Source organism: Crinia signifera, chromosome 2, assembly GCF_055691185.1.
Source record: "Crinia signifera chromosome 2, ASM5569118v1, whole genome shotgun sequence".
In the NCBI taxonomy this organism is placed as follows: domain Eukaryota; kingdom Metazoa; phylum Chordata; class Amphibia; order Anura; family Myobatrachidae; genus Crinia; species Crinia signifera.
Window position 1 is genome coordinate 155,046,598 of NC_139218.1, and position 72,089 is coordinate 155,118,686.

A 72,089-nucleotide genomic window follows, 5' to 3' on the forward strand; every position below is an offset into this window, starting at 1 on the left:
TCCGGAAGCGCCGAAAAACCGCAATTTTCAGGAGAAACGAGACGTACATCCTCCCCCTCTGCCGCCCACCCACCCAACTGACAGCCAGCCAGCAGACAAGCACAGAGAGTTCCGTGGGTCTGTCTGTGATGTCATAAAGGGCCTGCTGATCAATGGCCAGCTCTCTGATTGGCTGCTGTGTTTGATTGACAGATTGAATCTGGCAGCTGATTGGCTGTCTACCCTAAAGTGCATTACACACCCCTGATGGTACCACTGGCTAAGACTCCACCTCAGCTCATTGATTAATTATAAATTTAGAACAAATGATGGATGAAAGCAGGTAGGCCGGCCATTTTTTTCACGCTCATTGGACTTGTTTAATGCAATGCACCTTTGTATATTCACATGCATTCGCTTCATGCTGTAACCACTGTGCATAAAAATTTGGAAACATGGCATACAGTGTATCATTTGCTGTCTAAGTCATGTTTCCCATATTTTCCATTGCAAGATACAAGCCGGTTTGAGTGTTTGGGGCACATTTTAGCTAAAATCATCCTACGGGGCCTAACTGCTTATGCTAAAGCCTGCCTATTTTGAATGGCGTAGTGGTCACTGCAACCTCCAAAAAAATCAGGACTTACTACCCCAATAACCTGCTAACTCACCCCTGAAATACTTACTTATTCACACTATTTTGTTCATTTGACTTGTTTCTAATTTGAAATGCCCATTTTTGTGGGGCCAGAAAGGTGCGTCTTTAAAAGGCGATTTCTACGATACCCCACTTTTGCGCGTCGGACCGCGACTTTTTCCGGAAACGCCGAAAAACCGCAATTTTCAGGAGAAACGAGACGTACATCCTCCCCCTCTGCCGCCCACCCACCCAACTGACAGCCAGCCAGCAGACAAGCACAGAGAGTTCCGTGGGTCTGTCTGTGATGTCATAAAGGGCCTGCTGATCAATGGCCAGCTCTCTGATTGGCTGCTGTGTTTGATTGACAGATTGAATCTGGCAGCTGATTGGCTGTGTACCCTAAAGTGCATTACACACCCCTGATGGTACCACTGGCTAAGACTCCACCTCAGCTCATTGATTAATTATAAATTTAGAACAAATGATGGATGAAAGCAGGCAGGCCGGCCATTTTTTTCACGCTCATTGGACTTGTTTAATGCAATGCACCTTTGTATATTCACATGCATTCGCTTCATGCTGTAACCACTGTGCATACAAATTTGGAAACATGGCATACAGTGTATCATTTGCTGTCTAAGTCATGTTTCCCATATTTTCCATTGCAAGATACAAGCCGGTTTGAGAGTTTGGGGCACATTTTAGCTAAAATCATCCTACGGGGCCTAACTGCTTATGCTAAAGCCTGCCTATTTTGAATGGCGTAGTGGTCACTGCAACCTCCAAAAAAATCAGGACTTACTACCCCAATAACCTGCTAACTCACCCCTGAAATACTTACTTATTCACACTATTTTGTTCATTTGACTTGTTTCTAATTTGAAATGCCCATTTTTGTGGGGCCAGAAAGGTGCGTCTTTAAAAGGCGATTTCTACGATACCCCACTTTTGCGCGTCAGACCGCGACTTTTTCCGGAAACACCGAAAAAACGCAATTTTCAGGAGAAACGAGACGTACATCCTCCCCCTCTGCCGCCCACCCACCCAACTGACAGCCAGCCAGCAGACAAGCACAGAGAGTTCCGTGGGTCTGTCTGTGATGTCATAAAGGGCCTGCTGATCAATGGCCAGCTCTCTGATTGGCTGCTGTGTTTGATTGACAGATTGAATCTGGCAGCTGATTGGCTGTCTACCCTAAAGTGCATTACACACCCCTGATGGTACCACTGGCTAAGACTCCACCTCAGCTCATTGATTAATTATAAATTTAGAACAAATGATGGATGAAAGCAGGCAGGCCGGCCATTTTTTTCACGCTCATTGGACTTGTTTAATGCAATGCACCTTTGTATATTCACATGCATTCGCTTCATGCTGTAACCACTGTGCATAAAAATTTGGAAACATGGCATACAGTGTATCATTTGCTGTCTAAGTCATGTTTCCCATATTTTCCATTGCAAGATACAAGCCGGTTTGAGTGTTTGGGGCACATTTTAGCTAAAATCATCCTACGGGCCTAACTACTTATGCTAAAGCCTGCCTATTTTGAATGGCGTAGTGGTCACTGCAACCTCCAAAAAAATCAGGACTTACTACCCCAATAACCTGCTAACTCACCCCTGAAATACTTACTTATTCACACTATTTTGTTCATTTGACTTGTTTCTAATTTGAAATGCCCATTTTTGTGGGGCCAGAAAGGTGCGTCTTTAAAAGGCGATTTCTACGATACCCCACTTTTGCGCGTCGGACCGCGACTTTTTCCGGAAACGCCGAAAAACCGCTATTTTCAGGAGAAACGAGACGTACATCCTCCCCCTCTGCCGCCCACCCACCCAACTGACAGCCAGCCAGCAGACAAGCACAGAGAGTTCCGTGGGTCTGTCTGTGATGTCATAAAGGGCCTGCTGATCAATGGCCAGCTCTCTGATTGGCTGCTGTGTTTGATTGACAGATTGAATCTGGCAGCTGATTGGCTGTCTACCCTAAAGTGCATTACACACCCCTGATGGTACCACTGGCTAAGACTCCACCTCAGCTCATTGATTAATTATAAATTTAGAACAAATGATGGATGAAAGCAGGCAGGCCGGCCATTTTTTTCACGCTCATTGGACTTGTTTAATGCAATGCACCTTTGTATATTCACATGCATTCGCTTCATGCTGTAACCACTGTGCATAAAAATATGGAAACATGGCATACAGTGTATCATTTGCTGTCTAAGTCATGTTTCCCATATTTTCCATTGCAAGATACAAGCCGGTTTGAGTGTTTGGGGCACATTTTAGCTAAAATCATCCTACGGGGCCTAACTGCTTATGCTAAAGCCTGCCTATTTTGAATGGCGTAGTGGTCACTGCAACCTCCAAAAAAATCAGGACTTACTACCCCAATAACCTGCTTACTCACCCCTGAAATACTTACTTATTCACACTATTTTGTTCATTTGACTTGTTTCTAATTTGAAATGCCCATTTTTGTGGGGCCAGAAAGGTGCGTCTTTAAAAGGCGATTTCTACGATACCCCACTTTTGCGCGTCGGACCGCGGCTTTTTCCAGAAACGGCGAAAAACCGCAATTTTCAGGAGAAACGAGACGTACATCCTCCCCCTCTGCCGCCCACCCACCCAACTGACAGCCAGCCAGCAGACAAGCACAGAGAGTTCCGTGGGTCTGTCTGTGATGTCATAAAGGGCCTGCTGATCAATGGCCAGCTCTCTGATTGGCTGCTGTGTTTGATTGACAGATTGAATCTGGCAGCTGATTGGCTGTCTACCCTAAAGTGCATTACACACCCCTGATGGTACCACTGGCTAAGACTCCACCTCAGCTCATTGATTAATTATAAATTTAGAACAAATGATGGATGAAAGCAGGCAGGCCGGCCATTTTTTTCACGCTCATTGGACTTGTTTAATACAATGCACCTGTGTATATTCACATGCATTCGCTTCATGCTGTAACCACTGTGCATAAAAATTTGGAAACATGGCATACAGTGTATCATTTGCTGTCTAAGTCATGTTTCCCATATTTTCCATTGCAAGATACAAGCCGGTTTGAGTGTTTGGGGCACATTTTAGCTAAAATCATCCTACGGGGCCTAACTGCTTATGCTAAAGCCTGCCTATTTTGAATGGCGTAGTGGTCACTGCAACCTCCAAAAAAATCAGGACTTACTACCCCAATAACCTGCTAACTCACCCCTGAAATACTTACTTATTCACACTATTTTGTTCATTTGACTTGTTTCTAATTTGAAATGCCCATTTTTGTGGGGCCAGAAAGTTGCGTCTTTAAAAGGCGATTTCTACGATACCCCACTTTTGCGCGTCGGACCGCGACTTTTTCCGGAAGCGCCGAAAAACCGCAATTTTCAGGAGAAACGAGACGTACATCCTCCCCCTCTGCCGCCCACCCACCCAACTGACAGCCAGCCAGCAGACAAGCACAGAGAGTTCCGTGGGTCTGTCTGTGATGTCATAAAGGGCCTGCTGATCAATGGCCAGCTCTCTGATTGGCTGCTGTGTTTGATTGACAGATTGAATCTGGCAGCTGATTGGCTGTCTACCCTAAAGTGCATTACACACCCCTGATGGTACCACTGGCTAAGACTCCACCTCAGCTCATTGATTAATTATAAATTTAGAACAAATGATGGATGAAAGCAGGTAGGCCGGCCATTTTTTTCACGCTCATTGGACTTGTTTAATGCAATGCACCTTTGTATATTCACATGCATTCGCTTCATGCTGTAACCACTGTGCATAAAAATTTGGAAACATGGCATACAGTGTATCATTTGCTGTCTAAGTCATGTTTCCCATATTTTCCATTGCAAGATACAAGCCGGTTTGAGTGTTTGGGGCACATTTTAGCTAAAATCATCCTACGGGGCCTAACTGCTTATGCTAAAGCCTGCCTATTTTGAATGGCGTAGTGGTCACTGCAACCTCCAAAAAAATCAGGACTTACTACCCCAATAACCTGCTAACTCACCCCTGAAATACTTACTTATTCACACTATTTTGTTCATTTGACTTGTTTCTAATTTGAAATGCCCATTTTTGTGGGGCCAGAAAGGTGCGTCTTTAAAAGGCGATTTCTACGATACCCCACTTTTGCGCGTCGGACCGCGACTTTTTCCGGAAACGCCGAAAAACCGCAATTTTCAGGAGAAACGAGACGTACATCCTCCCCCTCTGCCGCCCACCCACCCAACTGACAGCCAGCCAGCAGACAAGCACAGAGAGTTCCGTGGGTCTGTCTGTGATGTCATAAAGGGCCTGCTGATCAATGGCCAGCTCTCTTATTGGCTGCTGTGTTTGATTGACAGATTGAATCTGGCAGCTGATTGGCTGTCTACCCTAAAGTGCATTACACACCCCTGATGGTACCACTGGCTAAGACTCCACCTCAGCTCATTGATTAATTATAAATTTAGAACAAATGATGGATGAAAGCAGGCAGGCCGGCCATTTTTTTCACGCTCATTGGACTTGTTTAATGCAATGCACCTTTGTATATTCACATGCATTCGCTTCATGCTGTAACCACTGTGCATAAAAATTTGGAAACATGGCATACAGTGTATCATTTGCTGTCTACTGTAAGTCATGTTTCCCATATTTTCCATTGCAAGATACAAGCCGGTTTGAGTGTTTGGGGCACATTTTAGCTAAAATCATCCTACGGGCCTAACTGCTTATGCTAAAGCCTGCCTATTTTGAATGGCGTAGTGGTCACTGCAACCTCCAAAAAAATCAGGACTTACTACCCCAATAACCTGCTAACTCACCCCTGAAATACTTACTTATTCACACTATTTTGTTCATTTGACTTGTTTCTAATTTGAAATGCCCATTTTTGTGGGGCCAGAAAGGTGCGTCTTTAAAAGGCGATTTCTACGATACCCCACTTTTGCGCGTCAGACCGCGACTTTTTCCGGAAACGCCGAAAAACCGCAATTTTCAGGAGAAACGAGACGTACATCCTCCCCCTCTGCCGCCCACCCACCCAACTGACAGCCAGCTAGCAGACAAGCACAGAGAGTTCCGTGGGTCTGTCTGTGATGTCATAAAGGGCCTGCTGATCAATGGCCAGCTCTCTGATTGGCTGCTGTGTTTGATTGACAGATTGAATCTGGCAGCTGATTGGCTGTCTACCCTAAAGTGCATTACACACCCCTGATGGTACCACTGGCTAAGACTCCACCTCAGCTCATTGATTAATTATAAATTTAGAACAAATGATGGATGAAAGCAGGCAGGCCGGCCATTTTTTTCACGCTCATTGGACTTGTTTAATGCAATGCACCTTTGTATATTCACATGCATTCGCTTCATGCTGTAACCACTGTGCATAAAAATTTGGAAACATGGCATACAGTGTATCATTTGCTGTCTAAGTCATGTTTCCCATATTTTCCATTGCAAGATACAAGCCGGTTTGAGTGTTTGGGGCACATTTTAGCTAAAATCATCCTACGGGGCCTAACTGCTTATGCTAAAGCCTGCCTATTTTGAATGGCGTAGTGGTCACTGCAACCTCCAAAAAAATCAGGACTTACTACCCCAATAACCTGCTAACTCACCCCTGAAATACTTACTTTTTCACACTATTTTGTTCATTTGACTTGTTTCTATTTTGAAATGCCCATTTTTGTGGGGCCAGAAAGGTGCGTCTTTAAAAGGCGATTTCTACGATACCCCACTTTTGCGCGTCGGACCGCGACTTTTTCCGGAAACGCCGAAAAAACGCAATTTTCAGGAGAAACGAGACGTACATCCTCCCCCTCTGCCGCCCACCCACCCAACTGACAGCCAGCCAGCAGACAAGCACAGAGAGTTCCGTGGGTCTGTCTGTGATGTCATAAAGGGCCTGCTGATCAATGGCCAGCTCTCTGATTGGCTGCTGTGTTTGATTGACAGATTGAATCTGGCAGCTGATTGGCTGTCTACCCTAAAGTGCATTACACACCCCTGATGGTACCACTGGCTAAGACTCCACCTCAGCTCATTGATTAATTATAAATTTAGAACAAATGATGGATGAAAGCAGGCAGGCCGGCCATTTTTTTCACGCTCATTGGACTTGTTTAATGCCATGCACCTTTGTATATTCACATGCATTCGCTTCATGCTGTAACCACTGTGCATAAAAATTTGGAAACATGGCATACAGTGTATCATTTGCTGTCTAAGTCATGTTTCCCATATTTTCCATTGCAAGATACAAGCCGGTTTGAGTGTTTGGGGCACATTTTAGCTAAAATCATCCTACGGGGCCTAACTGCTTATGCTAAAGCCTGCCTATTTTGAATGGCGTAGTGGTCACTGCAACCTCCAAAAAAATCAGGACTTACTACCCCAATAACCTGCTAACTCACCCCTGAAATACTTACTTATTCACACTATTTTGTTCATTTGACTTGTTTCTAATTTGAAATGCCCATTTTTGTGGGGCCAGAAAGGTGCGTCTTTAAAAGGCAATTTCTACGATACCCCACTTTTGCGCGTCGGACCGCGACTTTTTCCGGAAACGCAGAAAAACCGCAATTTTCAGGAGAAACGAGACGTACATCCTCCCCCTTTGCCAGCCACCCACCCAACTGACAGCCAGCCAGCAGACAAGCACAGAGAGTTCCGTGGGTCTGTCTGTGATGTCATAAAGGGCCTGCTGATCAATGGCCAGCTCTCTGATTGGCTGCTGTGTTTGATTGACAGATTGAATCTGGCAGCTGATTGGCTGTCTACCCTAAAGTGCATTACACACCCCTGATGGTACCACTGGCTAAGACTCCACCTCAGCTCATTGATTAATTATAAATTTAGAACAAATGATGGATGAAAGCAGGCAGGCCGGCCATTTTTTTCACACTCATTGGACTTGTTTAATGCAATGCACCTGTGTATATTCACATGCATTCGCTTCATGCTGTAACCACTGTGCATAAAAATTTGGAAACATGGCATAAAGTGTATCATTTGCTGTCTAAGTCATGTTTCCCATATTTTCCATTGCAAGATACAAGCCGGTTTGAGTGTTTGGGGGACATTTTAGCTAAAATCATCCTACGGGGCCTAACTGCTTATGCTAAAGCCTGCCTATTTTGAATGGCGTAGTGGTCACTGCAACCTCCAAAAAAATCAGGACTTACTACCCCAATAACCTGCTAACTCACCCCTGAAATACTTACTTATTCACACTATTTTGTTCATTTGACTTGTTTCTAATTTGAAATGCCCATTTTTGTGGGGCCAGAAAGGTGCGTCTTTAAAAGGCGATTTCTACGATACCCCACTTTTGCGCGTCGGACCGCGCCTTTTTCCGGAAACGCCGAAAAACCGCAATTTTCAGGAGAAACGAGACGTACATCCTCCCCCTCTGCCGCCCACCCACCCAACTGACAGCCAGCCAGCAGACAAGCACAGAGAGTTCCGTGGGTCTGTCTGTGATGTCATAAAGGGCCTGCTGATCAATGGCCAGCTCTCTGATTGGCTGCTGTGTTTGATTGACAGATTGAATCTGGCAGCTGATTGGCTGTCTACCCTAAAGTGCATTACACACCCCTGATGGTACCACTGGCTAAGACTCCACCTCAGCTCATTGATTAATTATAAATTTAGAACAAATGATGGATGAAAGCAGGCAGGCCGGCCATTTTTTTCACGTTCATTGGACTTGTTTAATGCAATGCACCTTTGTATATTCACATGCATTCGCTTCATGCTGTAACCACTGTGCATAAAAATTTGGAAACATGGCATACAGTGTATCATTTGCTGTCTAAGTCATGTTTCCCATATTTTCCATTGCAAGATACAAGCCGGTTTGAGTGTTTGGGGCACATTTTAGCTAAAATCATCCTACGGGGCCTAACTGCTTATGCTAAAGCCTGCCTATTTTGAATGGCGTAGTGGTCACTGCAACCTCCAAAAAAATCAGGACTTACTACCCCAATAACCTGCTAACTCACCCCTGAAATACTTACTTATTCACACTATTTTGTTCATTTGACTTGTTTCTAATTTGAAATGCCCATTTTTGTGGGGCCAGAAAGGTGCGTCTTTAAAAGGCGATTTCTACGATACCCCACTTTTGCGCGTCGGACCGCGACTTTTTCCGGAAACGCCGAAAAACCGCAATTTTCAGGAGAAACGAGACGTACATCCTCCCCCTCTGCCGCCCACCCACCCAACTGACAGCCAGCCAGCAGACAAGCACAGAGAGTTCCGTGGGTCTGTCTGTGATGTCATAAAGGGCCTGCTGATCAATGGCCAGCTCTCTGATTGGCTGCTGTGTTTGATTGACAGATTGAATCTGGCAGCTGATTGGCTGTCTACCCTAAAGTGCATTACACACCCCTGATGGTACCACTGGCTAAGACTCCACCTCAGCTCATTGATTAATTATAAATTTAGAACAAATGATGGATGAAAGCAGGCAGGCCGGCCATTTTTTTCACGCTCATTGGACTTGTTTAATGCAATGCACCTTTGTATATTCACATGCATTCGCTTCATGCTGTAACCACTGTGCATAAAAATTTGGAAACATGGCATACAGTGTATCATTTGCTGTCTAAGTCATGTCTCCCATATTTTCCATTGCAAGATACAAGCCGGTTTGAGTGTTTGGGGCACATTTTAGCTAAAATCATCCTACGGGGCCTAACTGCTTATGCTAAAGCCTGCCTATTTTGAATGGCGTAGTGGTCACTGCAACCTCCAAAAAAATCAGGACTTACTACCCCAATAACCTGCTAACTCACCCCTGAAATACTTACTTATTCACACTATTTTGTTCATTTGACTTGTTTCTAATTTGAAATGCCCATTTTTGTGGGGCCAGAAAGGTGCGTCTTTAAAAGGCAATTTCTACGATACCCCACTTTTGCGCGTCGGACCGCGACTTTTTCCGGAAACGCCGAAAAACCGCAATTTTCAGGAGAAACGAGACGTACATCCTCCCCCTTTGCCGCCCACCCACCCAACTGACAGCCAGCCAGCAGACAAGCACAGAGAGTTCCGTGGGTCTGTCTGTGATGTCATAAAGGGCCTGCTGATCAATGGCCAGCTCTCTGATTGGCTGCTGTGTTCGATTGACAGATTGAATCTGGCAGCTGATTGGCTGTCTACCCTAAAGTGCATTACACACCCCTGATGGTACCACTGGCTAAGACTCCACCTCAGCTCATTGATTAATTATAAATTTAGAACAAATGATGGATGAAAGCAGGCAGGCCGGCCATTTTTTTCACGCTCATTGGACTTGTTTAATGCAATGCACCTGTGTATATTCACATGCATTCGCTTCATGCTGTAACCACTGTGCATACAAATTTGGAAACATGGCATACAGTGTATCATTTGCTGTCTAAGTCATGTTTCCCATATTTTCCATTGCAAGATACAAGCCGGTTTGAGTGTTTGGGGCACATTTTAGCTAAAATCATCCTACGGGGCCTAACTGCTTATGCTAAAGCCTGCCTATTTTGAATGGCGTAGTGGTCACTGCAACCTCCAAAAAAATCAGGACTTACTACCCCAATAACCTGCTAACTCACCCCTGAAATACTTACTTATTCACACTATTTTGTTCATTTGACTTGTTTCTAATTTGAAATGCCCATTTTTGTGGGGCCAGAAAGGTGCGTCTTTAAAAGGCGATTTCTACTATACCCCACTTTTGCGCGTCGGACCGCGACTTTTTCCGGAAACGCAGAAAAACCGCAATTTTCAGGAGAAACGAGACGTACATCCTCCCCCTCTGCCGCCCACCCACCCAACTGACAGCCAGCCAACAGACAAGCACAGAGAGTTCCGTGGGTCTGTCTGTGATGTCATAAAGGGCCTGCTGATCAATGGCCAGCTCTCTGATTGGCTGCTGTGTTTGATTGATAGATTGAATCTGGCAGCTGATTGGCTGTCTACCCTAAAGTGCATTACACACCCCTGATGGTACCACTGGCTAAGACTCCACCTCAGCTCATTGATTAATTATAAATTTAGAACAAATGATGGATGAAAGCAGGCAGGCCGGCCATTTTTTTCACGCTCATTGGACTTGTTTAATGCAATGCACCTTTTTATATTCACATGCATTCGCTTCATGCTGTAACCACTGTGCATAAAAATTTGGAAACATGGTATACAGTGTATCATTTGCTGTCTAAGTCATGTTTCCCATATTTTCCATTGCAAGATACAAGCCGGTTTGAGTGTTTGGGGCACATTTTAGCTAAAATCATCCTACGGGGCCTAACTGCTTATGCTAAAGCCTGCCTATTTTGAATGGCGTAGTGGTCACTGCAACCTCCAAAAAAATCAGGACTTACTACCCCAATAACCTGCTAACTCACCCCTGAAATACTTACTTATTCACACTATTTTGTTCATTTGACTTGTTTCTTATTTGAAATGCCCATTTTTGTGGGGCCAGAAAGGTGCGTCTTTAAAAGGCGATTTCTACGATACCCCACTTTTGCGCGTCGGACCGCGACTTTTTCCGGAAACGCCGAAAAACCGCAATTTTCTGGAGAACGAGACTTACATCCTCCCCCTCTGCCGCCCACCCACCCAACTGACAGCCAGCCAGCAGACAAGCACAGAGAGTTCCGTGGGTCTGTCTGTGATGTCATAAAGGGCCTGCTGATCAATGGCCAGCTCTCTGATTGGCTGCTGTGTTTGATTGACAGATTGAATCTGGCAGCTGATTGGCTGTCTACCCTAAAGTGCATTACACACCCCTGATGGTACCACTGGCTAAGACTCCACCTCAGCTCATTGATTAATTATAAATTTAGAACAAATGATGGATGAAAGCAGGCAGGCCGGCCATTTTTTTTCACGCTCATTGGACTTGTTTAATGCAATGCACCTGTGTATATTCACATGCATTCGCTTCATGCTGTAACCACTGTGCATAAAAATTTGGAAACATGGCATACAGTGTATCATTTGCTGTCTAAGTCATGTTTCCCATATTTTCCATTGCAAGATACAAGCCGGTTTGAGTGTTTGGGGCACATTTTAGCTAAAATCATCCTACGGGGCCTAACTGCTTATGCTAAAGCCTGCCTATTTTGAATGGCGTAGTGGTCACTGCAACCTCCAAAAAAATCAGGACTTACTACCCCAATAACCTGCTAACTCACCCCTGAAATACTTACTTATTCACACTATTTTGTTCATTTGACTTGTTTCTTATTTGAAATGCCCATTTTTGTGGGGCCAGAAAGGTGCGTCTTTAAAAGGCGATTTCTACGATACCCCACTTTTGCGCGTCGGACCGCGACTTTTTCCGGAAACGCCGAAAAACCGCAATTTTCTGGAGAACGAGACTTACATCCTCCCCCTCTGCCGCCCACCCACCCAACTGACAGCCAGCCAGCAGACAAGCACAGAGAGTTCCGTGGGTCTGTCTGTGATGTCATAAAGGGCCTGCTGATCAATGGCCAGCTCTCTGATTGGCTGCTGTGTTTGATTGACAGATTGAATCTGGCAGCTGATTGGCTGTCTACCCTAAAGTGCATTACACACCCCTGATGGTACCACTGGCTAAGACTCCACCTCAGCTCATTGATTAATTATAAATTTAGAACAAATGATGGATGAAAGCAGGCAGGCCGGCCATTTTTTTTCACGCTCATTGGACTTGTTTAATGCAATGCACCTGTGTATATTCACATGCATTCGCTTCATGCTGTAACCACTGTGCATAAAAATTTGGAAACATGGCATACAGTGTATCATTTGCTGTCTAAGTCATGTTTCCCATATTTTCCATTGCAAGATACAAGCCGGTTTGAGTGTTTGGGGCACATTTTAGCTAAAATCATCCTACGGGTCCTAACTGCTTATGCTAAAGCCTGCCTATTTTGAATGGCGTAGTGGTCACTGCAACCTCCAAAAAAATCAGGACTTACTACCCCAATAACCTGCTAACTCACCCCTGAAATACTTACTTATTCACACTATTTTGTTCATTTGACTTGTTTCTAATTTGAAATGCCCATTTTTGTGGGGCCAGAAAGGTGCGTCTTTAAAAGGCGATTTCTACGATACCCCACTTTTGCGCGTCGGACCGCGACTTTTTCCGGAAACGCTTAAAAACCGCAATTTTCAGGAGAAACGAAACGTACATCCTCCCCCTCTGCCGCCCACCCACCCAACTGACAGCCAGCCAGCAGACAAGCACAGAGAGTTCCGTGGGTCTGTCTGTGATGTCATAAAGGGCCTGCTGATCAATGGCCAGCTCTCTGATTGGCTGCTGTGTTTGATTGACAGATTGAATCTGGCAGCTGATTGGCTGTCTACCCTAAAGTGCATTACACACCCCTGATGGTACCACTGGCTAAGACTCCACCTCAGCTCATTGATTAATTATAAATTTAGAACAAATGATGGATGAAAGCAGGCAGGCCGGCCATTTTTTCACGCTCATTGGACTTGTTTAATGCAATGCACCTTTGTATATTCACATGCATTCGCTTCATGCTGTAACCACTGTGCATAAAAATTTGGAAACATGGCATACAGTGTATCATTTGCTGTCTAAGTCATGTTTCCCATATTTTCCATTGCAAGATACAAGCCGGTTTGAGAGTTTGGGGCACATTTTAGCTAAAATCATCCTACGGGGCCTAACTGCTTATGCTAAAGCCTGCCTATTTTGAATGGCGTAGTGGTCACTGCAACCTCCAAAAAAATCAGGACTTACTACCCCAATAACCTGCTAACTCACCCCTGAAATACTTACTTATTCACACTATTTTGTTCATTTGACTTGTTTCTAATTTGAAATGCCCATTTTTGTGGGGCCAGAAAGGTGCGTCTTTAAAAGGCGATTTCTACGATACCCCACTTTTGCGCGTCAGACCGCGACTTTTTCCGGAAACGCCGAAAAACCGCAATTTTCAGGAGAAACGAGACGTACATCCTCCCCCTCTGCCGCCCACCCACCCAACTGACAGCCAGCCAGCAGACAAGCACAGAGAGTTCCGTGGGTCTGTCTGTGATGTCATAAAGGGCCTGCTGATCAATGGCCAGCTCTCTGATTGGCTGCTGTGTTTGATTGACAGATTGAATCTGGCAGCTGATTGGCTGTCTACCCTAAAGTGCATTACACACCCCTGATGGTACCACTGGCTAAGACTCCACCTCAGCTCATTGATTAATTATAAATTTAGAACAAATGATGGATGAAAGCAGGCAGGCCGGCCATTTTTTTACGCTCATTGGACTTGTTTAATGCAATGCACCTTTGTATATTCACATGCATTCGCTTCATGCTGTAACCACTGTGCATAAAAATTTGGAAACATGGCATACAGTGTATCATTTGCTGTCTAAGTCATGTTTCCCATATTTTCCATTGCAAGATACAAGCCGGTTTGAGAGTTTGGGGCACATTTTAGCTAAAATCATCCTACGGGGCCTAACTGCTTATGCTAAAGCCTGCCTATTTTGAATGGCGTAGTGGTCACTGCAACCTCCAAAAAAATCAGGACTTACTACCCCAATAACCTGCTAACTCACCCCTGAAATACTTACTTATTCACACTATTTTGTTCATTTGACTTGTTTCTAATTTGAAATGCCCATTTTTGTGGGGCCAGAAAGGTGCGTCTTTAAAAGGCGATTTCTACGATACCCCACTTTTGCGCGTCAGACCGCGACTTTTTCCGGAAACGCCGAAAAACCGCAATTTTCAGGAGAAACGAGACGTACATCCTCCCCCTCTGCCGCCCACCCACCCAACTGACAGCCAGCCAGCAGACAAGCACAGAGAGTTCCGTGGGTCTGTCTGTGATGTCATAAAGGGCCTGCTGATCAATGGCCAGCTCTCTGATTGGCTGCTGTGTTTGATTGACAGATTGAATCTGGCAGCTGATTGGCTGTCTACCCTAAAGTGCATTACACACCCCTGATGGTACCACTGGCTAAGACTCCACCTCAGCTCATTGATTAATTATAAATTTAGAACAAATGATGGATGAAAGCAGGCAGGCCGGCCATTTTTTTCACGCTCATTGGACTTGTTTAATGCCATGCACCTTTGTATATTCACATGCATTCGCTTCATGCTGTAACCACTGTGCATAAAAATTTGGAAACATGGCATACAGTGTATCATTTGCTGTCTAAGTCATGTTTCCCATATTTTCCATTGCAAGATACAAGCCGGTTTGAGTGTTTGGGGCACATTTTAGCTAAAATCATCCTACGGGCCTAACTGCTTATGCTAAAGCCTGCCTATTTTGAATGGCGTAGTGGTCACTGCAACCTCCAAAAAAATCAGGACTTACTACCCCAATAACCTGCTAACTCACCCCTGAAATACTTACTTATTCACACTATTTTGTTCATTTGACTTGTTTCTAATTTGAAATGCCCATTTTTGTGGGGCCAGAAAGGTGCGTCTTTAAAAGGCGATTTCTACGATACCCCACTTTTGCGCGTCGGACCGCGACTTTTTCCGGAAACGCAGAAAAACCGCAATTTTCAGGAGAAACGAGACGTACATCCTCCCCCTCTGCCGCCCACCCACCCAACTGACAGCCAGCCAACAGACAAGCACAGAGAGTTCCGTGGGTCTGTCTGTGATGTCATAAAGGGCCTGCTGATCAATGGCCAGCTCTCTGATTGGCTGCTGTGTTTGATTGACAGATTGAATCTGGCAGCTGATTGGCTGTCTACCCTAAAGTGCATTACACACCCCTGATGGTACCACTGGCTAAGACTCCACCTCAGCTCATTGATTAATTATAAATTTAGAACAAATGATGGATGAAAGCAGGCAGGCCGGCCATTTTTTTCACGCTCATTGGACTTGTTTAATGCAATGCACCTTTGTATATTCACATGCATTCGCTTCATGCTGTAACCACTGTGCATAAAAATTTGGAAACATGGTATACATTGTATCATTTGCTGTCTAAGTCATGTTTCCCATATTTTCCATTGCAAGATACAAGCCGGTTTGAGTGTTTGGGGCACATTTTAGCTAAAATCATCCTACGGGGCCTAACTGCTTATGCTAAAGCCTGCCTATTTTGAATGGCGTAGTGGTCACTGCAACCTCCAAAAAAATCAGGACTTACTACCCCAATAACCTGCTAACTCACCCCTGAAATACTTACTTATTCACACTATTTTGTTCATTTGACTTGTTTCTAATTTGAAATGCCCATTTTTGTGGGGCCAGAAAGGTGCGTCTTTAAAAGGCGATTTCTACGATACCCCACTTTTGCGCGTCGGACCGCGACTTTTTCCGGAAACGCCGAAAAACCGCAATTTTCTGGAGAACGAGACTTACATCCTCCCCCTCTGCCGCCCACCCACCCAACTGACAGCCAGCCAGCAGACAAGCACAGAGAGTTCCGTGGGTCTGTCTGTGATGTCATAAAGGGCCTGCTGATCAATGGCCAGCTCTCTGATTGGCTGCTGTGTTTGATTGACAGATTGAATCTGGCAGCTGATTGGCTGTCTACCCTAAAGTGCATTACACACCCCTGATGGTACCACTGGCTAAGACTCCACCTCAGCTCATTGATTAATTATAAATTTAGAACAAATGATGGATGAAAGCAGGCAGGCCGGCCATTTTTTCACGCTCATTGGACTTGTTTAATGCAATGCACCTTTGTATATTCACATGCATTCGCTTCATGCTGTAACCACTGTGCATAAAAATTTGGAAACATGGCATACAGTGTATCATTTGCTGTCTAAGTCATGTTTCCCATATTTTCCATTGCAAGATACAAGCCGGTTTGAGAGTTTGGGGCACATTTTAGCTAAAATCATCCTACGGGGCCTAACTGCTTATGCTAAAGCCTGCCTATTTTGAATGGCGTAGTGGTCACTGCAACCTCCAAAAAAATCAGGACTTACTACCCCAATAACCTGCTAACTCACCCCTGAAATACTTACTTATTCACACTATTTTGTTCATTTGACTTGTTTCTAATTTGAAATGCCCATTTTTGTGGGGCCAGAAAGGTGCGTCTTTAAAAGGCGATTTCTACGATACCCCACTTTTGCGCGTCAGACCGCGACTTTTTCCGGAAACGCCGAAAAACCGCAATTTTCAGGAGAAACGAGACGTACATCCTCCCCCTCTGCCGCCCACCCACCCAACTGACAGCCAGCCAGCAGACAAGCACAGAGAGTTCCGTGGGTCTGTCTGTGATGTCATAAAGGGCCTGCTGATCAATGGCCAGCTCTCTGATTGGCTGCTGTGTTTGATTGACAGATTGAATCTGGCAGCTGATTGGCTGTCTACCCTAAAGTGCATTACACACCCCTGATGGTACCACTGGCTAAGACTCAACCTCAGCTCATTGATTAATTATAAATTTAGAACAAATGATGGATGAAAGCAGGCAGGCCGGCCATTTTTTTCACGCTCATTGGACTTGTTTAATGCCATGCACCTTTGTATATTCACATGCATTCGCTTCATGCTATAACCACTGTGCATAAAAATTTGGAAACATGGCATACAGTGTATCATTTGCTGTCTAAGTCATGTTTCCCATATTTTCCATTGCAAGATACAAGCCGGTTTGAGTGTTTGGGGCACATTTTAGCTAAAATCATCCTACGGGCCTAACTGCTTATGCTAAAGCCTGCCTATTTTGAATGGCGTAGTGGTCACTGCAACCTCCAAAAAAATCAGGACTTACTACCCCAATAACCTGCTAACTCACCCCTGAAATACTTACTTATTCACACTATTTTGTTCATTTGACTTGTTTCTAATTTGAAATGCCCATTTTTGTGGGGCCAGAAAGGTGCGTCTTTAAAAGGCGATTTCTACGATACCCCACTTTTGCGCGTCGGACCGCGACTTTTTCCGTAAACGCTGAAAAACCGCAATTTTCAGGAGAAACGAGACGTACATCCTCCCCCTCTGCCGCCCACCCACCCAACTGACAGCCAGCCAGCAGACAAGCACAGAGAGTTCCGTGGGTCTGTCTGTGATGTCATAAAGGGCCTGCTGATCAATGGCCAGCTCTCTGATTGGCTGCTGTGTTTGATTGACAGATTGAATCTGGCAGCTGATTGGCTGTCTACCCTAAAGTGCATTACACACCCCTGATGGTACCACTGGCTAAGACTCCACCTCAGCTCATTGATTAATTATAAATTTAGAAAAAATGATGGATGAAAGCAGGCAGGCCGGCCATTTTTTTCACGCTCATTGGACTTGTTTAATGCAATGCACCTTTGTATATTCACATGCATTCGCTTCATGCTGTAACCACTGTGCATAAAAATTTGGAAACATGGCATACAGTGTATCATTTGCTGTCTAAGTCATGTTTCCCATATTTTCCATTGCAAGATACAAGCCGGTTTGAGTGTTTGGGGCACATTTTAGCTAAAATCATCCTACGGGGCCTAACTGCTTATGCCAAAGCCTGCCTATTTTGAATGGCGTAGTGGTCACTGCAACCTCCAAAAAAATCAGGACTTACTACCCCAATAACCTGCTAACTCACCCCTGAAATACTTACTTATTCACACTATTTTGTTCATTTGACTTGTTTCTAATTTGAAATGCCCATTTTTGTGGGGCCAGAAAGGTGCGTCTTTAAAAGGCGATTTCTACGATACCCCACTTTTGCGCGTCGGACCGCGACTTTTTCCGGAAACGCCGAAAAACCGCAATTTTCAGGAGAAACGAGACGTACATCCTCCCCCTCTGCCGCCCACCCACCCAACTGACAGCCAGCCAGCAGACAAGCACAGAGAGTTCCGTGGGTCTGTCTGTGATGTCATAAAGGGCCTGCTGATCAATGGCCAGCTCTCTGATTGGCTGCTGTGTTTGATTGACAGATTGAATCTGGCAGCTGATTGGCTGTCTACCCTAAAGTGCATTACACACCCCTGATGGTACCACTTGCTAAGACTCCACCTCAGCTCATTGATTAATTATAAATTTAGAACAAATGATGGATGAAAGCAGGCAGGCCGGCCATTTTTTTCACGCTCATTGGACTTGTTTAATGCAATGCACCTTTGTATATTCACATGCATTCGCTTCATGCTGTAACCACTGTGCATAAAAATTTGGAAACATGGCATACAGTGTATCATTTGCTGTCTAAGTCATGTTTCCCATATTTTCCATTGCAAGATACAAGCCGGTTTGAGAGTTTGGGGCACATTTTAGCTAAAATCATCCTACGGGGCCTAACTGCTTATGCTAAAGCCTGCCTATTTTGAATGGCGTAGTGGTCACTGCAACCTCCAAAAAAATCAGGACTTACTACCCCAATAACCTGCTAACTCACCCCTGAAATACTTACTTATTCACACTATTTTGTTCATTTGACTTGTTTCTAATTTGAAATGCCCATTTTTGTGGGGCCAGAAAGGTGCGTCTTTAAAAGGCGATTTCTACGATACCCCACTTTTGCGCGTCAGACCGCGACTTTTTCCGGAAACACCGAAAAAACGCAATTTTCAGGAGAAACGAGACGTACATCCTCCCCCTCTGCCGCCCACCCACCCAACTGACAGCCAGCCAGCAGACAAGCACAGAGAGTTCCGTGGGTCTGTCTGTGATGTCATAAAGGGCCTGCTGATCAATGGCCAGCTCTCTGATTGGCTGCTGTGTTTGATTGACAGATTGAATCTGGCAGCTGATTGGCTGTCTACCCTAAAGTGCATTACACACCCCTGATGGTACCACTGGCTAAGACTCCACCTCAGCTCATTGATTAATTATAAATTTAGAACAAATGATGGATGAAAGCAGGCAGGCCGGCCATTTTTTTCACGCTCATTGGACTTGTTTAATGCAATGCACCTTTGTATATTCACATGCATTCGCTTCATGCTGTAACCACTGTGCATAAAAATTTGGAAACATGGCATACAGTGTATCATTTGCTGTCTAAGTCATGTTTCCCATATTTTCCATTGCAAGATACAAGCCGGTTTGAGTGTTTGGGGCACATTTTAGCTAAAATCATCCTACGGGCCTAACTACTTATGCTAAAGCCTGCCTATTTTGAATGGCGTAGTGGTCACTGCAACCTCCAAAAAAATCAGGACTTACTACCCCAATAACCTGCTAACTCACCCCTGAAATACTTACTTATTCACACTATTTTGTTCATTTGACTTGTTTCTAATTTGAAATGCCCATTTTTGTGGGGCCAGAAAGGTGCGTCTTTAAAAGGCGATTTCTACGATACCCCACTTTTGCGCGTCGGACCGCGACTTTTTCCGGAAACGCAGAAAAACCGCTATTTTCAGGAGAAACGAGACGTACATCCTCCCCCTCTGCCGCCCACCCACCCAACTGACAGCCAGCCAGCAGACAAGCACAGAGAGTTCCGTGGGTCTGTCTGTGATGTCATAAAGGGCCTGCTGATCAATGGACCAGCTCTCTGATTGGCTGCTGTGTTTGATTGACAGATTGAATCTGGCAGCTGATTGGCTGTCTACCCTAAAGTGCATTACACACCCCTGATGGTACCACTGGCTAAGACTCCACCTCAGCTCATTGATTAATTATAAATTTAGAACAAATGATGGATGAAAGCAGGCAGGCCGGCCATTTTTTTCACGCTCATTGGACTTGTTTAATGCAATGCACCTTTGTATATTCACATGCATTCGCTTCATGCTGTAACCACTGTGCATAAAAATATGGAAACATGGCATACAGTGTATCATTTGCTGTCTAAGTCATGTTTCCCATATTTTCCATTGCAAGATACAAGCCGGTTTGAGTGTTTGGGGCACATTTTAGCTAAAATCATCCTACGGGGCCTAACTGCTTATGCTAAAGCCTGCCTATTTTGAATGGCGTAGTGGTCACTGCAACCTCCAAAAAAATCAGGACTTACTACCCCAATAACCTGCTTACTCACCCCTGAAATACTTACTTATTCACACTATTTTGTTCATTTGACTTGTTTCTAATTTGAAATGCCCATTTTTGTGGGGCCAGAAAGGTGCGTCTTTAAAAGGCGATTTCTACGATACCCCACTTTTGCGCGTCGGACCGCGGCTTTTTCCGGAAACGGCGAAAAACCGCAATTTTCAGGAGAAACGAGACGTACATCCTCCCCCTCTGCCGCCCACCCACCCAACTGACAGCCAGCCAGCAGACAAGCACAGAGAGTTCCGTGGGTCTGTCTGTGATGTCATAAAGGGCCTGCTGATCAATGGCCAGCTCTCTGATTGGCTGCTGTGTTTGATTGACAGATTGAATCTGGCAGCTGATTGGCTGTCTACCCTAAAGTGCATTACACACCCCTGATGGTACCACTGGCTAAGACTCCACCTCAGCTCATTGATTAATTATAAATTTAGAACAAATGATGGATGAAAGCAGGCAGGCCGGCCATTTTTTTCACGCTCATTGGACTTGTTTAATACAATGCACCTGTGTATATTCACATGCATTCGCTTCATGCTGTAACCACTGTGCATAAAAATTTGGAAACATGGCATACAGTGTATCATTTGCTGTCTAAGTCATGTTTCCCATATTTTCCATTGCAAGATACAAGCCGGTTTGAGTGTTTGGGGCACATTTTAGCTAAAATCATCCTACGGGGCCTAACTGCTTATGCTAAAGCCTGCCTATTTTGAATGGCGTAGTGGTCACTGCAACCTCCAAAAAAATCAGGACTTACTACCCCAATAACCTGCTAACTCACCCCTGAAATACTTACTTATTCACACTATTTTGTTCATTTGACTTGTTTCTAATTTGAAATGCCCATTTTTGTGGGGCCAGAAAGTTGCGTCTTTAAAAGGCGATTTCTACGATACCCCACTTTTGCGCGTCGGACCGTGACTTTTTCCGGAAGCGCCGAAAAACCGCAATTTTCAGGAGAAACGAGACGTACATCCTCCCCCTCTGCCGCCCACCCACCCAACTGACAGCCAGCCAGCAGACAAGCACAGAGAGTTCCGTGGGTCTGTCTGTGATGTCATAAAGGGCCTGCTGATCAATGGCCAGCTCTCTGATTGGCTGCTGTGTTTGATTGACAGATTGAATCTGGCAGCTGATTGGCTGTCTACCCTAAAGTGCATTACACACCCCTGATGGTACCACTGGCTAAGACTCCACCTCAGCTCATTGATTAATTATAAATTTAGAACAAATGATGGATGAAAGCAGGTAGGCCGGCCATTTTTTTCACGCTCATTGGACTTGTTTAATGCAATGCACCTTTGTATATTCACATGCATTCGCTTCATGCTGTAACCACTGTGCATAAAAATTTGGAAACATGGCATACAGTGTATCATTTGCTGTCTAAGTCATGTTTCCCATATTTTCCATTGCAAGATACAAGCCGGTTTGAGTGTTTGGGGCACATTTTAGCTAAAATCATCCTACGGGGCCTAACTGCTTATGCCAAAGCCTGCCTATTTTGAATGGCGTAGTGGTCACTGCAACCTCCAAAAAAATCAGGACTTACTACCCCAATAACCTGCTAACTCACCCCTGAAATACTTACTTATTCACACTATTTTGTTCATTTGACTTGTTTCTAATTTGAAATGCCCATTTTTGTGGGGCCAGAAAGGTGCGTCTTTAAAAGGCGATTTCTACGATACCCCACTTTTGCGCGTCGGACCGCGACTTTTTCCGGAAACGCCGAAAAACCGCAATTTTCAGGAGAAACGAGACGTACATCCTCCCCCTCTGCCGCCCACCCACCCAACTGACAGCCAGCCAGCAGACAAGCACAGAGAGTTCCGTGGGTCTGTCTGTGATGTCATAAAGGGCCTGCTGATCAATGGCCAGCTCTCTGATTGGCTGCTGTGTTTGATTGACAGATTGAATCTGGCAGCTGATTGGCTGTGTACCCTAAAGTGCATTACACACCCCTGATGGTACCACTGGCTAAGACTCCACCTCAGCTCATTGATTAATTATAAATTTAGAACAAATGATGGATGAAAGCAGGCAGGCCGGCCATTTTTTTCACGCTCATTGGACTTGTTTAATGCAATGCACCTTTGTATATTCACATGCATTCGCTTCATGCTGTAACCACTGTGCATAAAAATTTGGAAACATGGCATACAGTGTATCATTTGCTGTCTAAGTCATGTTTCCCATATTTTCCATTGCAAGATACAAGCCGGTTTGAGTGTTTGGGGCACATTTTAGCTAAAATCATCCTACGGGGCCTAACTGCTTATGCTAAAGCCTGCCTATTTTGAATGGCGTAGTGGTCACTGCAACCTCCAAAAAAATCAGGACTTACTACCCCAATAACCTGCTAACTCACCCCTGAAATACTTACTTATTCACACTATTTTGTTCATTTGACTTGTTTCTAATTTGAAATGCCCATTTTTGTGGGGCCAGAAAGGTGCGTCTTTAAAAGGCGATTTCTACGATACCCCACTTTTGCGCGTCGGACCGCGACTTTTTCCGGAAACGCCGAAAAACCGCAATTTTCAGGAGAAACGAGACGTACATCCTCCCCCTCTGCCGCCCACCCACCCAACTGACAGCCAGCCAGCAGACAAGCACAGAGAGTTCCGTGGGTCTGTCTGTGATGTCATAAAGGGCCTGCTGATCAATGGCCAGCTCTCTGATTGGCTGCTGTGTTTGATTGACAGATTGAATCTGGCAGCTGATTGGCTGTCTACCCTAAAGTGCATTACACACCCCTGATGGTACCACTGGCTAAGACTCCACCTCAGCTCATTGATTAATTATAAATTTAGAACAAATGATGGATGAAAGCAGGCAGGCCGGCCATTTTTTTCACGCTCATTGGACTTGTTTAATGCAATGCACCTTTGTATATTCACATGCATTCGCTTCATGCTGTAACCACTGTGCATAAAAATTTGGAAACATGGCATACAGTGTATCATTTGCTGTCTAAGTCATGTTTCCCATATTTTCCATTGCAAGATACAAGCCGGTTTGAGTGTTTGGGGCACATTTTAGCTAAAATCATCCTACGGGGCCTAACTGCTTATGCTAAAGCCTGCCTATTTTGAATGGCGTAGTGGTCACTGCAACCTCCAAAAAAATCAGGACTTACTACCCCAATAACCTGCTAACTCACCCCTGAAATACTTACTTATTCACACTATTTTGTTCATTTGACTTGTTTCTAATTTGAAATGCCCATTTTTGTGGGGCCAGAAAGGTGCGTCTTTAAAAGGCGATTTCTACGATACCCCACTTTTGCGCGTCGGACCGCGACTTTTTCCGGAAACGCCGAAAAACCGCAATTTTCAGAAAAAACGAAACGTACATCCTCTGCCGCCCACCCACCCAACTGACAGCCAGCCAGCAGACAAGCACAGAGAGTTCCGTGGGTCTGTCTGTGATGTCATAAAGGGCCTGCTGATCAATGGCCAGCTCTCTGATTGGCTGCTGTGTTTGATTGACAGATTGAATCTGGCAGCTGATTGGCTGTCTACCCTAAAGTGCATTACACACCCCTGATGGTACCACTGGCTAAGACTCCACCTCAGCTCATTGATTAATTATAAATTTAGAACAAATGATGGATGAAAGCAGGCAGGCCGGCCATTTTTTTCACGCTCATTGGACTTGTTTAATGCAATGCACCTTTGTATATTCACATGCATTCGCTTCATGCTGTAACCACTGTGCATAAAAATTTGGAAACATGGCATACAGTGTATCATTTGCTGTCTAAGTCATGTTTCCCATATTTTCCATTGCAAGATACAAGCCGGTTTGAGTGTTTGGGGCACATTTTAGCTAAAATCATCCTACGGGGCCTAACTGCTTATGCTAAAGCCTGCCTATTTTGAATGGCGTAGTGGTCACTGCAACCTCCAAAAACATCAGGACTTACTACCCCAATAACCTGCTAACTCACCCCTGAAATACTTACTTATTCACACTATTTTGTTCATTTGACTTGTTTCTAATTTGAAATGCCCATTTTTGTGGGGCCAGAAAGGTGCGTCTTTAAAAGGCGATTTCTACGATACCCCACTTTTGCGCATCGGACCGCGACTTTTTCCGGAAACGCAGAAAAACCGCAATTTTCAGGAGAAACGAGACATACATCCTCCCCCTCTGCCGCCCACCCACCCAACTGACAGCCAGCCAGCAGACAAGCACAGAGAGTTCCGTGGGTCTGTCTGTGCTGTCATAAAGGGCCTGCTGATCAATGGCCAGCTCTCTGATTGGCTGCGGTGTTTGATTGACAGATTGAATCTGGCAGCTGATTGGCTGTCTACCCTAAAGTGCATTACACACCCCTGATGGTACCACTGGCTAAGAATCCACCTCAGCTCATTGATTAATTATAAATTTAGAACAAATGATGGATGAAAGCAGGCAGGCCGGCCATTTTTTTCACGCTCATTGGACTTGTTTAATGCAATGCACCTTTGTATATTCACATGCATTCGCTTCATGCTGTAACCACTGTGCATAAAAATTTGGAAACATGGCATACAGTGTATCATTTTCTGTCTAAGTCATGTTTCCCATATTTTCCATTGCAAGATACAAGCCGGTTTGAGTGTTTGGGGCACATTTTAGCTAAAATCATCCTACGGGGCCTAACTGCTTATGCTAAAGCCTGCCTATTTTGAATGGCGTAGTGGTCACTGCAACCTCCAAAAAAATCAGGACTTACTACCCCAATAACCTGCTAACTCACCCCTGAAATACTTACTTATTCACACTATTTTGTTCATTTGACTTGTTTCTAATTTGAAATGCCCATTTTTGTGGGGCCAGAAAGGTGCGTCTTTAAAAGGCGATTTCTACGATACCCCACTTTTGCGCGTCGGACCGCGACTTTTTCCGGAAACGCTGAAAAACCGCAATTTTCAGGAGAAACGAGACGTACATCCTCCCCCTCTGCCGCCCACCCACCCAACTGACAGCCAGCCAGCAGACAAGCACAGAGAGTTCCGTGGGTCTGTCTGTGATGTCATAAAGGGCCTGCTGATCAATGGCCAGCTCTCTGATTGGCTGCTGTGTTTGATTGACAGATTGAATCTGGCAGCTGATTGGCTGTCTACCCTAAAGTGCATTACACACCCCTGATGGTACCACTGGCTAAGACTCCACCTCAGCTCATTGATTAATTATAAATTTAGAACAAATGATGGATGAAAGCAGGCAGGCCGGCCATTTTTTTCACGCTCATTGGACTTGTTTAATGCAATGCACCTTTGTATATTCACATGCATTCGCTTCATGCTGTAACCACTGTGCATAAAAATTTGGAAACATGGCATAAAGTGTATCATTTGCTGTCTAAGTCATGTTTCCCATATTTTCCATTGCAAGATACAAGCCGGTTTGAGTGTTTGGGGGACATTTTAGCTAAAATCATCCTACGGGGCCTAACTGCTTATGCTAAAGCCTGCCTATTTTGAATGGCGTAGTGGTCACTGCAACCTCCAAAAAAATCAGGACTTACTACCCCAATAACCTGCTAACTCACCCCTGAAATACTTACTTATTCACACTATTTTGTTCATTTGACTTGTTTCTAATTTGAAATGCCCATTTTTGTGGGGCCAGAAAGGTGCGTCTTTAAAAGGCGATTTCTACGATACCCCACTTTTGCGCGTCGGACCGCGCCTTTTTCCGGAAACGCCGAAAAACCGCAATTTTCAGGAGAAACGAGACGTACATCCTCCCCCTCTGCCGCCCACCCACCCAACTGACAGCCAGCCAGCAGACAAGCACAGAGAGTTCCGTGGGTCTGTCTGTGATGTCATAAAGGGCCTGCTGATCAATGGCCAGCTCTCTGATTGGCTGCTGTGTTTGATTGACAGATTGAATCTGGCAGCTGATTGGCTGTCTACCCTAAAGTGCATTACACACCCCTGATGGTACCACTGGCTAAGACTCCACCTCAGCTCATTGATTAATTATAAATTTAGAACAAATGATGGATGAAAGCAGGCAGGCCGGCCATTTTTTTCACGCTCATTGGACTTGTTTAATGCAATGCACCTTTGTATATTCACATGCATTTGCTTCATGCTGTAACCACTGTGCATAAAAATTTGGAAACATGGCATACAGTGTATCATTTGCTGTCTAAGTCATGTTTCCCATATTTTCCATTGCAAGATACAAGCCGGTTTGAGTGTTTGGGGCACATTTTAGCTAAAATCATCCTACGGGGCCTAACTGCTTATGCTAAAGCCTGCCTATTTTGAATGGCGTAGTGGTCACTGCAACCTCCAAAAAAATCAGGACTTACTACCCCAATAACCTGCTAACTCACCCCTGAAATACTTACTTATTCACACTATTTTGTTCATTTGACTTGTTTCTAATTTGAAATGCCCATTTTTGTGGGGCCAGAAAGGTGCGTCTTTAAAAGGCGATTTCTACGATACCCCACTTTTGCGCGTCGGACCGAGACTTTTTCCGGAAACGCCGAAAAACCGCAATTTTCAGGAGAAACGAGACGTACATCCTCCCCCTCTGCCGCCCACCCACCCAACTGACAGCCAGCCAGCAGACAAGCACAGAGAGTTCCGTGGGTCTGTCTGTGATGTCATAAAGGGCCTGCTGATCAATGGCCAGCTCTCTGATTGGCTGCTGTGTTTGATTGACAGATTGAATCTGGCAGCTGATTGGCTGTCTACCCTAAAGTGCATTACACACCCCTGATGGTACCACTGGCTAAGACTCCACCTCAGCTCATTGATTAATTATAAATTTAGAACAAATGATGGATGAAAGCAGGCAGGCCGGCCATTTTTTTCACGCTCATTGGACTTGTTTAATGCAATGCACCTTTGTATATTCACATGCATTCGCTTCATGCTGTAACCACTGTGCATAAAAATTTGGAAACATGGCATACAGTGTATCATTTGCTGTCTAAGTCATGTTTCCCATATTTTCCATTGCAAGATACAAGCCGGTTTGAGTGTTTGGGGCACATTTTAGCTAAAATCATCCTACGGGGCCTAACTGCTTATGCTAAAGCCTGCCTATTTTGAATGGCGTAGTGGTCACTGCAACCTCCAAAAAAATCAGGACTTACTACCCCAATAACCTGCTAACTCACCCCTGAAATACTTACTTATTCACACTATTTTGTTCATTTGACTTGTTTCTAATTTGAAATGCCCATTTTTGTGGGGCCAGAAAGGTGCGTCTTTAAAAGGCGATTTCTACGATACCCCACTTTTGCGCGTCGGACCGCGACTTTTTCCGGAAACGCAGAAAAAACGCAATTTTCAGGAGAAACGAGACGTACATCCTCCCCCTCTGCCGCCCACCCACCCAACTGACAGCCAGCCAGCAGACAAGCACAGAGAGTTCCGTGGGTCTGTCTGTGATGTCATAAAGGGCCTGCTGATCAATGGCCAGCTCTCTGATTGGCTGCTGTGTTTGATTGACAGATTGAATCTGGCAGCTGATTGGCTGTCTACCCTAAAGTGCATTACACACCCCTGATGGTACCACTGGCTAAGACTCCACCTCAGCTCATTGATTAATTATAAATTTAGAACAAATGATGGATGAAAGCAGGCAGGCCGGCCATTTTTTTCACGCTCATTGGACTTGTTTAATGCAATGCACCTTTGTATATTCACATGCATTCGCTTCATGCTGTAACCACTGTGCATAAAAATTTGGAAACATGGCATACAGTGTATCATTTGCTGTCTAAGTCATGTTTCCCATATTTTCCATTGCAAGATACAAGCCGGTTTGAGTGTTTGGGGCACATTTTAGCTAAAATCATCCTACGGGGCCTAACTGCTTATGCTAAAGCCTGCCTATTTTGAATGGCGTAGTGGTCACTGCAACCTCCAAAAAAATCAGGACTTACTACCCCAATAACCTGCTAACTCACCCCTGAAATACTTACTTATTCACACTATTTTGTTCATTAGACTTGCTTCTAATTTGAAATGCCCATTTTTGTGGGGCCAGAAAGGTGCGTCTTTAAAAGGCGATTTCTACGATACCCCACTTTTGCGCGTCGGACCGCGACTTTTTCCGGAAACGCCGAAAAACCGCAATTTTCAGGAGAAACGAGACGTACATCCTCCCCCTCTGCCGCCCACCCACCCAACTGACAGCCAGCCAGCAGACAAGCACAGAGAGTTCCGTGGGTCTGTCTGTGATGTCATAAAGGGCCTGCTGATCAATGGCCAGCTCTCTGATTGGCTGCTGTGTTTGATTGACAGATTGAATCTGGCAGCTGATTGGCTGTCTACCCTAAAGTGCATTACACACCCCTGATGGTACCACTGGCTAAGACTCCACCTCAGCTCATTGATTAATTATAAATTTAGAACAAATGATGGATGAAAGCAGGCAGGCCGGCCATTTTTTTCACGCTCATTGGACTTGTTTAATGCAATGCACCTTTGTATATTCACATGCATTCGCTTCATGCTGTAACCACTGTGCATAAAAATTTGGAAACATGGCATACAGTGTATCATTTGCTGTCTAAGTCATGTTTCCCATATTTTCCATTGCAAGATACAAGCCAGTTTGAGTGTTTGGGGCACATTTTAGCTAAAATCATCCTACGGGGCCTAACTGCTTATGCTAAAGCCTGCCTATTTTGAATGGCGTAGTGGTCACTGCAACCTCCAAAAAAATCAGGACTTACTACCCCAATAACCTGCTAACTCACCCCTGAAATACTTACTTATTCACACTATTTTGTTCATTAGACTTGCTTCTAATTTGAAATGCCCATTTTTGTGGGGCCAGAAAGGTGCGTCTTTAAAAGGCGATTTCTACGATACCCCACTTTTGCGCGTCGGACCGCGACTTTTTCCGGAAACGCCGAAAAACCGCAATTTTCAGGAGAAACGAGACGTACATCCTCCCCCTCTGCCGCCCACCCACCCAACTGACAGCCAGCCAGCAGACAAGCACAGAGAGTTCCGTGGGTCTGTCTGTGATGTCATAAAGGGCCTGCTGATCAATGGCCAGCTCTCTGATTGGCTGCTGTGTTTGATTGACAGATTGAATCTGGCAGCTGATTGGCTGTCTACCCTAAAGTGCATTACACACCCCTGATGGTACCACTGGCTAAGACTCCACCTCAGCTCATTGATTAATTATAAATTTAGAACAAATGATGGATGAAAGCAGGCAGGCCGGCCATTTTTTTCACGCTCATTGGACTTGTTTAATGCAATGCACCTTTGTATATTCACATGCATTCGCTTCATGCTGTAACCACTGTGCATAAAAATTTGGAAACATGGCATACAGTGTATCATTTGCTGTCTAAGTCATGTTTCCCATATTTTCCATTGCAAGATACAAGCCGGTTTGAGTGTTTGGGGCACATTTTAGCTAAAATCATCCTACGGGGCCTAACTGCTTATGCTAAAGCCTGCCTATTTTGAATGGCGTAGTGGTCACTGCAACCTCCAAAAAAATCAGGACTTACTACCCCAATAACCTGCTAACTCACCCCTGAAATACTTACTTATTCACACTATTTTGTTCATTTGACTTGTTTCTAATTTGAAATGCCCATTTTTGTGGGGCCAGAAAGGTGCGTCTTTAAAAGGCGATTTCTACGATACCCCACTTTTGCGCGTCGGACCGCGACTTTTTCCGGAAACGCCGAAAAACCGCAATTTTCAGGAGAAACGAGACGTACATCCTCCCCCTCTGCCGCCCACCCACCCAACTGACAGCCAGCCAGCAGACAAGCACAGAGAGTTCCGTGGGTCTGTCTGTGATGTCATAAAGGGCCTGCTGATCAATGGCCAGCTCTCTGATTGGCTGCTGTGTTTGATTGACAGATTGAATCTGGCAGCTGATTGGCTGTCTACCCTAAAGTGCATTACACACCCCTGATGGTACCACTGGCTAAGACTCCACCTCAGCTCATTGATTAATTATAAATTTAGAACAAATGATGGATGAAAGCAGGCAGGCCGGCCATTTTTTTCACGCTCATTGGACTTGTTTAATGCAATGCACCTTTGTATATTCACATGCATTCGCTTCATGCTGTAACCACTGTGCATAAAAATTTGGAAACATGGCATACAGTGTATCATTTGCTGTCTAAGTCATGTTTCCCATATTTTCCATTGCAAGATACAAGCCGGTTTGAGTGTTTGGGGCACATTTTAGCTAAAATCATCCTACGGGGCCTAACTGCTTATGCTAAAGCCTGCCTATTTTGAATGGCGTAGTGGTCACTGCAACCTCCAAAAAAATCAGGACTTACTACCCCAATAACCTGCTAACTCACCCCTGAAATACTTACTTATTCACACTATTTTGTTCATTTGACTTGTTTCTAATTTGAAATGCCCATTTTTGTGGGGCCAGAAAGGTGCGTCTTTAAAAGGCGATTTCTACGATACCCCACTTTTGCGCGTCGGACCGCGACTTTTTCCGGAAACGCCGAAAAACCGCAATTTTCAGGAGAAACGAGACGTACATCCTCCCCCTCTGCCGCCCACCCACCCAACTGACAGCCAGCCAGCAGACAAGCACAGAGAGTTCCGTGGGTCTGTCTGTGATGTCATAAAGGGCCTGCTGATCAATGGCCAGCTCTCTGATTGGCTGCTGTGTTTGATTGACAGATTGAATCTGGCAGCTGATTGGCTGTCTACCCTAAAGTGCATTACACACCCCTGATGGTACCACTGGCTAAGACTCCACCTCAGCTCATTGATTAATTATAAATTTAGAACAAATGATGGATGAAAGCAGGCAGGCCGGCCATTTTTTTCACGCTCATTGGACTTGTTTAATGCAATGAACCTTTGTATATTCACATGCATTCGCTTCATGCTGTAACCACTGTGCATAAAAATTTGGAAACATGGCATACAGTGTATCATTTGCTGTCTAAGTCATGTTTCCCATATTTTCCATTGCAAGATACAAGCCGGTTTGAGTGTTTGCGGCACATTTTAGCTAAAATCATCCTACGGGGCCTAACTGCTTATGCTAAAGCCTGCCTATTTTGAATGGCGTAGTGGTCACTGCAACCTCCAAAAAAATCAGGACTTACTACCCCAATAACCTGCTAACTCACCCCTGAAATACTTACTTATTCACACTATTTTGTTCATTTGACTTGTTTCTAATTTGAAATGCCCATTTTTGTGGGGCCAGAAAGGTGCGTCTTTAAAAGGCGATTTCTACGATACCCCACTTTTGCGCGTCGGACCGCGACTTTTTCCGGAAACGCCGAAAAACCGCAATTTTCAGGAGAAACGAGACGTACATCCTCCCCCTCTGCCGCCCACCCACCCAACTGACAGCCAGCAGACAAGCACAGAGAGTTCCGTGGGTCTGTCTGTGATGTCATAAAGGGCCTGCTGATCAATGGCCAGCTCTCTGATTGGTTGCTGTGTTTGATTGACAGATTGAATCTGGCAGCTGATTGGCTGTCTACCCTAAAGTGCATTACACACCCCTGATGGTACCACTGGCTAAGACTCCACCTCAGCTCATTGATTAATTATAAATTTAGAACAAATGATGGATGAAAGCAGGCAGGCCGGCCATTTTTTTCACGCTCATTGGACTTGTTTAATGCAATGCACCTTTGTATATTCACATGCATTCGCTTCATGCTGTAACCACTGTGCATAAAAATTTGGAAACATGGCATACAGTGTATCATTTGCTGTCTAAGTCATGTTTCCCATATTTTCCATTGCAAGATACAAGCGGGTTTGAGTGTTTGGGGCACATTTTAGCTAAAATCATCCTACGGGGCCTAACTGCTTATGCTAAAGCCTGCCTATTTTGAATGGCGTAGTGGTCACTGCAACCTCCAAAAAAATCAGGACTTACTACCCCAATAACCTGCTAACTCACCCCTGAAATACTTACTTATTCACACTATTTTGTTCATTTGACTTGTTTCTAATTTGAAATGCCCATTTTTGTGGGGCCAGAAAGGTGCGTCTTTAAAAGGCGATTTCTACGATACCCCACTTTTGCGCGTCGGACCGCGACTTTTTCCGGAAACGCCGAAAAACCGCAATTTTCAGGAGAAACGAGACGTACATCCTCCCCCTCTGCCGCCCACCCACCCAACTGACAGCCAGCCAGCAGACAAGCACAGAGAGTTCCGTGGGTCTGTCTGTGATGTCATAAAGGGCCTGCTGATCAATGGCCAGCTCTCTGATTGGCTGCTGTGTTTGATTGACAGATTGAATCTGGCAGCTGATTGGCTGTCTACCCTAAAGTGCATTACACACCCCTGATGGTACCACTGGCTAAGACTCCACCTCAGCTCATTGATTAATTATAAATTTAGAACAAATGATGGATGAAAGCAGGCAGGCCGGCCATTTTTTTCACGCTCATTGGACTTGTTTAATGCAATGCACCTTTGTATATTCACATGCATTCGCTTCATGCTGTAACCACTGTGCATAAAAATTTGGAAACATGGCATACAGTGTATCATTTGCTGTCTAAGTCATGTTTCCCATATTTTCCATTGCAAGATACAAGCCGGTTTGAGTGTTTGGGGCACATTTTAGCTAAAATCATCCTACGGGGCCTAACTGCTTATGCTAAAGCCTGCCTATTTTGAATGGCGTAGTGGTCACTGCAACCTCCAAAAAAATCAGGACTTACTACCCCAATAACCTGCTAACTCACCCCTGAAATACTTACTTATTCACACTATTTTGTTCATTTGACTTGTTTCTAATTTGAAATGCCCATTTTTGTGGGGCCAGAAAGGTGGGTCTTTAAAAGGCGATTTCTACGATACCCCACTTTTGCGCGTCGGACCGCGACTTTTTCCGGAAACGCCGAAAAACCGCAATTTTCAGGAGAAACGAGACGTACATCCTCCCCCTCTGCCGCCCACCCACCCAACTGACAGCCAGCCAGCAGACAAGCACAGAGAGTTCCGTGGGTCTGTCTGTGATGTCATAAAGGGCCTGCTGATCAATGGCCAGCTCTCTGATTGGCTGCTGTGTTTGATTGACAGATTGAATCTGGCAGCTGATTGGCTGTCTACCCTAAAGTGCATTACACACCCCTGATGGTACCACTGGCTAAGACTCCACCTCAGCTCATTGATTAATTATAAATTTAGAACAAATGATGGATGAAAGCAGGCAGGCCGGCCATTTTTTTCACGCTCATTGGACTTGTTTAATGCAATGCACCTTTGTATATTCACATGCATTCGCTTCATGCTGTAACCACTGTGCATAAAAATTTGGAAACATGGCATACAGTGTATCATTTGCTGTCTAAGTCATGTTTCCCATATTTTCCATTGCAAGATACAAGCCGGTTTGAGTGTTTGGGGCACATTTTAGCTAAAATCATCCTACGGGGCCTAACTGCTTATGCTAAAGCCTGCCTATTTTGAATGGCGTAGTGGTCACTGCAACCTCCAAAAAAATCAGGACTTACTACCCCAATAACCTGCTAACTCACCCCTGAAATACTTACTTATTCACACTATTTTGTTCATTTGACTTGTTTCTAATTTGAAATGCCCATTTTTGTGGGGCCAGAAAGGTGCGTCTTTAAAAGGCGATTTCTACGATACCCCACTTTTGCGCGTCGGACCGCGACTTTTTCCGGAAACGCCGAAAAACCGCAATTTTCAGGAGAAACGAGACGTACATCCTCCCCCTCTGCCGCCCACCCACCCAACTGACAGCCAGCCAGCAGACAAGCACAGAGAGTTCCGTGGGTCTGTCTGTGATGTCATAAAGGGCCTGCTGATCAATGGCCAGCTCTCTGATTGGCTGCTGTGTTTGATTGACAGATTGAATCTGGCAGCTGATTGGCTGTCTACCCTAAAGTGCATTACACACCCCTGATGGTACCACTGGCTAAGACTCCACCTCAGCTCATTGATTAATTATAAATTTAGAACAAATGATGGATGAAAGCAGGCAGGCCGGCCATTTTTTTCACGCTCATTGGACTTGTTTAATGCAATGAACCTTTGTATATTCACATGCATTCGCTTCATGCTGTAACCACTGTGCATAAAAATTTGGAAACATGGCATACAGTGTATCATTTGCTGTCTAAGTCATGTTTCCCATATTTTCCATTGCAAGATACAAGCCGGTTTGAGTGTTTGCGGCACATTTTAGCTAAAATCATCCTACGGGGCCTAACTGCTTATGCTAAAGCCTGCCTATTTTGAATGGCGTAGTGGTCACTGCAACCTCCAAAAAAATCAGGACTTACTACCCCAATAACCTGCTAACTCACCCCTGAAATACTTACTTATTCACACTATTTTGTTCATTTGACTTGTTTCTAATTTGAAATGCCCATTTTTGTGGGGCCAGAAAGGTGCGTCTTTAAAAGGCGATTTCTACGATACCCCACTTTTGCGCGTCGGACCGCGACTTTTTCCGGAAACGCCGAAAAACCGCAATTTTCAGGAGAAACGAGACGTACATCCTCCCCCTCTGCCGCCCACCCACCCAACTGACAGCCAGCAGACAAGCACAGAGAGTTCCGTGGGTCTGTCTGTGATGTCATAAAGGGCCTGCTGATCAATGGCCAGCTCTCTGATTGGCTGCTGTGTTTGATTGACAGATTGAATCTGGCAGCTGATTGGCTGTCTACCCTAAAGTGCATTACACACCCCTGATGGTACCACTGGCTAAGACTCCACCTCAGCTCATTGATTAATTATAAATTTAGAACAAATGATGGATGAAAGCAGGCAGGCCGGCCATTTTTTTCACGCTCATTGGACTTGTTTAATGCAATGCACCTTTGTATATTCACATGCATTCGCTTCATGCTGTAACCACTGTGCATAAAAATTTGGAAACATGGCATACAGTGTATCATTTGCTGTCTAAGTCATGTTTCCCATATTTTCCATTGCAAGATACAAGCCGGTTTGAGTGTTTGGGGCACATTTTAGCTAAAATCATCCTACGGGGCCTAACTGCTTATGCTAAAGCCTGCCTATTTTGAATGGCGTAGTGGTCACTGCAACCTCCAAAAAAATCAGGACTTACTACCCCAATAACCTGCTAACTCACCCCTGAAATACTTACTTATTCACACTATTTTGTTCATTTGACTTGTTTCTAATTTGAAATGCCCATTTTTGTGGGGCCAGAAAGGTGGGTCTTTAAAAGGCGATTTCTACGATACCCCACTTTTGCGCGTCGGACCGCGACTTTTTCCGGAAACGCCGAAAAACCGCAATTTTCAGGAGAAACGAGACGTACATCCTCCCCCTCTGCCGCCCACCCACCCAACTGACAGCCAGCCAGCAGACAAGCACAGAGAGTTCCGTGGGTCTGTCTGTGATGTCATAAAGGGCCTGCTGATCAATGGCCAGCTCTCTGATTGGCTGCTGTGTTTGATTGACAGATTGAATCTGGCAGCTGATTGGCTGTCTACCCTAAAGTGCATTACACACCCCTGATGGTACCACTGGCTAAGACTCCACCTCAGCTCATTGATTAATTATGAATTTAGAACAAATGATGGATAAAAGCAGGCAGGCCGGCCATTTTTTTCACGCTCATTGGACTTGTTTAATGCAATGCACCTTTGTATATTCACATGCATTCGCTTCATGCTGTAACCACTGTGCATAAAAATTTGGAAACATGGCATACAGTGTATCATTTGCTGTCTAAGTCATGTTTCCCATATTTTCCATTGCAAGATACAAGCCGGTTTGAGTGTTTGGGGCACATTTTAGCTAAAATCATCCTACGGGGCCTAACTGCTTATGCTAAAGCCTGCCTATTTTGAATGGCGTAGTGGTCACTGCAACCTCCAAAAAAATCAGGACTTACTACCCCAATAACCAGCTAACTCACCCCTGAAATACTTACTTATTCACACTATTTTGTTCATTTGACTTGTTTCTAATTTGAAATGCCCATTTTTGTGGGGCCAGAAAGGTGCGTCTTTAAAAGGCGATTTCTACGATACCCCACTTTTGCGCGTCGGACCGCGACTTTTTCCGGAAACGCCGAAAAACCGCAATTTTCAGGAGAAACGAGACGTACATCCTCCCCCTCTGCCGCCCACCCACCCAACTGACAGCCAGCCAGCAGACAAGCACAGAGAGTTCCGTGGGTCTGTCTGTGATGTCATAAAGGGCCTGCTGATCAATGGCCAGCTCTCTGATTGGCTGCTGTGTTTGATTGACAGATTGAATCTGGCAGCTGATTGGCTGTCTACCCTAAAGTGCATTACACAGCCCTGATGGTACCACTGGCTAAGACTCCACCTTAGCTCATTGATTAATTATAAATTTAGAACAAATGATGGATGAAAGCAGGCAGGCCGGACATTTTTTTCACGCTCATTGGACTTGTTTAATGCAATGCATCTTTGTATATTCACATGCATTCGCTTCATGCTGTAACCACTGTGCATAAAAATTTGGAAACATGGCATACAGTCTATCATTTGCTGTCTAAGTCATGTTTCCCATATTTTCCATTGCAAGATACAAGCCGGTTTGAGTGTTTGGGGCACATTTTAGCTAAAATCATCCTACGGGGCCTAACTGCTTATGCTAAAGCCTGCCTATTTTGAATGGCGTAGTGGTCACTGCAACCTCCAAAAAAATCAGGACTTACTACCCCAATAACCTGCTAACTCACCCCTGAAATACTTACTTATTCACACTATTTTGTTCATTTGACTTGTTTCTAATTTGAAATGCCCATTTTTGTGGGGCCAGAAAGGTGCGTCTTTAAAAGGCGATTTCTACGATACCCCACTTTTGCGCGTCGGACCGCGACTTTTTCCGGAAACGCCGAAAAACCGCAATTTTCAGGAGAAACGAGACGTACATCCTCCCCCTCTGCCGCCCACCCACCCAACTGACAGCCAGCCAGCAGACAAGCACAGAGAGTTCCGTGGGTCTGTCTGTGATGTCATAAAGGGCCTGCTGATCAATGGCCAGCTCTCTGATTGGCTGCTGTGTTTGATTGACAGATTGAATCTGGCAGCTGATTGGCTGTCTACCCTAAAGTGCATTACACACCCCTGATGGTACCACTGGCTAAGACTCCACCTCAGCTCATTGATTAATTATAAATTTAGAACAAATGATGGATGAAAGCAGGCAGGCCGGCCATTTTTTTCACGCTCATTGGACTTGTTTAATGCAATGCACCTTTGTATATTCACATGCATTCGCTTCATGCTGTAACCACTGTGCATAAAAATTTGGAAACATGGCATACAGTGTATCATTTTCTGTCTAAGTCATGTTTCCCATATTTTCCATTGCAAGATACAAGCTGGTTTGAGTGTTTGGGGCACATTTTAGCTAAAATCATCCTACGGGGCCTAACTGCTTATGCTAAAGCCTGCCTATTTTGAATGGCGTAGTGGTCACTGCAACCTCCAAAAAAATCAGGACTTACTACCCCAATAACCTGCTAACTCACCCCTGAAATACTTACTTATTCACACTATTTTGTTCATTTGACTTGTTTCTAATTTGAAATGCCCATTTTTGTGGGGCCAGAAAGGTGCGTCTTTAAAAGGCGATTTCTACGATACCCCACTTTTGCGCGTCGGACCGCGACTTTTTCCGGAAACGCCGAAAAACCGCAATTTTCAGGAGAAACGAGACGTACATCCTCCCCCTCTGCCGCCCACCCACCCAACTGACAGCCAGCCAGCAGACAAGCACAGAGAGTTCCGTGGGTCTGTCTGTGATGTCATAAAGGGCCTGCTGATCAATGGCCAGCTCTCTGATTGGCTGCTGTGTTTGATTGACAGATTGAATCTGGCAGCTGATTGGCTGTCTACCCTAAAGTGCATTACACACCCCTGATGGTACCACTGGCTAAGACTCCACCTCAGCTCATTGATTAATTATAAATTTAGAACAAATGATGGATGAAAGCAGGCAGGCCGGCCATTTTTTTCACGCTCATTGGACTTGTTTAATGCAATGAACCTTTGTATATTCACATGCATTCGCTTCATGCTGTAACCACTGTGCATAAAAATTTGGAAACATGGCATACAGTGTATCATTTGCTGTCTAAGTCATGTTTCCCATATTTTCCATTGCAAGATACAAGCCGGTTTGAGTGTTTGCGGCACATTTTAGCTAAAATCATCCTACGGGGCCTAACTGCTTATGCTAAAGCCTGCCTATTTTGAATGGCGTAGTGGTCACTGCAACCTCCAAAAAAATCAGGACTTACTACCCCAATAACCTGCTAACTCACCCCTGAAATACTTACTTATTCACACTATTTTGTTCATTTGACTTGTTTCTAATTTGAAATGCCCATTTTTGTGGGGCCAGAAAGGTGCGTCTTTAAAAGGCGATTTCTACGATACCCCACTTTTGCGCGTCGGACCGCGACTTTTTCCGGAAACGCCGAAAAACCGCAATTTTCAGGAGAAACGAGACGTACATCCTCCCCCTCTGCCGCCCACCCACCCAACTGACAGCCAGCAGACAAGCACAGAGAGTTCCGTGGGTCTGTCTGTGATGTCATAAAGGGCCTGCTGATCAATGGCCAGCTCTCTGATTGGTTGCTGTGTTTGATTGACAGATTGAATCTGGCAGCTGATTGGCTGTCTACCCTAAAGTGCATTACACACCCCTGATGGTACCACTGGCTAAGACTCCACCTCAGCTCATTGATTAATTATAAATTTAGAACAAATGATGGATGAAAGCAGGCAGGCCGGCCATTTTTTTCACGCTCATTGGACTTGTTTAATGCAATGCACCTTTGTATATTCACATGCATTCGCTTCATGCTGTAACCACTGTGCATAAAAATTTGGAAACATGGCATACAGTGTATCATTTGCTGTCTAAGTCATGTTTCCCATATTTTCCATTGCAAGATACAAGCGGGTTTGAGTGTTTGGGGCACATTTTAGCTAAAATCATCCTACGGGGCCTAACTGCTTATGCTAAAGCCTGCCTATTTTGAATGGCGTAGTGGTCACTGCAACCTCCAAAAAAATCAGGACTTACTACCCCAATAACCTGCTAACTCACCCCTGAAATACTTACTTATTCACACTATTTTGTTCATTTGACTTGTTTCTAATTTGAAATGCCCATTTTTGTGGGGCCAGAAAGGTGCGTCTTTAAAAGGCGATTTCTACGATACCCCACTTTTGCGCGTCGGACCGCGACTTTTTCCGGAAACGCCGAAAAACCGCAATTTTCAGGAGAAACGAGACGTACATCCTCCCCCTCTGCCGCCCACCCACCCAACTGACAGCCAGCCAGCAGACAAGCACAGAGAGTTCCGTGGGTCTGTCTGTGATGTCATAAAGGGCCTGCTGATCAATGGCCAGCTCTCTGATTGGCTGCTGTGTTTGATTGACAGATTGAATCTGGCAGCTGATTGGCTGTCTACCCTAAAGTGCATTACACACCCCTGATGGTACCACTGGCTAAGACTCCACCTCAGCTCATTGATTAATTATAAATTTAGAACAAATGATGGATGAAAGCAGGCAGGCCGGCCATTTTTTTCACGCTCATTGGACTTGTTTAATGCAATGCACCTTTGTATATTCACATGCATTCGCTTCATGCTGTAACCACTGTGCATAAAAATTTGGAAACATGGCATACAGTGTATCATTTGCTGTCTAAGTCATGTTTCCCATATTTTCCATTGCAAGATACAAGCCGGTTTGAGTGTTTGGGGCACATTTTAGCTAAAATCATCCTACGGGGCCTAACTGCTTATGCTAAAGCCTGCCTATTTTGAATGGCGTAGTGGTCACTGCAACCTCCAAAAAAATCAGGACTTACTACCCCAATAACCTGCTAACTCACCCCTGAAATACTTACTTATTCACACTATTTTGTTCATTTGACTTGTTTCTAATTTGAAATGCCCATTTTTGTGGGGCCAGAAAGGTGGGTCTTTAAAAGGCGATTTCTACGATACCCCACTTTTGCGCGTCGGACCGCGACTTTTTCCGGAAACGCCGAAAAACCGCAATTTTCAGGAGAAACGAGACGTACATCCTCCCCCTCTGCCGCCCACCCACCCAACTGACAGCCAGCCAGCAGACAAGCACAGAGAGTTCCGTGGGTCTGTCTGTGATGTCATAAAGGGCCTGCTGATCAATGGCCAGCTCTCTGATTGGCTGCTGTGTTTGATTGACAGATTGAATCTGGCAGCTGATTGGCTGTCTACCCTAAAGTGCATTACACACCCCTGATGGTACCACTGGCTAAGACTCCACCTCAGCTCATTGATTAATTATAAATTTAGAACAAATGATGGATGAAAGCAGGCAGGCCGGCCATTTTTTTCACGCTCATTGGACTTGTTTAATGCAATGCACCTTTGTATATTCACATGCATTCGCTTCATGCTGTAACCACTGTGCATAAAAATTTGGAAACATGGCATACAGTGTATCATTTGCTGTCTAAGTCATGTTTCCCATATTTTCCATTGCAAGATACAAGCCGGTTTGAGTGTTTGGGGCACATTTTAGCTAAAATCATCCTACGGGGCCTAACTGCTTATGCTAAAGCCTGCCTATTTTGAATGGCGTAGTGGTCACTGCAACCTCCAAAAAAATCAGGACTTACTACCCCAATAACCTGCTAACTCACCCCTGAAATACTTACTTATTCACACTATTTTGTTCATTTGACTTGTTTCTAATTTGAAATGCCCATTTTTGTGGGGCCAGAAAGGTGCGTCTTTAAAAGGCGATTTCTACGATACCCCACTTTTGCGCGTCGGACCGCGACTTTTTCCGGAAACGCCGAAAAACCGCAATTTTCAGGAGAAACGAGACGTACATCCTCCCCCTCTGCCGCCCACCCACCCAACTGACAGCCAGCCAGCAGACAAGCACAGAGAGTTCCGTGGGTCTGTCTGTGATGTCATAAAGGGCCTGCTGATCAATGGCCAGCTCTCTGATTGGCTGCTGTGTTTGATTGACAGATTGAATCTGGCAGCTGATTGGCTGTCTACCCTAAAGTGCATTACACACCCCTGATGGTACCACTGGCTAAGACTCCACCTCAGCTCATTGATTAATTATAAATTTAGAACAAATGATGGATGAAAGCAGGCAGGCCGGCCATTTTTTTCACGCTCATTGGACTTGTTTAATGCAATGCACCTTTGTATATTCACATGCATTCGCTTCATGCTGTAACCACTGTGCATAAAAATTTGGAAACATGGCATACAGTGTATCATTTGCTGTCTAAGTCATGTTTCCCATATTTTCCATTGCAAGATACAAGCCGGTTTGAGTGTTTGGGGCACATTTTAGCTAAAATCATCCTACGGGGCCTAACTGCTTATGCTAAAGCCTGCCTATTTTGAATGGCGTAGTGGTCACTGCAACCTCCAAAAAAATCAGGACTTACTACCCCAATAACCTGCTAACTCACCCCTGAAATACTTACTTATTCACACTATTTTGTTCATTTGACTTGTTTCTAATTTGAAATGCCCATTTTTGTGGGGCCAGAAAGGTGCGTCTTTAAAAGGCGATTTCTACGATACCCCACTTTTGCGCGTCGGACCGCGACTTTTTCCGGAAACGCCGAAAAACCGCAATTTTCAGGAGAAACGAGACGTACATCCTCCCCCTCTGCCGCCCACCCACCCAACTGACAGCCAGCAGACAAGCACAGAGAGTTCCGTGGGTCTGTCTGTGATGTCATAAAGGGCCTGCTGATCAATGGCCAGCTCTCTGATTGGCTGCTGTGTTTGATTGACAGATTGAATCTGGCAGCTGATTGGCTGTCTACCCTAAAGTGCATTACACACCCCTGATGGTACCACTGGCTAAGACTCCACCTCAGCTCATTGATTAATTATAAATTTAGAACAAATGATGGATGAAAGCAGGCAGGCCGGCCATTTTTTTCACGCTCATTGGACTTGTTTAATGCAATGCACCTTTGTATATTCACATGCATTCGCTTCATGCTGTAACCACTGTGCATAAAAATTTGGAAACATGGCATACAGTGTATCATTTGCTGTCTAAGTCATGTTTCCCATATTTTCCATTGCAAGATACAAGCCGGTTTGAGTGTTTGGGGCACATTTTAGCTAAAATCATCCTACGGGGCCTAACTGCTTATGCTAAAGCCTGCCTATTTTGAATGGCGTAGTGGTCACTGCAACCTCCAAAAAAATCAGGACTTACTACCCCAATAACCTGCTAACTCACCCCTGAAATACTTACTTATTCACACTATTTTGTTCATTTGACTTGTTTCTAATTTGAAATGCCCATTTTTGTGGGGCCAGAAAGGTGGGTCTTTAAAAGGCGATTTCTACGATACCCCACTTTTGCGCGTCGGACCGCGACTTTTTCCGGAAACGCCGAAAAACCGCAATTTTCAGGAGAAACGAGACGTACATCCTCCCCCTCTGCCGCCCACCCACCCAACTGACAGCCAGCCAGCAGACAAGCACAGAGAGTTCCGTGGGTCTGTCTGTGATGTCATAAAGGGCCTGCTGATCAATGGCCAGCTCTCTGATTGGCTGCTGTGTTTGATTGACAGATTGAATCTGGCAGCTGATTGGCTGTCTACCCTAAAGTGCATTACACACCCCTGATGGTACCACTGGCTAAGACTCCACCTCAGCTCATTGATTAATTATGAATTTAGAACAAATGATGGATAAAAGCAGGCAGGCCGGCCATTTTTTTCACGCTCATTGGACTTGTTTAATGCAATGCACCTTTGTATATTCACATGCATTCGCTTCATGCTGTAACCACTGTGCATAAAAATTTGGAAACATGGCATACAGTGTATCATTTGCTGTCTAAGTCATGTTTCCCATATTTTCCATTGCAAGATACAAGCCGGTTTGAGTGTTTGGGGCACATTTTAGCTAAAATCATCCTACGGGGCCTAACTGCTTATGCTAAAGCCTGCCTATTTTGAATGGCGTAGTGGTCACTGCAACCTCCAAAAAAATCAGGACTTACTACCCCAATAACCAGCTAACTCACCCCTGAAATACTTACTTATTCACACTATTTTGTTCATTTGACTTGTTTCTAATTTGAAATGCCCATTTTTGTGGGGCCAGAAAGGTGCGTCTTTAAAAGGCGATTTCTACGATACCCCACTTTTGCGCGTCGGACCGCGACTTTTTCCGGAAACGCCGAAAAACCGCAATTTTCAGGAGAAACGAGACGTACATCCTCCCCCTCTGCCGCCCACCCACCCAACTGACAGCCAGCCAGCAGACAAGCACAGAGAGTTCCGTGGGTCTGTCTGTGATGTCATAAAGGGCCTGCTGATCAATGGCCAGCTCTCTGATTGGCTGCTGTGTTTGATTGACAGATTGAATCTGGCAGCTGATTGGCTGTCTACCCTAAAGTGCATTACACAGCCCTGATGGTACCACTGGCTAAGACTCCACCTTAGCTCATTGATTAATTATAAATTTAGAACAAATGATGGATGAAAGCAGGCAGGCCGGCCATTTTTTTCACGCTCATTGGACTTGTTTAATGCAATGCATCTTTGTATATTCACATGCATTCGCTTCATGCTGTAACCACTGTGCATAAAAATTTGGAAACATGGCATACAGTCTATCATTTGCTGTCTAAGTCATGTTTCCCATATTTTCCATTGCAAGATACAAGCCGGTTTGAGTGTTTGGGGCACATTTTAGCTAAAATCATCCTACGGGGCCTAACTGCTTATGCTAAAGCCTGCCTATTTTGAATGGCGTAGTGGTCACTGCAACCTCCAAAAAAATCAGGACTTACTACCCCAATAACCTGCTAACTCACCCCTGAAATACTTACTTATTCACACTATTTTGTTCATTTGACTTGTTTCTAATTTGAAATGCCCATTTTTGTGGGGCCAGAAAGGTGCGTCTTTAAAAGGCGATTTCTACGATACCCCACTTTTGCGCGTCGGACCGCGACTTTTTCCGGAAACGCCGAAAAACCGCAATTTTCAGGAGAAACGAGACGTACATCCTCCCCCTCTGCCGCCCACCCACCCAACTGACAGCCAGCCAGCAGACAAGCACAGAGAGTTCCGTGGGTCTGTCTGTGATGTCATAAAGGGCCTGCTGATCAATGGCCAGCTCTCTGATTGGCTGCTGTGTTTGATTGACAGATTGAATCTGGCAGCTGATTGGCTGTCTACCCTAAAGTGCATTACACACCCCTGATGGTACCACTGGCTAAGACTCCACCTCAGCTCATTGATTAATTATAAATTTAGAACAAATGATGGATGAAAGCAGGCAGGCCGGCCATTTTTTTCACGCTCATTGGACTTGTTTAATGCAATGCACCTTTGTATATTCACATGCATTCGCTTCATGCTGTAACCACTGTGCATAAAAATTTGGAAACATGGCATACAGTGTATCATTTTCTGTCTAAAATGCAGCACCTATCTTGGAAGCTGCAGTCCCCAAAAACTTTTCTGTCATTCACAACCCTAGACTGGAACGCAGGGGAGGCGGGGTGGCTATCTGCTTCAAAAAATCACTCAAACTTAGAGTCCACCCTATGGAAAGCACTCACTCGTTTGAGTGCATTGCTGCCCGGAGTTCGACAGGATTAGGTTTCAGAGTACTCCTCATCTACCGCCCCCCTGGAGATGGAAAGTTATTTCTACAAGAACTTGCAGACACTGTTGCTGGTCTAGTTCTGGAGCACCAAAGATGGCTCATCCTCGGGGACTTCAATGCATGGGTTGATGACGAGCTCTCACACCTTGGCCAAGACCTTCTGTGCACAATGAATGGCATGGGCTTCACACAAATCATTCCTTCTGCCACACATAAAAGTGGTCACACGCTAGATCTCGTCTTTCAGATTGGATTACAAGTCACTGACCTAAAAATAAACCCAGTCACGTGGTCAGACCACCACTCCCTCTGGTTCTCAATTGCAACCCCTCAAAATAGATCAGTGCCAATGGAGCTGACCAGGTATCGTCCGAGAAGGGGTATGACTCCACAGGCTCTTGCAGCAAATCTGGATCTCTCTGCATTACTGGGAGCTTGTGAAGATCCCTGTTCCCTAGTCCATAACTATAATAGGGACATAACCGCTGCAATTGATATTATAGCCCCAGTGTGTGTACAACGTCTCAAACCACATCGTCAAGCTCCCTGGTTTGACAGCAGTCTCAATGAGCTCAAGAAAAGGGGGCGTCGAATTGAAAGACAATGGAGGAAGACTAACCTTTTGGAGGACAAGATAAAACTAACAAAGCATATTGAGGAATATCAATCAACAATAACCCGTAAGAAGTCAGAGTTTCTGTCAACTGAGATCATGGCAGCAAACAATAGGCCTGCTCAACTTTTCCGCACAGTGGAAATGCTTTGCAAGCCAGCATGCCTGCAACCCGATGAAACACTCTCCCAGGCAAGATGTAATGAGTTTGCAAAATTCTTCTCAGATAAAATATCCGCCATCAGAGCTGGAATCCCCACAGTTCCATCAGAGGAGTGCCAAACTATCAAGCCTGACAATGTAAGCCACCTATCCTCATGGACCAGCTTTGACCCAATGGATGTAAAGGACATTGCTGAAATTGTCCAGATTTTGCGTCCCACTACCTGTGATCTGGATCCTGCCCCAACCAAGCTCCTAATAGGGTGCATGGATATAATTGGCCCTGTCTTTGCAAAAATTGTTCAGTGCTCTTTGCAGAAAGGAATTTTTCCTCAACCTCTAAAGGAAGCAATTGTTAGACCTCTTCTTAAAAAACCGAATTTAGATCCAGACTGCATGACCAACTACAGACCGGTATCAAACCTTCCTTTTCTAGGAAAAGTCATTGAAAAAGTGGTTGCAAATCAACTTGAAACCCGCCTGATATCTCATGATATGTATGATCCATTCCAATCAGGATTCAGGAGAAGACATAGCACTGAAACAGCCCTGGTATATGTGCTAAATGATCTTCTGATGGCAAGAGACAGAGGTGACTGCTCAATCTTAATCCTTCTTGATCTCTCTGCAGCATTTGATACTGTGGACCATGGGCTTCTGGTTGAGCGCCTAAAAAATTTCTGTGGCCTGGATGGCACAGTACTAAGCTGGTTTAAATCATTTCTCACTGGCAGGTCACAGAGAGTTTCATCTGGAGTATACTCATCTGCATCTGTGCCATTGCCATGCGGTGTCCCACAAGGTTCTATATTATCCCCCATGCTTTTTGCAGTGTACATGCTGCCACTGGGTGAAATAATTAGGCGCCATAGCCTTGTCTACCACTGCTATGCAGATGACACACAGCTGTACTTGTCCTTTGCTCCGGGCACTGAAAACCCAATAGCAACCCTAAATGGCTGTCTAGCTGAGCTCCAGGAATGGATGAGTGCCAGTTGGCTGAGACTGAATCCTGATAAAACAGAGGTCCTTATGATTGGACCTCAACATCAAAGGACAAGATTGCAGCACAGCCACCCAACTGGACTGACAATTGGGGGTACAAAATTACAAAACTCTGATCATGTGCGGAATCTTGGCGTGGTACTAGATGGTGGATTGACACTTAAACATCAGATATCAGCCACAATCAAATCCTCATTCTTTCATCTGAGGAACATAGCCAGAATCAAACACTTAATCCCATCTGAAGATCTGCCAAAAGTCATACATGCATTTGTATCATCTCGTTTGGATTACTGCAATGCCCTTTACCTTGGTCTACCAGCAAAAGAACTGCACCGATTACAGCTGGTACAAAACACAGCTGCCAGGCTGTTAACTAACCAGCCCCGTTCTGGCCACATAACTCCCATTCTCTACTCCCTTCACTGGCTGCCAATAAAATGGCGAATAATTTTCAAGATCAATCTACTGAGTTTCAAAGCCCTACATGACCAAGGCCCAAGGTACCTGAAGCAGCTTCTGACTCCATACTGTCCCACCCGATTACTGCGGTCTGTAGATGAAGGACTTTTAGCAGTACCTAGGATCTCCCGTAATTCATCTGGGGGTCGAGCTTTTAGCCATTCAGCTCCGACTTTATGGAACTCACTTCCCCGCACAGTTCGAGAGACCCCAACTCTAGAATGCTTTAAAAACAGACTCAAGACTTTCCTATTTACTCAAGCGTTTCCTTCAGTCCCTTAAGTATTGTTTATGAAAAGCTTTTCTGTACTTCATTGTTCCTGTACTGTATTACATTCATTCTATCTGTTAAGCGCCTTGAGTCCTATTGGAGAAAGAGCGCTATATAAATAAAATTATTATTATTATTAATTATTAAGTCATGTTTCCCATATTTTCCATTGCAAGATACAAGCTGGTTTGAGTGTTTGGGGCACATTTTAGCTAAAATCATCCTACGGGGCCTAACTGCTTATGCTAAAGCCTGCCTATTTTGAATGGCGTAGTGGTCACTGCAACCTCCAAAAAAATCAGGACTTACTACCCCAATAACCTGCTAACTCACCCCTGAAATACTTACTTATTCACACTATTTTGTTCATTTGACTTGTTTCTAATTTGAAATGCCCATTTTTGTGGGGCCAGAAAGGTGCGTCTTTAAAAGGCGATTTCTACGATACCCCACTTTTGCGCGTCGGACCGCGACTTTTTCCGGAAACGCCGAAAAACCGCAATTTTCAGGAGAAACGAGACGTACATCCTCCCCCTCTGCCGCCCACCCACCCAACTGACAGCCAGCCAGCAGACAAGCACAGAGAGTTCCGTGGGTCTGTCTGTGATGTCATAAAGGGCCTGCTGATCAATGGCCAGCTCTCTGATTGGCTGCTGTGTTTGATTGACAGATTGAATCTGGCAGCTGATTGGCTGTCTACCCTAAAGTGCATTACACACCCCTGATGGTACCACTGGCTAAGACTCCACCTCAGCTCATTGATTAATTATAAATTTAGAACAAATGATGGATGAAAGCAGGCAGGCCGGCCATTTTTTTCACGCTCATTGGACTTGTTTAATGCAATGCACCTTTGTATATTCACATGCATTCGCTTCATGCTGTAACCACTGTGCATAAAAATTTGGAAACATGGCATACAGTGTATCATTTGCTGTCTACGTCATGTTTCCCATATTTTCCATTGCAAGATACAAGCCGGTTTAAGTGTTTGGGGCACATTTTAGCTATAATCATCCTACGGGGCCTAACTGCTTATGCTAAAGCCTGCCTATTTTGAATGGCGTAGTGGTCACTGCAACCTCCAAAAAAATCAGGACTTACTACCCCAATAACCTGCTAACTCACCCCTGAAATACTTACTTATTCACACTATTTTGTTAATTTGACTTGTTTCTAATTTGAAATGCCCATTTTTGTGGGGCCAGAAAGGTGCGTCTTTAAAAGGCGATTTCTACGATACCCCACTTTTGCGCGTCGGACCGCGACTTTTTCCGGAAACGCCGAAAAACCACAATTTTCAGGAGAAACGAGACGTACATCCTCCCCCTCTGCCGCCCACCCACCCAACTGACAGCCAGCCAGCAGACAAGCACAGAGAGTTCCGTGGGTCTGTCTGTGATGTCATAAAGGGCCTGCTGATCAATGGCCAGCTCTCTGATTGGCTGCTGTGTTTGATTGACAGATTGAATCTGGCAGCTGATTGGCTGTCTACCCTAAAGTGCATTACACACCCCTGATGGTACCACTGGCTAAGACTCCACCTCAGCTCATTGATTAATTATAAATTTAGAACAAATGATGGATGAAAGCAGGCAGGCCGGCCGGCCATTTTTTTCACGCTCATTGGACTTGTTTAATGCAATGCACCTTTGTATATTCACATGCATTCGCTTCATGCTGTAACCACTGTGCATAAAAATTTGGAAACATGGCATACAGTGTATCATTTGCTGTCTAAGTCATGTTTCCCATATTTTCCATTGCAAGATACAATCCGGTTTGAGTGTTTGGGGCACATTTTAGCTAAAATCATCCTACGGGGCCTAACTGCTTATGCTAAAGCCTGCCTATTTTGAATGGCGTAGTGGTCACTGCAACCTCCAAAAAAATCAGGACTTACTACCCCAATAACCAGCTAACTCACCCCTGAAATACTTACTTATTCACACTATTTTGTTCATTTGACTTGTTTCTAATTTGAAATGCCCATTTTTGTGGGGCCAGAAAGGTGCGTCTTTAAAAGGCGATTTCTACGATACCCCACTTTTGCGCGTCGGACCGCGACTTTTTCCGGAAACGCCGAAAAACCGCAATTTTCAGGAGAAACGAGACGTACATCCTCCCCCTCTGCCGCCCACCCACCCAACTGACAGCCAGCCAGCAGACAAGCACAGAGAGTTCCGTGGGTCTGTCTGTGATGTCATAAAGGGCCTGCTGATCAATGGCCAGCTCTCTGATTGGCTGCTGTGTTTGATTGACAGATTGAATCTGGCAGCTGATTGGCTGTCTACCCTAAAGTGCATTACACACCCCTGATGGTACCACTGGCTAAGACTCCACCTCAGCTCATTGATTAATTATAAATTTAGAACAAATGATGGATGAAAGCAGGCAGGCCGGCCGGCCATTTTTTTCACGCTCATTGGACTTGTTTAATGCAATGCACCTTTGTATATTCACATGCATTCGCTTCATGCTGTAACCACTGTGCATAAAAATTTAGAAACATGGCATACAGTGTATCATTTGCTGTCTAAGTCATGTTTCCCATATTTTCCATTGCAAGATACAAGCCGGTTTGAGTGTTTGGGGCACATTTTAGCTAAAATCATCCTACGGGGCCTAATTGCTTATGCTAAAGCCTGCCTATTTTGAATGGCGTAGTGGTCACTGCAACCTCCAAAAAAATCAGGACTTACTACCCCAATAACCTGCTAACTCACCCCTGAAATACTTACTTATTCACACTATTTTGTTCATTTGACTTGTTTCTAATTTGAAATGCCCATTTTTGTGGGGCCAGAAAGGTGCGTCTTTAAAAGGCGATTTCTACGATACCCCACTTTTGCGCGTCGGACCGCGACTTTTTCCGGAAACGCCGAAAAACCGCAATTTTCAGGAGAAACGAGACGTACATCCTCCCCCTCTGCCGCCCACCCACCCAACTGACAGCCAGCCAGCAGACAAGCACAGAGAGTTCAGTGGGTCTGTCTGTGATGTCATAAAGGGCCTGCTGATCAATGGCCAGCTCTCTGATTGGCTGCTGTGTTTGATTGACAGATTGAATCTGGCAGCTGATTGACTGTCTACCCTAAAGTGCATTACACACCCCTGATGGTACCACTGGCTAAGACTCCACCTCAGCTCATTGATTAATTATAAATTTAGAACAAATGATGGATGAAAGCAGGCAGGCCGGCCGGCCATTTTTTTCACGCTCATTGGACTTGTTTAATGCAATGCACCTTTGTATATTCACATGCATTCGCTTCATGCTGTAACCACTGTGCATAAAAATTTGGAAACATGGCATACAGTGTATCATTTGCTGTCTAAGTCATGTTTCCCATATTTTCCATTGCAAGATACAAGCCGGTTTGAGTGTTTGGGGCACATTTTAGCTAAAATCATCCTACGGGGCCTAACTGCTTATGCTAAAGCCTGCCTATTTTGAATGGCGTAGTGGTTACTGCAACCTCCAAAAAAATCAGGACTTACTACCCCAATAACCTGCTAACTCACCCCTGAAATACTTACTTATTCACACTATTTTGTTCATTTGACTTGTTTCTAATTTGAAATGCCCATTTTTGTGGGGCCAGAAAGGTGCGTCTTTAAAAGGCGATTTCTACGATACCCCACTTTTGCCCGTCGGACCGCGACTTTTTCCGGAAACGCCGAAAAACCGCAATTTTCAGGAGAAACGAGACGTACATCCTCCCCCTCTGCCGCCCACCCACCCAACTGACAGCCAGCCAGCAGACAAGCACAGAGAGTTCCGTGGGTCTGTCTGTGATGTCATAAAGGGCCTGCTGATCAATGGCCAGCTCTCTGATTGGCTGCTGTGTTTGATTGACAGATTGAATCTGGCAGCTGATTGGCTGTCTACCCTAAAGTGCATTACACACCCCTGATGGTACCACTGGCTAAGACTCCACCTCAGCTTATTGATTAATTATAAATTTAGAACAAATGATGGATGAAAGCAGGCAGGCCGGCCATTTTTTTCACGCTCATTGGACTTGTTTAATGCAATGCACCTGTGTATATTCACACGCATTCGCTTCATGCTGTAACCACTGTGCATAAAAATTTGGAAACATGGCATACAGTGTATCATTTGCTGTCTAAGTCATGTTTCCCATATTTTCCATTGCAAGATACAAGCCGGTTTAAGTGTTTGGGGCACATTTTAGCTAAAATCATCCTACGGGGCCTAACTGCTTATGCTAAAGCCTGCCTATTTTGAATGGCGTAGTGGTCACTGCAACCTCCAAAAAAATCAGGACTTACTACCCCAATAACCTGCTAACTCACCCCTGAAATACTTACTTATTCACACTATTTTGTTCATTTGACTTGTTTCTAATTTGAAATGCCCATTTTTGTGGGGCCAGAAAGGTGCGTCTTTAAAAGGCGATTTCTACGATACCCCACTTTTGCGCGTCAGACCGCGACTTTTTCCGGAAACGCCGAAAAACCGCAATTTTCAGGAGAAACGAGACGTACATCCTCCCCCTCTGCCGCCCACCCACCCAACTGACAGCCAGCCAGCAGACAAGCACAGAGAGTTCCGTGGGTCTGTCTGTGATGTCATAAAGGGCCTGCTGATCAATGGCCAGCTCTCTGATTGGCTGCTGTGTTTGATTGACAGATTGAATCTGGCAGCTGATTGGCTGTCTACCCTAAAGTGCATTACACACCCCTGATGGTACCACTGGCTAAGACTCCACCTCAGCTCATTGATTAATTATAAATTTAGAACAAATGATGGATGAAAGCAGGCAGGCCGGCCATTTTTTTCACGCTCATTGGACTTGTTTAATGCAATGCACCTTTGTATATTCACATGCATTCGCTTCATGCTGTAACCACTGTGCATAAAAATTTGGAAACATGGTATACATTGTATCATTTGCTGTCTAAGTCATGTTTCCCATATTTTCCATTGCAAGATACAAGCCGGTTTGAGTGTTTGGGGCACATTTTAGCTAAAATCATCCTACGGGGCCTAACTGCTTATGCTAAAGCCTGCCTATTTTGAATGGCGTAGTGGTCACTGCAACCTCCAAAAAAATCAGGACTTACTACCCCAATAACCTGCTAACTCACCCCTGAAATACTTACTTATTCACACTATTTTGTTCATTTGACTTGTTTCTAATTTGAAATGCCCATTTTTGTGGGGCCAGAAAGGTGCGTCTTTAAAAGGCGATTTCTACGATACCCCACTTTTGCGCGTCGGACCGCGACTTTTTCCGGAAACGCCGAAAAACCGCAATTTTCTGGAGAACGAGACTTACATCCTCCCCCTCTGCCGCCCACCCACCCAACTGACAGCCAGCCAGCAGACAAGCACAGAGAGTTCCGTGGGTCTGTCTGTGATGTCATAAAGGGCCTGCTGATCAATGGCCAGCTCTCTGATTGGCTGCTGTGTTTGATTGACAGATTGAATCTGGCAGCTGATTGGCTGTCTACCCTAAAGTGCATTACACACCCCTGATGGTACCACTGGCTAAGACTCCACCTCAGCTCATTGATTAATTATAAATTTAGAACAAATGATGGATGAAAGCAGGCAGGCCGGCCATTTTTTTTCACGCTCATTGGACTTGTTTAATGCAATGCACCTGTGTATATTCACATGCATTCGCTTCATGCTGTAACCACTGTGCATAAAAATTTGGAAACATGGCATACAGTGTATCATTTGCTGTCTAAGTCATGTTTCCCATATTTTCCATTGCAAGATACAAGCCGGTTTGAGTGTTTGGGGCACATTTTAGCTAAAATCATCCTACGGGGCCTAACTGCTTATGCTAAAGCCTGCCTATTTTGAATGGCGTAGTGGTCACTGCAACCTCCAAAAAAATCAGGACTTACTACCCCAATAACCTGCTAACTCACCCCTGAAATACTTACTTATTCACACTATTTTGTTCATTTGACTTGTTTCTTATTTGAAATGCCCATTTTTGTGGGGCCAGAAAGGTGCGTCTTTAAAAGGCGATTTCTACGATACCCCACTTTTGCGCGTCGGACCGCGACTTTTTCCGGAAACGCCGAAAAACCGCAATTTTCTGGAGAACGAGACTTACATCCTCCCCCTCTGCCGCCCACCCACCCAACTGACAGCCAGCCAGCAGACAAGCACAGAGAGTTCCGTGGGTCTGTCTGTGATGTCATAAAGGGCCTGCTGATCAATGGCCAGCTCTCTGATTGGCTGCTGTGTTTGATTGACAGATTGAATCTGGCAGCTGATTGGCTGTCTACCCTAAAGTGCATTACACACCCCTGATGGTACCACTGGCTAAGACTCCACCTCAGCTCATTGATTAATTATAAATTTAGAACAAATGATGGATGAAAGCAGGCAGGCCGGCCATTTTTTTTCACGCTCATTGGACTTGTTTAATGCAATGCACCTGTGTATATTCACATGCATTCGCTTCATGCTGTAACCACTGTGCATAAAAATTTGGAAACATGGCATACAGTGTATCATTTGCTGTCTAAGTCATGTTTCCCATATTTTCCATTGCAAGATACAAGCCGGTTTGAGTGTTTGGGGCACATTTTAGCTAAAATCATCCTACGGGTCCTAACTGCTTATGCTAAAGCCTGCCTATTTTGAATGGCGTAGTGGTCACTGCAACCTCCAAAAAAATCAGGACTTACTACCCCAATAACCTGCTAACTCACCCCTGAAATACTTACTTATTCACACTATTTTGTTCATTTGACTTGTTTCTAATTTGAAATGCCCATTTTTGTGGGGCCAGAAAGGTGCGTCTTTAAAAGGCGATTTCTACGATACCCCACTTTTGCGCGTCGGACCGCGACTTTTTCCGGAAACGCTTAAAAACCGCAATTTTCAGGAGAAACGAAACGTACATCCTCCCCCTCTGCCGCCCACCCACCCAACTGACAGCCAGCCAGCAGACAAGCACAGAGAGTTCCGTGGGTCTGTCTGTGATGTCATAAAGGGCCTGCTGATCAATGGCCAGCTCTCTGATTGGCTGCTGTGTTTGATTGACAGATTGAATCTGGCAGCTGATTGGCTGTCTACCCTAAAGTGCATTACACACCCCTGATGGTACCACTGGCTAAGACTCCACCTCAGCTCATTGATTAATTATAAATTTAGAACAAATGATGGATGAAAGCAGGCAGGCCGGCCATTTTTTCACGCTCATTGGACTTGTTTAATGCAATGCACCTTTGTATATTCACATGCATTCGCTTCATGCTGTAACCACTGTGCATAAAAATTTGGAAACATGGCATACAGTGTATCATTTGCTGTCTAAGTCATGTTTCCCATATTTTCCATTGCAAGATACAAGCCGGTTTGAGAGTTTGGGGCACATTTTAGCTAAAATCATCCTACGGGGCCTAACTGCTTATGCTAAAGCCTGCCTATTTTGAATGGCGTAGTGGTCACTGCAACCTCCAAAAAAATCAGGACTTACTACCCCAATAACCTGCTAACTCACCCCTGAAATACTTACTTATTCACACTATTTTGTTCATTTGACTTGTTTCTAATTTGAAATGCCCATTTTTGTGGGGCCAGAAAGGTGCGTCTTTAAAAGGCGATTTCTACGATACCCCACTTTTGCGCGTCAGACCGCGACTTTTTCCGGAAACGCCGAAAAACCGCAATTTTCAGGAGAAACGAGACGTACATCCTCCCCCTCTGCCGCCCACCCACCCAACTGACAGCCAGCCAGCAGACAAGCACAGAGAGTTCCGTGGGTCTGTCTGTGATGTCATAAAGGGCCTGCTGATCAATGGCCAGCTCTCTGATTGGCTGCTGTGTTTGATTGACAGATTGAATCTGGCAGCTGATTGGCTGTCTACCCTAAAGTGCATTACACACCCCTGATGGTACCACTGGCTAAGACTCCACCTCAGCTCATTGATTAATTATAAATTTAGAACAAATGATGGATGAAAGCAGGCAGGCCGGCCATTTTTTCACGCTCATTGGACTTGTTTAATGCAATGCACCTTTGTATATTCACATGCATTCGCTTCATGCTGTAACCACTGTGCATAAAAATTTGGAAACATGGCATACAGTGTATCATTTGCTGTCTAAGTCATGTTTCCCATATTTTCCATTGCAAGATACAAGCCGGTTTGAGAGTTTGGGGCACATTTTAGCTAAAATCATCCTACGGGGCCTAACTGCTTATGCTAAATCCTGCCTATTTTGAATGGCGTAGTGGTCACTGCAACCTCCAAAAAAATCAGGACTTACTACCCCAATAACCTGCTAACTCACCCCTGAAATACTTACTTATTCACACTATTTTGTTCATTTGACTTGTTTCTAATTTGAAATGCCCATTTTTGTGGGGCCAGAAAGTTGCGTCTTTAAAAGGCGATTTCTACGATACCCCACTTTTGCGCGTCGGACCGCGACTTTTTCCGGAAGCGCCGAAAAACCGCAATTTTCAGGAGAAACGAGACGTACATCCTCCCCCTCTGCCGCCCACCCACCCAACTGACAGCCAGCCAGCAGACAAGCACAGAGAGTTCCGTGGGTCTGTCTGTGATGTCATAAAGGGCCTGCTGATCAATGGCCAGCTCTCTGATTGGCTGCTGTGTTTGATTGACAGATTGAATCTGGCAGCTGATTGGCTGTCTACCCTAAAGTGCATTACACACCCCTGATGGTACCACTGGCTAAGACTCCACCTCAGCTCATTGATTAATTATAAATTTAGAACAAATGATGGATGAAAGCAGGTAGGCCGGCCATTTTTTTCACGCTCATTGGACTTGTTTAATGCAATGCACCTTTGTATATTCACATGCATTCGCTTCATGCTGTAACCACTGTGCATAAAAATTTGGAAACATGGCATACAGTGTATCATTTGCTGTCTAAGTCATGTTTCCCATATTTTCCATTGCAAGATACAAGCCGGTTTGAGTGTTTGGGGCACATTTTAGCTAAAATCATCCTACGGGGCCTAACTGCTTATGCTAAAGCCTGCCTATTTTGAATGGCGTAGTGGTCACTGCAACCTCCAAAAAAATCAGGACTTACTACCCCAATAACCTGCTAACTCACCCCTGAAATACTTACTTATTCACACTATTTTGTTCATTTGACTTGTTTCTAATTTGAAATGCCCATTTTTGTGGGGCCAGAAAGTTGCGTCTTTAAAAGGCGATTTCTACGATACCCCACTTTTGCGCGTCGGACCGCGACTTTTTCCGGAAGCGCCGAAAAACCGCAATTTTCAGGAGAAACGAGACGTACATCCTCCCCCTCTGCCGCCCACCCACCCAACTGACAGCCAGCCAGCAGACAAGCACAGAGAGTTCCGTGGGTCTGTCTGTGATGTCATAAAGGGCCTGCTGATCAATGGCCAGCTCTCTGATTGGCTGCTGTGTTTGATTGACAGATTGAATCTGGCAGCTGATTGGCTGTCTACCCTAAAGTGCATTACACACCCCTGATGGTACCACTGGCTAAGACTCCACCTCAGCTCATTGATTAATTATAAATTTAGAACAAATGATGGATGAAAGCAGGTAGGCCGGCCATTTTTTTCACGCTCATTGGACTTGTTTAATGCAATGCACCTTTGTATATTCACATGCATTCGCTTCATGCTGTAACCACTGTGCATAAAAATTTGGAAACATGGCATACAGTGTATCATTTGCTGTCTAAGTCATGTTTCCCATATTTTCCATTGCAAGATACAAGCCGGTTTGAGTGTTTGGGGCACATTTTAGCTAAAATCATCCTACGGGGCCTAACTGCTTATGCTAAAGCCTGCCTATTTTGAATGGCGTAGTGGTCACTGCAACCTCCAAAAAAATCAGGACTTACTACCCCAATAACCTGCTAACTCACCCCTGAAATACTTACTTATTCACACTATTTTGTTCATTTGACTTGTTTCTAATTTGAAATGCCCATTTTTGTGGGGCCAGAAAGGTGCGTCTTTAAAAGGCGATTTCTACGATACCCCACTTTTGCGCGTCGGACCGCGACTTTTTCCGGAAACGCCGAAAAACCGCAATTTTCAGGAGAAACGAGACGTACATCCTCCCCCTCTGCCGCCCACCCACCCAACTGACAGCCAGCCAGCAGACAAGCACAGAGAGTTCCGTGGGTCTGTCTGTGATGTCATAAAGGGCCTGCTGATCAATGGCCAGCTCTCTGATTGGCTGCTGTGTTTGATTGACAGATTGAATCTGGCAGCTGATTGGCTGTCTACCCTAAAGTGCATTACACACCCCTGATGGTACCACTGGCTAAGACTCCACCTCAGCTCATTGATTAATTATAAATTTAGAACAAATGATGGATGAAAGCAGGCAGGCCGGCCATTTTTTTCACGCTCATTGGACTTGTTTAATGCAATGCACCTTTGTATATTCACATGCATTCGCTTCATGCTGTAACCACTGTGCATAAAAATTTGGAAACATGGCATACAGTGTATCATTTGCTGTCTACTGTAAGTCATGTTTCCCATATTTTCCATTGCAAGATACAAGCCGGTTTGAGTGTTTGGGGCACATTTTAGCTAAAATCATCCTACGGGCCTAACTGCTTATGCTAAAGCCTGCCTATTTTGAATGGCGTAGTGGTCACTGCAACCTCCAAAAAAATCAGGACTTACTACCCCAATAACCTGCTAACTCACCCCTGAAATACTTACTTATTCACACTATTTTGTTCATTTGACTTGTTTCTAATTTGAAATGCCCATTTTTGTGGGGCCAGAAAGGTGCGTCTTTAAAAGGCGATTTCTACGATACCCCACTTTTGCGCGTCGGACCGCGACTTTTTCCGGAAACGCAGAAAAACCGCAATTTTCAGGAGAAACGAGACGTACATCCTCCCCCTCTGCCGCCCACCCACCCAACTGACAGCCAGCCAACAGACAAGCACAGAGAGTTCCGTGGGTCTGTCTGTGATGTCATAAAGGGCCTGCTGATCAATGGCCAGCTCTCTGATTGGCTGCTGTGTTTGATTGACAGATTGAATCTGGCAGCTGATTGGCTGTCTACCCTAAAGTGCATTACACACCCCTGATGGTACCACTGGCTAAGACTCCACCTCAGCTCATTGATTAATTATAAATTTAGAACAAATGATGGATGAAAGCAGGCAGGCCGGCCATTTTTTTCACGCTCATTGGACTTGTTTAATGCAATGCACCTTTGTATATTCACATGCATTCGCTTCATGCTGTAACCACTGTGCATAAAAATTTGGAAACATGGTATACATTGTATCATTTGCTGTCTAAGTCATGTTTCCCATATTTTCCATTGCAAGATACAAGCCGGTTTGAGTGTTTGGGGCACATTTTAGCTAAAATCATCCTACGGGGCCTAACTGCTTATGCTAAAGCCTGCCTATTTTGAATGGCGTAGTGGTCACTGCAACCTCCAAAAAAATCAGGACTTACTACCCCAATAACCTGCTAACTCACCCCTGAAATACTTACTTATTCACACTATTTTGTTCATTTGACTTGTTTCTAATTTGAAATGCCCATTTTTGTGGGGCCAGAAAGGTGCGTCTTTAAAAGGCGATTTCTACGATACCCCACTTTTGCGCGTCGGACCGCGACTTTTTCCGGAAACGCCGAAAAACCGCAATTTTCTGGAGAACGAGACTTACATCCTCCCCCTCTGCCGCCCACCCACCCAACTGACAGCCAGCCAGCAGACAAGCACAGAGAGTTCCGTGGGTCTGTCTGTGATGTCATAAAGGGCCTGCTGATCAATGGCCAGCTCTCTGATTGGCTGCTGTGTTTGATTGACAGATTGAATCTGGCAGCTGATTGGCTGTCTACCCTAAAGTGCATTACACACCCCTGATGGTACCACTGGCTAAGACTCCACCTCAGCTCATTGATTAATTATAAATTTAGAACAAATGATGGATGAAAGCAGGCAGGCCGGCCATTTTTTCACGCTCATTGGACTTGTTTAATGCAATGCACCTTTGTATATTCACATGCATTCGCTTCATGCTGTAACCACTGTGCATAAAAATTTGGAAACATGGCATACAGTGTATCATTTGCTGTCTAAGTCATGTTTCCCATATTTTCCATTGCAAGATACAAGCCGGTTTGAGAGTTTGGGGCACATTTTAGCTAAAATCATCCTACGGGGCCTAACTGCTTATGCTAAAGCCTGCCTATTTTGAATGGCGTAGTGGTCACTGCAACCTCCAAAAAAATCAGGACTTACTACCCCAATAACCTGCTAACTCACCCCTGAAATACTTACTTATTCACACTATTTTGTTCATTTGACTTGTTTCTAATTTGAAATGCCCATTTTTGTGGGGCCAGAAAGGTGCGTCTTTAAAAGGCGATTTCTACGATACCCCACTTTTGCGCGTCAGACCGCGACTTTTTCCGGAAACGCCGAAAAACCGCAATTTTCAGGAGAAACGAGACGTACATCCTCCCCCTCTGCCGCCCACCCACCCAACTGACAGCCAGCCAGCAGACAAGCACAGAGAGTTCCGTGGGTCTGTCTGTGATGTCATAAAGGGCCTGCTGATCAATGGCCAGCTCTCTGATTGGCTGCTGTGTTTGATTGACAGATTGAATCTGGCAGCTGATTGGCTGTCTACCCTAAAGTGCATTACACACCCCTGATGGTACCACTGGCTAAGACTCAACCTCAGCTCATTGATTAATTATAAATTTAGAACAAATGATGGATGAAAGCAGGCAGGCCGGCCATTTTTTTCACACTCATTGGACTTGTTTAATGCCATGCACCTTTGTATATTCACATGCATTCGCTTCATGCTATAACCACTGTGCATAAAAATTTGGAAACATGGCATACAGTGTATCATTTGCTGTCTAAGTCATGTTTCCCATATTTTCCATTGCAAGATACAAGCCGGTTTGAGTGTTTGGGGCACATTTTAGCTAAAATCATCCTACGGGCCTAACTGCTTATGCTAAAGCCTGCCTATTTTGAATGGCGTAGTGGTCACTGCAACCTCCAAAAAAATCAGGACTTACTACCCCAATAACCTGCTAACTCACCCCTGAAATACTTACTTATTCACACTATTTTGTTCATTTGACTTGTTTCTAATTTGAAATGCCCATTTTTGTGGGGCCAGAAAGGTGCGTCTTTAAAAGGCGATTTCTACGATACCCCACTTTTGCGCGTCGGACCGCGACTTTTTCCGTAAACGCTGAAAAACCGCAATTTTCAGGAGAAACGAGACGTACATCCTCCCCCTCTGCCGCCCACCCACCCAACTGACAGCCAGCCAGCAGACAAGCACAGAGAGTTCCGTGGGTCTGTCTGTGATGTCATAAAGGGCCTGCTGATCAATGGCCAGCTCTCTGATTGGCTGCTGTGTTTGATTGACAGATTGAATCTGGCAGCTGATTGGCTGTCTACCCTAAAGTGCATTACACACCCCTGATGGTACCACTGGCTAAGACTCCACCTCAGCTCATTGATTAATTATAAATTTAGAAAAAATGATGGATGAAAGCAGGCAGGCCGGCCATTTTTTTCACGCTCATTGGACTTGTTTAATGCAATGCACCTTTGTATATTCACATGCATTCGCTTCATGCTGTAACCACTGTGCATAAAAATTTGGAAACATGGCATACAGTGTATCATTTGCTGTCTAAGTCATGTTTCCCATATTTTCCATTGCAAGATACAAGCCGGTTTGAGAGTTTGGGGCACATTTTAGCTAAAATCATCCTACGGGGCCTAACTGCTTATGCTAAAGCCTGCCTATTTTGAATGGCGTAGTGGTCACTGCAACCTCCAAAAAAATCAGGACTTACTACCCCAATAACCTGCTAACTCACCCCTGAAATACTTACTTATTCACACTATTTTGTTCATTTGACTTGTTTCTAATTTGAAATGCCCATTTTTGTGGGGCCAGAAAGGTGCGTCTTTAAAAGGCGATTTCTACGATACCCCACTTTTGCGCGTCAGACCGCGACTTTTTCCGGAAACACCGAAAAAACGCAATTTTCAGGAGAAACGAGACGTACATCCTCCCCCTCTGCCGCCCACCCACCCAACTGACAGCCAGCCAGCAGACAAGCACAGAGAGTTCCGTGGGTCTGTCTGTGATGTCATAAAGGGCCTGCTGATCAATGGCCAGCTCTCTGATTGGCTGCTGTGTTTGATTGACAGATTGAATCTGGCAGCTGATTGGCTGTCTACCCTAAAGTGCATTACACACCCCTGATGGTACCACTGGCTAAGACTCCACCTCAGCTCATTGATTAATTATAAATTTAGAACAAATGATGGATGAAAGCAGGCAGGCCGGCCATTTTTTTCACGCTCATTGGACTTGTTTAATGCAATGCACCTTTGTATATTCACATGCATTCGCTTCATGCTGTAACCACTGTGCATAAAAATTTGGAAACATGGCATACAGTGTATCATTTGCTGTCTAAGTCATGTTTCCCATATTTTCCATTGCAAGATACAAGCCGGTTTGAGTGTTTGGGGCACATTTTAGCTAAAATCATCCTACGGGCCTAACTACTTATGCTAAAGCCTGCCTATTTTGAATGGCGTAGTGGTCACTGCAACCTCCAAAAAAATCAGGACTTACTACCCCAATAACCTGCTAACTCACCCCTGAAATACTTACTTATTCACACTATTTTGTTCATTTGACTTGTTTCTAATTTGAAATGCCCATTTTTGTGGGGCCAGAAAGGTGCGTCTTTAAAAGGCGATTTCTACGATACCCCACTTTTGCGCGTCGGACCGCGACTTTTTCCGGAAACGCAGAAAAACCGCTATTTTCAGGAGAAACGAGACGTACATCCTCCCCCTCTGCCGCCCACCCACCCAACTGACAGCCAGCCAGCAGACAAGCACAGAGAGTTCCGTGGGTCTGTCTGTGATGTCATAAAGGGCCTGCTGATCAATGGACCAGCTCTCTGATTGGCTGCTGTGTTTGATTGACAGATTGAATCTGGCAGCTGATTGGCTGTCTACCCTAAAGTGCATTACACACCCCTGATGGTACCACTGGCTAAGACTCCACCTCAGCTCATTGATTAATTATAAATTTAGAACAAATGATGGATGAAAGCAGGCAGGCCGGCCATTTTTTTCACGCTCATTGGACTTGTTTAATGCAATGCACCTTTGTATATTCACATGCATTCGCTTCATGCTGTAACCACTGTGCATAAAAATATGGAAACATGGCATACAGTGTATCATTTGCTGTCTAAGTCATGTTTCCCATATTTTCCATTGCAAGATACAAGCCGGTTTGAGTGTTTGGGGCACATTTTAGCTAAAATCATCCTACGGGGCCTAACTGCTTATGCTAAAGCCTGCCTATTTTGAATGGCGTAGTGGTCACTGCAACCTCCAAAAAAATCAGGACTTACTACCCCAATAACCTGCTTACTCACCCCTGAAATACTTACTTATTCACACTATTTTGTTCATTTGACTTGTTTCTAATTTGAAATGCCCATTTTTGTGGGGCCAGAAAGGTGCGTCTTTAAAAGGCGATTTCTACGATACCCCACTTTTGCGCGTCGGACCGCGGCTTTTTCCGGAAACGGCGAAAAACCGCAATTTTCAGGAGAAACGAGACGTACATCCTCCCCCTCTGCCGCCCACCCACCCAACTGACAGCCAGCCAGCAGACAAGCACAGAGAGTTCCGTGGGTCTGTCTGTGATGTCATAAAGGGCCTGCTGATCAATGGCCAGCTCTCTGATTGGCTGCTGTGTTTGATTGACAGATTGAATCTGGCAGCTGATTGGCTGTCTACCCTAAAGTGCATTACACACCCCTGATGGTACCACTGGCTAAGACTCCACCTCAGCTCATTGATTAATTATAAATTTAGAACAAATGATGGATGAAAGCAGGCAGGCCGGCCATTTTTTTCACGCTCATTGGACTTGTTTAATACAATGCACCTGTGTATATTCACATGCATTCGCTTCATGCTGTAACCACTGTGCATAAAAATTTGGAAACATGGCATACAGTGTATCATTTGCTGTCTAAGTCATGTTTCCCATATTTTCCATTGCAAGATACAAGCCGGTTTGAGTGTTTGGGGCACATTTTAGCTAAAATCATCCTACGGGGCCTAACTGCTTATGCTAAAGCCTGCCTATTTTGAATGGCGTAGTGGTCACTGCAACCTCCAAAAAAATCAGGACTTACTACCCCAATAACCTGCTAACTCACCCCTGAAATACTTACTTATTCACACTATTTTGTTCATTTGACTTGTTTCTAATTTGAAATGCCCATTTTTGTGGGGCCAGAAAGTTGCGTCTTTAAAAGGCGATTTCTACGATACCCCACTTTTGCGCGTCGGACCGTGACTTTTTCCGGAAGCGCTGAAAAACCGCAATTTTCAGGAGAAACGAGACGTACATCCTCCCCCTCTGCCGCCCACCCACCCAACTGACAGCCAGCCAGCAGACAAGCACAGAGAGTTCCGTGGGTCTGTCTGTGATGTCATAAAGGGCCTGCTGATCAATGGCCAGCTCTCTGATTGGCTGCTGTGTTTGATTGACAGATTGAATCTGGCAGCTGATTGGCTGTCTACCCTAAAGTGCATTACACACCCCTGATGGTACCACTGGCTAAGACTCCACCTCAGCTCATTGATTAATTATAAATTTAGAACAAATGATGGATGAAAGCAGGTAGGCCGGCCATTTTTTTCACGCTCATTGGACTTGTTTAATGCAATGCACCTTTGTATATTCACATGCATTCGCTTCATGCTGTAACCACTGTGCATAAAAATTTGGAAACATGGCATACAGTGTATCATTTGCTGTCTAAGTCATGTTTCCCATATTTTCCATTGCAAGATACAAGCCGGTTTGAGTGTTTGGGGCACATTTTAGCTAAAATCATCCTACGGGGCCTAACTGCTTATGCCAAAGCCTGCCTATTTTGAATGGCGTAGTGGTCACTGCAACCTCCAAAAAAATCAGGACTTACTACCCCAATAACCTGCTAACTCACCCCTGAAATACTTACTTATTCACACTATTTTGTTCATTTGACTTGTTTCTAATTTGAAATGCCCATTTTTGTGGGGCCAGAAAGGTGCGTCTTTAAAAGGCGATTTCTACGATACCCCACTTTTGCGCGTCGGACCGCGACTTTTTCCGGAAACGCCGAAAAACCGCAATTTTCAGGAGAAACGAGACGTACATCCTCCCCCTCTGCCGCCCACCCACCCAACTGACAGCCAGCCAGCAGACAAGCACAGAGAGTTCCGTGGGTCTGTCTGTGATGTCATAAAGGGCCTGCTGATCAATGGCCAGCTCTCTGATTGGCTGCTGTGTTTGATTGACAGATTGAATCTGGCAGCTGATTGGCTGTGTACCCTAAAGTGCATTACACACCCCTGATGGTACCACTGGCTAAGACTCCACCTCAGCTCATTGATTAATTATAAATTTAGAACAAATGATGGATGAAAGCAGGCAGGCCGGCCATTTTTTTCACGCTCATTGGACTTGTTTAATGCAATGCACCTTTGTATATTCACATGCATTCGCTTCATGCTGTAACCACTGTGCATAAAAATTTGGAAACATGGCATACAGTGTATCATTTGCTGTCTAAGTCATGTTTCCCATATTTTCCATTGCAAGATACAAGCCGGTTTGAGTGTTTGGGGCACATTTTAGCTAAAATCATCCTACGGGGCCTAACTGCTTATGCCAAAGCCTGCCTATTTTGAATGGCGTAGTGGTCACTGCAACCTCCAAAAAAATCAGGACTTACTACCCCAATAACCTGCTAACTCACCCCTGAAATACTTACTTATTCACACTATTTTGTTCATTTGACTTGTTTCTAATTTGAAATGCCCATTTTTGTGGGGCCAGAAAGGTGCGTCTTTAAAAGGCGATTTCTACGATACCCCACTTTTGCGCGTCGGACCGCGACTTTTTCCGGAAACGCCGAAAAACCGCAATTTTCAGGAGAAACGAGACGTACATCCTCCCCCTCTGCCGCCCACCCACCCAACTGACAGCCAGCCAGCAGACAAGCACAGAGAGTTCCGTGGGTCTGTCTGTGATGTCATAAAGGGCCTGCTGATCAATGGCCAGCTCTCTGATTGGCTGCTGTGTTTGATTGACAGATTGAATCTGGCAGCTGATTGGCTGTGTACCCTAAAGTGCATTACACACCCCTGATGGTACCACTGGCTAAGACTCCACCTCAGCTCATTGATTAATTATAAATTTAGAACAAATGATGGATGAAAGCAGGCAGGCCGGCCATTTTTTTCACGCTCATTGGACTTGTTTAATGCAATGCACCTTTGTATATTCACATGCATTCGCTTCATGCTGTAACCACTGTGCATAAAAATTTGGAAACATGGCATACAGTGTATCATTTGCTGTCTAAGTCATGTTTCCCATATTTTCCATTGCAAGATACAAGCCGGTTTGAGTGTTTGGGGCACATTTTAGCTAAAATCATCCTACGGGGCCTAACTGCTTATGCTAAAGCCTGCCTATTTTGAATGGCGTAGTGGTCACTGCAACCTCCAAAAAAATCAGGACTTACTACCCCAATAACCTGCTAACTCACCCCTGAAATACTTACTTATTCACACTATTTTGTTCATTTGACTTGTTTCTAATTTGAAATGCCCATTTTTGTGGGGCCAGAAAGGTGCGTCTTTAAAAGGCGATTTCTACGATACCCCACTTTTGCGCGTCGGACCGCGACTTTTTCCGGAAACGCCGAAAAACCGCAATTTTCAGCAAAAACGAAACGTACATCCTCTGCCGCCCACCCACCCAACTGACAGCCAGCCAGCAGACAAGCACAGAGAGTTCCGTGGGTCTGTCTGTGATGTCATAAAGGGCCTGCTGATCAATGGCCAGCTCTCTGATTGGCTGCTGTGTTTGATTGACAGATTGAATCTGGCAGCTGATTGGCTGTCTACCCTAAAGTGCATTACACACCCCTGATGGTACCACTGGCTAAGACTCCACCTCAGCTCATTGATTAATTATAAATTTAGAACAAATGATGGATGAAAGCAGGCAGGCCGGCCATTTTTTTCACGCTCATTGGACTTGTTTAATGCAATGCACCTTTGTATATTCACATGCATTCGCTTCATGCTGTAACCACTGTGCATAAAAATTTGGAAACATGGCATACAGTGTATCATTTGCTGTCTAAGTCATGTTTCCCATATTTTCCATTGCAAGATACAAGCCGGTTTGAGTGTTTGGGGCACATTTTAGCTAAAATCATCCTACGGGGCCTAACTGCTTATGCTAAAGCCTGCCTATTTTGAATGGCGTAGTGGTCACTGCAACCTCCAAAAACATCAGGACTTACTACCCCAATAACCTGCTAACTCACCCCTGAAATACTTACTTATTCACACTATTTTGTTCATTTGACTTGTTTCTAATTTGAAATGCCCATTTTTGTGGGGCCAGAAAGGTGCGTCTTTAAAAGGCGATTTCTACGATACCCCACTTTTGCGCATCGGACCGCGACTTTTTCCGGAAACGCAGAAAAACCGCAATTTTCAGGAGAAACGAGACATACATCCTCCCCCTCTGCCGCCCACCCACCCAACTGACAGCCAGCCAGCAGACAAGCACAGAGAGTTCCGTGGGTCTGTCTGTGCTGTCATAAAGGGCCTGCTGATCAATGGCCAGCTCTCTGATTGGCTGCGGTGTTTGATTGACAGATTGAATCTGGCAGCTGATTGGCTGTCTACCCTAAAGTGCATTACACACCCCTGATGGTACCACTGGCTAAGAATCCACCTCAGCTCATTGATTAATTATAAATTTAGAACAAATGATGGATGAAAGCAGGCAGGCCGGCCATTTTTTTCACGCTCATTGGACTTGTTTAATGCAATGCACCTTTGTATATTCACATGCATTCGCTTCATGCTGTAACCACTGTGCATAAAAATTTGGAAACATGGCATACAGTGTATCATTTTCTGTCTAAGTCATGTTTCCCATATTTTCCATTGCAAGATACAAGCCGGTTTGAGTGTTTGGGGCACATTTTAGCTAAAATCATCCTACGGGGCCTAACTGCTTATGCTAAAGCCTGCCTATTTTGAATGGCGTAGTGGTCACTGCAACCTCCAAAAAAATCAGGACTTACTACCCCAATAACCTGCTAACTCACCCCTGAAATACTTACTTATTCACACTATTTTGTTCATTTGACTTGTTTCTAATTTGAAATGCCCATTTTTGTGGGGCCAGAAAGGTGCGTCTTTAAAAGGCGATTTCTACGATACCCCACTTTTGCGCGTCGGACCGCGACTTTTTCCGGAAACGCTGAAAAACCGCAATTTTCAGGAGAAACGAGACGTACATCCTCCCCCTCTGCCGCCCACCCACCCAACTGACAGCCAGCCAGCAGACAAGCACAGAGAGTTCCGTGGGTCTGTCTGTGATGTCATAAAGGGCCTGCTGATCAATGGCCAGCTCTCTGATTGGCTGCTGTGTTTGATTGACAGATTGAATCTGGCAGCTGATTGGCTGTCTACCCTAAAGTGCATTACACACCCCTGATGGTACCACTGGCTAAGACTCCACCTCAGCTCATTGATTAATTATAAATTTAGAACAAATGATGGATGAAAGCAGGCAGGCCGGCCATTTTTTTCACGCTCATTGGACTTGTTTAATGCAATGCACCTTTGTATATTCACATGCATTCGCTTCATGCTGTAACCACTGTGCATAAAAATTTGGAAACATGGCATAAAGTGTATCATTTGCTGTCTAAGTCATGTTTCCCATATTTTCCATTGCAAGATACAAGCCGGTTTGAGTGTTTGGGGGACATTTTAGCTAAAATCATCCTACGGGGCCTAACTGCTTATGCTAAAGCCTGCCTATTTTGAATGGCGTAGTGGTCACTGCAACCTCCAAAAAAATCAGGACTTACTACCCCAATAACCTGCTAACTCACCCCTGAAATACTTACTTATTCACACTATTTTGTTCATTTGACTTGTTTCTAATTTGAAATGCCCATTTTTGTGGGGCCAGAAAGGTGCGTCTTTAAAAGGCGATTTCTACGATACCCCACTTTTGCGCGTCGGACCGCGCCTTTTTCCGGAAACGCCGAAAAACCGCAATTTTCAGGAGAAACGAGACGTACATCCTCCCCCTCTGCCGCCCACCCACCCAACTGACAGCCAGCCAGCAGACAAGCACAGAGAGTTCCGTGGGTCTGTCTGTGATGTCATAAAGGGCCTGCTGATCAATGGCCAGCTCTCTGATTGGCTGCTGTGTTTGATTGACAGATTGAATCTGGCAGCTGATTGGCTGTCTACCCTAAAGTGCATTACACACCCCTGATGGTACCACTGGCTAAGACTCCACCTCAGCTCATTGATTAATTATAAATTTAGAACAAATGATGGATGAAAGCAGGCAGGCCGGCCATTTTTTTCACGCTCATTGGACTTGTTTAATGCAATGCACCTTTGTATATTCACATGCATTTGCTTCATGCTGTAACCACTGTGCATAAAAATTTGGAAACATGGCATACAGTGTATCATTTGCTGTCTAAGTCATGTTTCCCATATTTTCCATTGCAAGATACAAGCCGGTTTGAGTGTTTGGGGCACATTTTAGCTAAAATCATCCTACGGGGCCTAACTGCTTATGCTAAAGCCTGCCTATTTTGAATGGCGTAGTGGTCACTGCAACCTCCAAAAAAATCAGGACTTACTACCCCAATAACCTGCTAACTCACCCCTGAAATACTTACTTATTCACACTATTTTGTTCATTTGACTTGTTTCTAATTTGAAATGCCCATTTTTGTGGGGCCAGAAAGGTGCGTCTTTAAAAGGCGATTTCTACGATACCCCACTTTTGCGCGTCGGACCGAGACTTTTTCCGGAAACGCCGAAAAACCGCAATTTTCAGGAGAAACGAGACGTACATCCTCCCCCTCTGCCGCCCACCCACCCAACTGACAGCCAGCCAGCAGACAAGCACAGAGAGTTCCGTGGGTCTGTCTGTGATGTCATAAAGGGCCTGCTGATCAATGGCCAGCTCTCTGATTGGCTGCTGTGTTTGATTGACAGATTGAATCTGGCAGCTGATTGGCTGTCTACCCTAAAGTGCATTACACACCCCTGATGGTACCACTGGCTAAGACTCCACCTCAGCTCATTGATTAATTATAAATTTAGAACAAATGATGGATGAAAGCAGGCAGGCCGGCCATTTTTTTCACGCTCATTGGACTTGTTTAATGCAATGCACCTTTGTATATTCACATGCATTCGCTTCATGCTGTAACCACTGTGCATAAAAATTTGGAAACATGGCATACAGTGTATCATTTGCTGTCTAAGTCATGTTTCCCATATTTTCCATTGCAAGATACAAGCCGGTTTGAGTGTTTGGGGCACATTTTAGCTAAAATCATCCTACGGGGCCTAACTGCTTATGCTAAAGCCTGCCTATTTTGAATGGCGTAGTGGTCACTGCAACCTCCAAAAAAATCAGGACTTACTACCCCAATAACCTGCTAACTCACCCCTGAAATACTTACTTATTCACACTATTTTGTTCATTTGACTTGTTTCTAATTTGAAATGCCCATTTTTGTGGGGCCAGAAAGGTGCGTCTTTAAAAGGCGATTTCTACGATACCCCACTTTTGCGCGTCGGACCGCGACTTTTTCCGGAAACGCCGAAAAACCGCAATTTTCAGGAGAAACGAGACGTACATCCTCCCCCTCTGCCGCCCACCCACCCAACTGACAGCCAGCCAGCAGACAAGCACAGAGAGTTCCGTGGGTCTGTCTGTGATGTCATAAAGGGCCTGCTGATCAATGGCCAGCTCTCTGATTGGCTGCTGTGTTTGATTGACAGATTGAATCTGGCAGCTGATTGGCTGTCTACCCTAAAGTGCATTACACACCCCTGATGGTACCACTGGCTAAGACTCCACCTCAGCTCATTGATTAATTATAAATTTAGAACAAATGATGGATGAAAGCAGGCAGGCCGGCCATTTTTTTCACGCTCATTGGACTTGTTTAATGCAATGCACCTTTGTATATTCACATGCATTCGCTTCATGCTGTAACCACTGTGCATAAAAATTTGGAAACATGGCATACAGTGTATCATTTGCTGTCTAAGTCATGTTTCCCATATTTTCCATTGCAAGATACAAGCCAGTTTGAGTGTTTGGGGCACATTTTAGCTAAAATCATCCTACGGGGCCTAACTGCTTATGCTAAAGCCTGCCTATTTTGAATGGCGTAGTGGTCACTGCAACCTCCAAAAAAATCAGGACTTACTACCCCAATAACCTGCTAACTCACCCCTGAAATACTTACTTATTCACACTATTTTGTTCATTAGACTTGCTTCTAATTTGAAATGCCCATTTTTGTGGGGCCAGAAAGGTGCGTCTTTAAAAGGCGATTTCTACGATACCCCACTTTTGCGCGTCGGACCGCGACTTTTTCCGGAAACGCCGAAAAACCGCAATTTTCAGGAGAAACGAGACGTACATCCTCCCCCTCTGCCGCCCACCCACCCAACTGACAGCCAGCCAGCAGACAAGCACAGAGAGTTCCGTGGGTCTGTCTGTGATGTCATAAAGGGCCTGCTGATCAATGGCCAGCTCTCTGATTGGCTGCTGTGTTTGATTGACAGATTGAATCTGGCAGCTGATTGGCTGTCTACCCTAAAGTGCATTACACACCCCTGATGGTACCACTGGCTAAGACTCCACCTCAGCTCATTGATTAATTATAAATTTAGAACAAATGATGGATGAAAGCAGGCAGGCCGGCCATTTTTTTCACGCTCATTGGACTTGTTTAATGCAATGCACCTTTGTATATTCACATGCATTCGCTTCATGCTGTAACCACTGTGCATAAAAATTTGGAAACATGGCATACAGTGTATCATTTGCTGTCTAAGTCATGTTTCCCATATTTTCCATTGCAAGATACAAGCCGGTTTGAGTGTTTGGGGCACATTTTAGCTAAAATCATCCTACGGGGCCTAACTGCTTATGCTAAAGCCTGCCTATTTTGAATGGCGTAGTGGTCACTGCAACCTCCAAAAAAATCAGGACTTACTACCCCAATAACCTGCTAACTCACCCCTGAAATACTTACTTATTCACACTATTTTGTTCATTTGACTTGTTTCTAATTTGAAATGCCCATTTTTGTGGGGCCAGAAAGGTGCGTCTTTAAAAGGCGATTTCTACGATACCCCACTTTTGCGCGTCGGACCGCGACTTTTTCCGGAAACGCCGAAAAACCGCAATTTTCAGGAGAAACGAGACGTACATCCTCCCCCTCTGCCGCCCACCCACCCAACTGACAGCCAGCCAGC

The 72,089-nt window shown here is 44.8% G+C and overlaps 1 protein-coding gene across 1 annotated transcript; it reads left to right on the top strand.

The window, feature by feature from the left end:
• Nucleotides 1-45,088: 45,088 nt before the first annotated feature.
• LOC146058453 (uncharacterized) lies at nt 45,089-47,775 on the top strand. The gene is made up of 2 exons (XM_083170737.1): nt 45,089-46,063; nt 46,244-47,775. The coding sequence occupies exons 1-2, from the start codon at nt 45,089-45,091 to the stop codon at nt 47,672-47,674; spliced, it is 2,406 nt and encodes an 801-aa protein (XP_083026863.1). The 3' UTR covers nt 47,675-47,775.
• The last annotated feature ends 24,314 nt before the right edge of the window (nt 47,776-72,089 follow it).

Coding starts and splice junctions, on each gene's coding strand:
- LOC146058453 (XM_083170737.1), top strand. CDS start 45,089: ATGGAAAGCACTCACTCGTTTGAGTGCATTGCTGCCCGGAGTTCGACA. Junction 46,064..46,243: donor AAACTATCAAGCCTGACAAT/GTAAGCCACCTA, acceptor TGCTCTTTGCAG/AAAGGAATTTTTCCTCAACC.